Below are 71368 nucleotides of genomic sequence, written 5' to 3'. Positions count from 1 at the left end.
AGACGTATCTCTTCCGTCAGTCTCTGTGAGTCTAGTTCTTGTCAGGATGTACCAAGTTGTCAGTAGAAGCGACACTTTGCAACAGATCGTTGGGTGAAAGTTGAGAAGACACTTTTCTGTGTTTATATGTTGATCGTATATTAATGAAGGGCTGAGACGTAACCTAGCAACTATGGAATCCTTCACGTCCATTTTGTTTTCACAGTCACGTCTATACATAATTGTTGTATATTTACATATTATGTATGCATATTATTTAAAGTTTCATTACAGTATATTATTATTGCTTTTCTCTCAGTTATCATATCGAGAACCTCTTCATGCAAAGAGCCAAACTGATGACTTTTAAACACAAAGTGGTGATCTGAAATGTAACTCTGAAGCAGTTTATGAAGTTTTGATAATTATTAATAACTTCATCACCACTGTCATACATCTTAAATGTCGGGGAACACAATATGGTTAAAAATAAAAGGCGTATTCGTAGGTTTTTGTGTAAATGACTTCACCAACAGATTATTTTCATCACCCTGTTTTTAAATGTTACTCTTTTTAGAGACAGTACGGTGCTGCTCACTCACTGGTTTGTACTTTTTTTTAAACAGATTTAGATTTAGTCTTAGTCTATTAACTGAAATGTATCAGTACTATAGAAAACTATAGTTTTATGTACCCTTTTTATAACCCGTAAAAAGAGTTTTATGAAGCCTCATGAATTTCAAACAAAGAAACAACTCAACCTCATCAAACGTGTCTGTCAGAAGGAGGAGGACAGCACACACACACACCTGTTCACACTTCATCAATCTCTATTTATTTCAACAACATTGTGCTGAATCGAAAGCCCAACATTTCCCCATGCGTCTTCTTCAGGGGCCGAGTAAGAAGTCTAAGTTACAAACAACTTTTTATACAATTCCAAAAACATGTTGACACATAACAAGGCATCCTATAATAGAATCACATCACTGGTGATCAAACCATAGCATGTATCACCTGCATTAACTTGTCACCTGTGTGTGCTTTAAATATGATGGCACCATCTTGTGGTTGAAATAAGAAATACAAAAACAAGTTAATGCAGGTGATACATGTGATGCCTTGATTAACAGTGATGAGATTATCCTATAGTACGCCTTGTTATAAGGCTTTATAGGTACATTATAATGTGTTATGATTGTGCTTACAAAGCATTGAAGACATGACTTTCATAAGACATGATGATGATGAAAGATATGATGATTTATTATTTTACAGTGATAAACGTAAGCATTTTTAACCAATAAATAATTTGTATCAACTCATTTATCAGAAAGTAAAAAGTAAGTAAATATATCTGCTGGTAAACTGAAGTAAAAAACATAAAAAACTGACTATGATCTCTAATATGAACGTGTCTGTTTTATGTTAACTCTTGTGGACACAAACGACTGATCTGATGACTGCAGAGAATGATGGACATTTATTGAGCAACAGTGAAAAGGTTTACACGTGCACAGTAACAGAGCGAGCTAAATGGCCGTCTCTGCATCCTTCAGACTTCCACTAATCTGGCGGTGGTGGAATTGAGACAGGGAGGGGCGCTCTCAGTTTGGGAGAGGAGCAGCAGGAGTCGGTGGCGAATGTGCAGGATGTGGAGGAGGATGGAGCATCTCTGGTACACAGCTCTGGTAGAAGGGATCGTCCTCATCGGTCCCTGCTGTTCCTCTATGGTCTTCACATGGTGATAGGAGAGGAGGCAGCGGTGCAGGTTGATGGAGGAGGCTTCAGGTGGAGCTAGAGTCATCTGGCAGCGTCTTCAGGTGGAGGCCGAGGTTGATGGCTGCAGGTGAAGGTTCAGATGGCGGGTGTCTGCGAGGATCTGCAGGTGGAGGCAGCGGTAATGGTTGTTGGTAGAGCCTGTAGGTGGATATTAAGATGGCAGCTGTCAGGTGGAGGTTGCACCTGCAGCTGCAGCTGCACCTGCAGGTTGCTGGCAGAGGCTGTAGGTGGAGGCTTGACCTAAGCTGTCTGCCAGTAACCTGCAGGTGGAGGCGGCACCTGCAGGTTACTGAGAGAGGCTGTAGGTGGAGGCGTGACCAAAGCTGTCTGCCAGAACCTGCAGGTGGAGGCGGCACCTGCAGGTTGCTGGCAGAGGCGATAGGTGGAGGCGTGACCTAAGCTGTCTGCCAGAATCTGCAGGTGGAGGCGGCACCTGCAGGTTGCCGGCAGAGGCGATAGGTGGAGGCGTGACCTAAGCTGTCTGCCAGAATCTGCAGGTGGAGGCGGCACCTGCATGTTGCTGGCAGAGGCTGTAGGTGGAGGCATGACTTAAGCTGTCTGCCAGTAACCTGCAGGTGGAGGCAGCACCTGCAGGTTACTGAGAGAGGCTGTAGGTGGAGGCTTGACCTAAGCTGTCTGCCAGTAACCTGCAGGTGGAGGCAGCACCTGCAGGTTACTGAGAGCGGCTGTAGGTGGAGGCTTGACCTAAGCTGCCTGCCAGCAACCTGCAGGTGGAGGCGGCACCTGCAGGTTACTGAGAGAGGCTGTAGGTGGAGGCATGACTTAAGCTGTCTGCCAGAATCTGCAGGTGGAGGCAGCACCTGCAGGTTGCTGGCAGAGGCGATAGGTGGAGGCGTGACCTAAGCTGTCTGCCAGAATCTGCAGGTGGAGGCAGCACCTGCATGTTGCTGGCAGAGGCTGTAGGTGGAGGCATGACTTAAGCTGTCTGCCAGTAATCTGCAGGTGGAGGCGGCACCTGCAGGTTACTGAGAGAGGCTGTAGGTGGAGGCGTGACCTAAGCTGTCTGCCAGAATCTGCAGGTGGAGGCGGCACCTGCAGATTGCTGGCAGAGATTGTAGGTGGAGGCGTGACCTAAGCTGTCTGCCAGAATCTGCAGGTGGAGGCGGCACCTGCAGATTGCTGGCAGAGGCTGTAGGTGGAGGTGGGTTAGTTGTTTCAGAGGCAGCAGGTTAAGATGGATGGTTTGTTTTTAGGCTGATGGTGGAGGTTGTAGGTTGAGGGTGGAGGAAGGTGCTTTAGCTGGTTGTCAGAGGCTGTTTGTTTTCTAGAAGATGATTTCAGGAACTGTTGAGGCTGAAGCTGAATAAAAAGATTGTGGACAAAGACTGCATTTACCGACTCAAACAAAAAGTGGATTCTTCAGCTGTGAAGAAGATTACTTAAACTTAACATAACATAACATAACATAACATAACATAACATAACTAAACTTAACCTAAACTTAACCTAAACTATTATATTTAAACATTTACTACAATAATATTTACAGGTCTGATCATATTTGATCATTATTTTAGCTCATGGGTTCTTCCGAAGTGTCCAGAAAATAAAGAGGAGGATAAACCCCGACCCCGTATGAGACGTCCACATGCACCTGTCCGTCCTTGTCAGCTGTCTCTGTCAACGTGGGACGGTCCAGTCTCTCCCAGAGCTTCTGCTTGATGAGACATCCCAGTTGTAAGCTGTGCGGACGCAGATGGCCGTTCTTGAACCTGTGACGAGAGGAAGACACAGAGATTAAATCATAACGAGACAAGAGATTCAAAATTTGATACATGGAATAAATTGAGTGAAAAAGTAAAGTGATTGGAAAATGTGATAATCATCAGATCGATTTTTGACACAACACACCTCAGCATATCGTCCACAACTTGGTGGTAGAGTAGCTGGTACTCTTCCTCAGAGCGCTTGTGGATCAGAGGGCCGTCGTGGTGCAGTGGAGTCGAGGAGGGCCGGGGGCCGGGGGCCACACTGGAGGCAACCGGCAGGTCTGCAGGCCGGATGGAGTCCCGAGGCTTTGGAAGAAAACACACAGAGACAGGAGAGTCAAGAGCTGTGGTGCAGGGAGAGGTGACCCGGTTCAACACCTCTGGAGTCTTAGCAGGTTGAGAAGGACGGGCCACGGAGCTTCTCCTCCTCTTCTGGGGTCGCTCTCCAGTAGCAGCAGAGCGCTGGCGCTTGCGGGTCAAAGTCATCACCTGGTGAGCAGCACATGAGAGGATGTCAAACTAAAACCTGTCTAATACTCTCTGGAGGGTTCACACTGAACTATTTGAATATGAGGATCTAAATGTGTCACCTGGTCGTCCCTGCAGCATGGGCACTGTCTGCGTGCGGAGACTCTCCTTCCTCTCTGGTTGTCCTGCAGGTGGACAGGAACATCACACTGCAACGACACACATGTTAGAATGAGGCTTCACTAGTACAGTCAAAGAAACATCTGGCATTAAATAAAGTGAATAATAACATTTATTGTCACAAACATAACGAGCCTATCAGTCCATTCAACCCTTGAAAGAGTTCATGGAGGCCACATTAAGTTAGCAGGAGGCCCCAGGGCTACAATGAGCTGCTCCCCCTATTGACCCCTGATCCTCACACTCTGACACAGTGTGGACGGGTTTTCTGTGCTTTATTTTAGCTGGTTTCAGATTTGCGGGTAGCCTCATTAAAAACATGATTACAGGAATATGCAGCATGTTCTCATAAGAACTGGAAGAGTGAAGGAGTTAAAGCCTCCTCAAGGTCAGATAACAAAGCAGGACCCTCCTTATATATAACCTTATACATATAGTATTTCCATACTGTAAGGAAATATAATTATCAGATAATATTTACATTAAAAAATATAAAAGTTCAAGTACTTTATAGTTGAGAGCCTACTTTTAAATGGCTATATTTACACATCCAACATCAATGTGTTAGCTTGGAGCTGGTTGATATGAATTTGTGATAAGAATTATTTGATAAAAGACATATAATAATATGATAAAACATTATAGTAAGTCAGTGATTTTAATGTATTTATAATGACTAGATGAACTGAGTCGGTACAGTACTGTAGTCTACCTGATCCATTAGCCAAACAGTGTGCCTCATTACAGTAAAAACCAGCGTCTCCTACAATATTTATAATGATAATATGAATCATATTAATGATAATGTACATTTTAATTTTTTTTTGTTTCATACATATTATGTATGCATATTATTTAAAGTTTCATTACAGTATATTATTATTGCTTTTCTCTCAGTTATCATATCGAGAACCTCTTCATGCAAAGAGCCAAACTGATGACTTTTAAACACAAAGTGGTGATCTGAAATGTAACTCTGAAGCAGTTTATGAAGTTTTGATAATTATTAATAACTTCATCACCACTGTCATACATCTTCAATGTCTGGGAACACAATATGGTTAAAAATAAAAGGCGTATTCGTAGGTTTTTGTGTAAATGACTTCACCAACAGATTATTTTCATCACCCTGTTTTTAAATGTTACTCTTTTTAGAGACAGTACGGTGCTGCTCACTCACTGGTTTGTACTTTTTTTTAAACAGATTTAGATTTAGTCTTAGTCTATTAACTGAAATGTATCAGTACTATAGAAAACTATAGTTTTATGTACCCTTTTTATAACCCGTAAAAAGAGTTTTATGAAGCCTCATGAATTTCAAACAAAGAAACAACTCAACCTCATCAAACGTGTCTGTCAGAAGGAGGAGGACAGCACACACACACACCTGTTCACACTTCATCAATCTCTATTTATTTCAACAACATTGTGCTGAATCGAAAGCCCAACATTTCCCCATGCGTCTTCTTCAGGGGCCGAGTAAGAAGTCTAAGTTACAAACAACTTTTTATACAATTCCAAAAACATGTTGACACATAACAAGGCATCCTATAATAGAATCACATCACTGGTGATCAAACCATAGCATGTATCACCTGCATTAACTTGTCACCTGTGTGTGCTTTAAATATGATGGCACCATCTTGTGGTTGAAATAAGAAATACAAAAACAAGTTAATGCAGGTGATACATGTGATGCCTTGATTAACAGTGATGAGATTATCCTATAGTACGCCTTGTTATAAGGCTTTATAGGTACATTATAATGTGTTATGATTGTGCTTACAAAGCATTGAAGACATGACTTTCATAAGACATGATGATGATGAAAGATATGATGATTTATTATTTTACAGTGATAAACGTAAGCATTTTTAACCAATAAATGATTTGTATCAACTCATTTATCAGAAAGTAAAAAGTAAGTAAATATATCTGCTGGTAAACTGAAGTAAAAAACATAAAAAACTGACTATGATCTCTAATATGAACGTGTCTGTTTTATGTTAACTCTTGTGGACACAAACGACTGATCTGATGACTGCAGAGAATGATGGACATTTATTGAGCAACAGTGAAAAGGTTTACACGTGCACAGTAACAGAGCGAGCTAAATGGCCGTCTCTGCATCCTTCAGACTTCCACTAATCTGGCGGTGGTGGAATTGAGACAGGGAGGGGCGCTCTCAGTTTGGGAGAGGAGCAGCAGGAGTCGGTGGTGAATGTGCAGGATGTGGAGGAGGATGGAGCATCTCTGGTACACAGCTCTGGTAGAAGGGATCGTCCTCATCGGTCCCTGCTGTTCCTCTATGGTCTTCACATGGTGATAGGAGAGGAGGCAGCGGTGCAGGTTGATGGAGGAGGCTTCAGGTGGAGCTAGAGTCATCTGGCAGCGTCTTCAGGTGGAGGCCGAGGTTGATGGCTGCAGGTGAAGGTTCAGATGGCGGGTGTCTGCGAGGATCTGCAGGTGGAGGCAGCGATAATGGTTGTTGGTAGAGCCTGTAGGTGGATATTAAGATGGCAGCTGTCAGGTGGAGGTTGCACCTGCAGCTGCAGCTGCACCTGCAGGTTGCTGGCAGAGGCTGTAGGTGGAGGCTTGACCTAAGCTGTCTGCCAGTAACCTGCAGGTGGAGGCGGCACCTGCAGGTTACTGAGAGAGGCTGTAGGTGGAGGCGTGACCAAAGCTGTCTGCCAGAACCTGCAGGTGGAGGCGGCACCTGCAGGTTGCTGGCAGAGGCGATAGGTGGAGGCGTGACCTAAGCTGTCAGCCAGAATCTGCAGGTGGAGGCGGCACCTACAGGTTGCCGGCAGAGGCGATAGGTGGAGGCGTGACCTAAGCTGTCTGCCAGAATCTGCAGGTGGAGGCGGCACCTGCATGTTGCTGGCAGAGGCTGTAGGTGGAGGCATGACTTAAGCTGTCTGCCAGTAACCTGCAGGTGGAGGCGGCACCTGCAGGTTACTGAGAGAGGCTGTAGGTGGAGGCGTGACCTAAGCTGTCTGCCAGAATCTGCAGGTGGAGGCGGCACCTGCAGGTTGCTGGCAGAGGCGATAGGTGGAGGCGTGACCTAAGCTGTCTGCCAGAATCTGCAGGTGGAGGCAGCACCTGCATGTTGCTGGCAGAGGCTGTAGGTGGAGGCATGACTTAAGCTGTCTGCCAGTAACCTGCAGGTGGAGGCAGCACCTGCAGGTTACTGAGAGAGGCTGTAGGTGGAGGCATGACTTAAGCTGTCTGCCAGAATCTGCAGGTGGAGGCAGCACCTGCAGGTTGCTGGCAGAGGCGATAGGTGGAGGCGTGACCTAAGCTGTCTGCCAGAATCTGCAGGTGGAGGCAGCACCTGCATGTTGCTGGCAGAGGCTGTAGGTGGAGGCATGACTTAAGCTGTCTGCCAGTAATCTGCAGGTGGAGGCGGCACCTGCAGGTTACTGAGAGAGGCTGTAGGTGGAGGCGTGACCTAAGCTGTCTGCCAGAATCTGCAGGTGGAGGCGGCACCTGCAGATTGCTGGCAGAGATTGTAGGTGGAGGCGTGACCTAAGCTGTCTGCCAGAATCTGCAGGTGGAGGCGGCACCTGCAGATTGCTGGCAGAGGCTGTAGGTGGAGGTGGGTTAGTTGTTTCAGAGGCAGCAGGTTAAGATGGATGGTTTGTTTTTAGGCTGATGGTGGAGGTTGTAGGTTGAGGGTGGAGGAAGGTGCTTTAGCTGGTTGTCAGAGGCTGTTTGTTTTCTAGAAGATGATTTCAGGAACTGTTGAGGCTGAAGCTGAATAAAAAGATTGTGGACAAAGACTGCATTTACCGACTCAAACAAAAAGAGGATTCTTCAGCTGTGAAGAAGATTACTTAAACTTAACATAACATAACATAACATAACATAACATAACATAACTAAACTTAACCTAAACTTAACCTAAACTATTATATTTAAACATTTACTACAATAATATTTACAGGTCTGATCATATTTGATCATTATTTTAGCTCATGGGTTCTTCCGAAGTGTCCAGAAAATAAAGAGGAGGATAAACCCCGACCCCGTATGAGATGTCCACATGCACCTGTCCGTCCTTGTCAGCTGTCTCTGTCAACGTGGGACGGTCCAGTCTCTCCCAGAGCTTCTGCTTGATGAGACGTCCCAGTTGTAAGCTGTGCGGACGCAGATGGCCGTTCTTGAACCTGTGACGAGAGGAAGACACAGAGATTAAATCATAACGAGACAAGAGATTCAAAATTTGATACATGGAATAAATTGAGTGAAAAAGTAAAGTGATTGGAAAATGTGATAATCATCAGATCGATTTTTGACACAACACACCTCAGCATATCGTCCACAACTTGGTGGTAGAGTAGCTGGTACTCTTCCTCAGAGCGCTTGTGGATCAGAGGGCCGTCGTGGTGCAGTGGAGTCGAGGAGGGCCGGGGGCCGGGGGCCACACTGGAGGCAACCGGCAGGTCTGCAGGCCGGATGGAGTCCCGAGGCTTTGGAAGAAAACACACAGAGACAGGAGAGTCAAGAGCTGTGGTGCAGGGAGAGGTGACCCGGTTCAACACCTCTGGAGTCTTAGCAGGTTGAGAAGGACGGGCCACGGAGCTTCTCCTCCTCTTCTGGGGTCGCTCTCCAGTAGCAGCAGAGCGCTGGCGCTTGCGGGTCAAAGTCATCACCTGGTGAGCAGCACATGAGAGGATGTCAAACTAAAATCTGTCTAATACTCTCTGGAGGGTTCACACTGAACTATTTGAATATGAGGATCTAAATGTGTCACCTGGTCGTCCCTGCAGCATGGACACTGTCTGCGTGCGGAGACTCTCCTTCCTCTCTGGTTGTCCTGCAGGTGGACGGGAACATCACACTGCAACGACACACATGTTAGAATGAGGCTTCACTAGTACAGTCAAAGAAACATCTGGCATTAAATAAAGTGAATAATAACATTTATTGTCACAAACATAACGAGCCTATCAGTCCATTCAACCCTTGAAAGAGTTCATGGAGGCCACATTAAGTTAGCAGGAGGCCCCAGGGCTACAATGAGCTGCTCCCCCTATTGACCCCTGATCCTCACACTCTGACACAGTGTGGACGGGTTTTCTGTGCTTTATTTTAGCTGGTTTCAGATTTGCGGGTAGCCTCATTAAAAACATGATTACAGGAATATGCAGCATGTTCTCATAAGAACTGGAAGAGTGAAGGAGTTAAAGCCTCCTCAAGGTCAGATAACAAAGCAGGACCCTCCTTATATATAACCTTATACATATAGTATTTCCATACTGTAGGAAAATATAATTATCAGATAATATTTACATTAAAAAATATAAAAGTTCAAGTACTTTATAGTTGAGAGCCTACTTTTAAATGGCTATATTTACACATCCAACATCAATGTGTTAGCTTGGAGCTGGTTGATATGAATTTGTGATAAGAATTATTTGATAAAAGACATATAATAATATGATAAAACATTATAGTAAGTCAGTGATTTTAATGTATTTATAATGACTAGATGAACTGAGTCGGTACAGTACTGTAGTCTACCTGATCCATTAGCCAAACAGTGTGCCTCATTACAGTAAAAACCAGCGTATCCTACAATGTTTATAATGATAATATGAATCATATTAATGATAATGTACATTTTTATTTTTTTTGTTTCAGTGGGGGAGAGTTCATGGCAGAGCCGACTGAAGTTTAGCTAGCTTAAAACACTAGCTTAGCTAACGTTTAGCTAGCTTAAAAGTTATATTTTAAGCTAGTTTAGCTAGCTAGCTAGCTTAAAACGTTAGCTTAGCTAAACGTCTCGACGCTAAAACACATTAAAAACCTCTCAAAGTGTTTAAATCTCACATTTTCCATGATGGAAGTCAGACGTATCTCTTCCGTCAGTCTCTGTGAGTCTAGTTCTTGTCAGGATGTACCAAGTTGTCAGTAGAAGCGACACTTTGCAACAGATCGTTGGGTGAAAGTTGAGAAGACACTTTTCTGTGTTTATATGTTGATCGTATATTAATGAAGGGCTGAGACGTAACCTAGCAACTATGGAATCCTTCACGTCCATTTTGTTTTCACAGTCACGTCTATACATAATTGTTGTATATTTACATATTATGTATGCATATTATTTAAAGTTTCATTACAGTATATTATTATTGCTTTTCTCTCAGTTATCATATCGAGAACCTCTTCATGCAAAGAGCCAAACTGATGACTTTTAAACACAAAGTGGTGATCTGAAATGTAACTCTGAAGCAGTTTATGAAGTTTTGATAATTATTAATAACTTCATCACCACTGTCATACATCTTAAATGTCGGGGAACACAATATGGTTAAAAATAAAAGGTGTATTCGTAGGTTTTTGTGTAAATGACTTCACCAACAGATTATTTTCATCACCCTGTTTTTAAATGTTACTCTTTTTAGAGACAGTACGGTGCTGCTCACTCACTGGTTTGTACTTTTTTTTAAACAGATTTAGATTTAGTCTTAGTCTATTAACTGAAATGTATCAGTACTATAGAAAACTATAGTTTTATGTACCCTTTTTATAACCCGTAAAAAGAGTTTTATGAAGCCTCATGAATTTCAAACAAAGAAACAACTCAACCTCATCAAACGTGTCTGTCAGAAGGAGGAGGACAGCACACACACACACCTGTTCACACTTCATCAATCTCTATTTATTTCAACAACATTGTGCTGAATCGAAAGCCCAACATTTCCCCATGCGTCTTCTTCAGGGGCCGAGTAAGAAGTCTAAGTTACAAACAACTTTTTATACAATTCCAAAAACATGTTGACACATAACAAGGCATCCTATAATAGAATCACATCACTGGTGATCAAACCATAGCATGTATCACCTGCATTAACTTGTCACCTGTGTGTGCTTTAAATATGATGGCACCATCTTGTGGTTGAAATAAGAAATACAAAAACAAGTTAATGCAGGTGATACATGTGATGCCTTGATTAACAGTGATGAGATTATCCTATAGTACGCCTTGTTATAAGGCTTTATAGGTACATTATAATGTGTTATGATTGTGCTTACAAAGCATTGAAGACATGACTTTCATAAGACATGATGATGATGAAAGATATGATGATTTATTATTTTACAGTGATAAACGTAAGCATTTTTAACCAATAAATAATTTGTATCAACTCATTTATCAGAAAGTAAAAAGTAAGTAAATATATCTGCTGGTAAACTGAAGTAAAAAACATAAAAAACTGACTATGATCTCTAATATGAACGTGTCTGTTTTATGTTAACTCTTGTGGACACAAACGACTGATCTGATGACTGCAGAGAATGATGGACATTTATTGAGCAACAGTGAAAAGGTTTACACGTGCACAGTAACAGAGCGAGCTAAATGGCCGTCTCTGCATCCTTCAGACTTCCACTAATCTGGCGGTGGTGGAATTGAGACAGGGAGGGGCGCTCTCAGTTTGGGAGAGGAGCAGCAGGAGTCGGTGGCGAATGTGCAGGATGTGGAGGAGGATGGAGCATCTCTGGTACACAGCTCTGGTAGAAGGGATCGTCCTCATCGGTCCCTGCTGTTCCTCTATGGTCTTCACATGGCGATAGGAGAGGAGGCAGCGGTGCAGGTTGATGGAGGAGGCTTCAGGTGGAGCTAGAGTCATCTGGCAGCGTCTTCAGGTGGAGGCCGAGGTTGATGGCTGCAGGTGAAGGTTCAGATGGCGGGTGTCTGTGAGGATCTGCAGGTGGAGGCAGCGGTAATGGTTGTTGGTAGAGCCTGTAGGTGGATATTAAGATGGCAGCTGTCAGGTGGAGGTTGCACCTGCAGGTTGCTGGCAGAGGCGATAGGTGGAGGCGTGACCTAAGCTGTCTGCCAGAATCTGCAGGTGGAGGCAGCACCTGCATGTTGCTGGCAGAGGCTGTAGGTGGAGGCATGACTTAAGCTGTCTGCCAGTAACCTGCAGGTGGAGGCGGCACCTGCAGGTTACTGAGAGAGGCTGTAGGTGGAGGCGTGTCCTAAGCTGTCTGCCAGAATCTGCAGGTGGAGGCGGCACCTGCAGGTTACTGAGAGAGGCTGTAGGTGGAGGCGTGACCTAAGCTGTCTGCCAGAATCTGCAGGTGGAGGCGGCACCTGCAGGTTGCCGGCAGAGGCGATAGGTGGAGGTGTGACCTAAGCTGTCTGCCAGAATCTGCAGGTGGAGGCGGCACCTGCAGGTTACTGAGAGAGGCTGTAGGTGGAGGCGTGACCTAAGCTGTCTGCCAGAATCTGCAGGTGGAGGCAGCACCTGCATGTTGCTGGCAGAGGCTGTAGGTGGAGGCATGACTTAAGCTGTCTGCCAGTAACCTGCAGGTGGAGGCAGCACCTGCAGGTTACTGAGAGAGGCTGTAGTTGGAGGCTTGACCTAAGCTGCCTGCCAGCAACCTGCAGGTGGAGGCGGCACCTGCAGGTTACTGAGAGAGGCTGTAGGTGGAGGCATGACTTAAGCTGTCTGCCAGAATCTGCAGGTGGAGGCAGCACCTGCAGGTTGCTGGCAGAGGCTGTAGGTGGAGGCTTGACCTAAGCTGTCTGCCAGTAACCTGCAGGTGGAAGCGGCACCTGCAGGTTGCCGGCAGAGGCGATAGGTGGAGGCGTGACCTAAGCTGTCTGCCAGAATCTGCAGGTGGAGGCGGCACCTGCATGTTGGTGGCAGAGGCTGTAGGTGGAGGCATGACTTAAGCTGTCTGCCAGTAACCTGCAGGTGGAGGCGGCACCTGCATGTTGCTGGCAGAGGCGATAGGTGGAGGTGTGATCTAAGCTGTCTGCCAGAATCTGCAGGTGGAGGCAGCACCTGCATGTTGCTGGCATAGGCTGTAGGTGGAGGCATGACTTAAGCTGTCTGCCAGTAACCTGCAGGTGGAGGCGGCACCTGCAGGTTACTGAGAGAGGTTTTACTGTACTTAACTCTCAGTAAATAATTAATGTTAACAATTTGATATTCAAGGAGGGATTTGGTAATCCTAAAATCATCATGGTGGCACCAAACATCCTGAGCCAAATTACGTAAAGTGGTAGCAGTCAAAGTCTATTCTGAATCCAAAGTTACAGGTCAGATATGCTGCTGGTTTACAGGACAGGAGTTTGGTATCTTACCTGATATCTTACCTGCCCCCAGGTAGCATTGAAGACTGGCCGGCCATCTTTACACAATGCTGACGGCAGCCTGCGGCTTGCCCCACATGCTGACTCCTGTCACCATGCAGAACTCAAGAGCGCGACTGTGTCAGCTCCACAGTTCAAACACTCACCGTCAGCATTGGCTCAGAGAAGCCAGGGCTACTACCTGGGTGTTGAGTGGTTGAAGATACTGAGGTTACTGAGGTTGGCACAAGCCATCTGGCTTCATAAGATGACAAGTCAACAAATTTTTAATAATTTTTAACTAATTCTAATTCTGTGATGGAACACACATGTTCCATCCAGCATTCTATTCTATTCTGTTCTATTCTCAAGGGCAGATAATGGCTCCTTTTATGAATTCACTATTTTCTAGTCCAGTGTTCACTATGTTTTCCATGGCAAAGTTTTCACAAACCTCCACACATTATGACCCATTAGCAGTTATGACATAACACTGTATATTACAAAAACAATATTGTTGTCTCTTGCTTTGCAGATATTTTAAATCATACATACAACAAGTCACAACAAAAGTTGAAGCTGTTGCTAATAACTCCACAAATGATCCTTTTAACATTGTTAAGCTGTCTATATTTGCGAATTCATATTCAAATGCTAATACTGTATATTGCATCCCGTGTACTGTATGGTAACTATATCCACACCCAAATCTCACCTGCACCTGCGTTTGGGAATTAGTCAGTTGATGGATTTAAGACCGTAAAACAGTTTTGAACTGAATTATTTGGTGGATAATAGTTATTAAGACAAATAATAAGTCTTTCTACTCATTATTTTTTGTTTGTTTTTTGTTTCACTGCTCTGATTGGAAGAAACCCAATTTGCATTTTACGATGACTTTTTTCGACATACTATACTGACTTTGTTATGACTTTATTCAACATGGTATACTATGACTTTTTTATGACTATCCGACATAATCCATGACTTTTGACAAAGTACCATCTAATTCATCTCTCCTGATCATTCACTGAAGACTGGATCAGTGGTGTTGTATCACAACAGAAACACTATCGAAAGACAACATTTAGTGACACACTGGGGAACGTATGGCGAATATGAACAAAACCTATAAAGAGACATATTTAGTTGATTTCAAAACTCAAAAACTATGTGTTAGACAATCTTAAAAACTAATATGTATCATTGACACAATACATTTGTTGTCATTTCAAATAGGTAATGAACTCTAATTCTGCTTCTGCCATTAAATGAAAGCTTGAAAATGCATTTTTCTGTCTGATGACTATAAACATGTGGGGTAAACATGTCCCCACTAGGGGACATGTTTACCATATGTTTCCCATATTTAAAATAAATGCTCACTTCCAGGACACTTACTAATATGGGGATCAAGACGATGAGAAACTTTAGACAAACCTGTCAATTTCCTCATTGAACCTGAACTATCGAATATGTTAATTTACCTGCCAAAAGAAGTTTATTGCGACAACCCCAAATTAAAATGTGCAGCAAAAATGAATTAGGTATTTAGGGCCAGATTAAAATGAAACATAAAAAAATTAAAAACATGATTAAGTGGTCCCCAACCACCGGGCCGTGGATCATTTGGTACCGGGCCGCACAGAAAGAATACATATTATATTATTTCCGTTTTATTGATTATCAGAGTCTGAAAGTAGTTTTATTTAGAAAAATGACCGGATTCTCTCGCAATTTCATCCGCCTGTGCCTCTTGACACATGTCAAGACGCTTGTCTCGGTCACGTGATACGTTACCTCAAAAATTAAGCAAAACTAGCGAAAATGAGTAAATAACTTTTGGAGAGCTTCTTTGCAAAGGGTGAAAGGCCACTAAGGAGACAGAAGAAGAGCCGACAACTTCCAAGAAAATTAGAGCTTCATCTAATTCAGACAATATCAATATCAGGAGTCTGATTAAACATCAGGAGTAATTCTGACGCGCCTAACCCGCTCTGTATATGTGGCGACAGAGGAAGATCAGCTGCTGGAGATTGTAAATGACGGTGGCCTTAAAAGTATGTTTGAGACAACAACTCTGCTGGTGTTTTGGATTAAAATCAAGGCTGAATATCCTGAGATCGCCACTAAAGCACTGAAAACCCTGCTTCCATTTCACACATCCTCTTTGTGAAGCGGGATGTTCTGCAGCGACAGCAATCAAAACTAAATTACGGAGTAGACTGGACATCAGGAACAGACTTCGGGTGTCATTGTCTCCCATTACCCCCAGATGGGACCGTCTCGTTGCAGAGAAACAAGCTCAGGGCTCCCACTGATTCAGCGTTATTGTGAGTTGTATTTATTTATGCATTTTATATTTGTTTTCATGCTGATCGTATCATTTTATTTCGACGTGTTTTTCCGCCACACCTTGAAGGCCGGTCCGTGAAAATATTGTCTTACATGAAACCGGTCCGTGGTGCAAAAAAGGTTGGGGACCTCTGGCATAGGCATAGACTGTATAAGGAGACGCAGAGTAAAAGTGTTTCTACCAGTAGATGGCAGTATACGTGTATTTAAACCATAGATTTAGTCATATTTACCTGTGCCGTTGTTAATTATCTGGGTTATTGATACATATGCATTTACTGGAGTTTATTGCATCTATTTTATGGTTAATTTGCAAAAGTAAATACATGATGTATAACTAGCTTGCTAATTAAATTACTAAATCTATAGTGTAAATACTCGTATACTGCCATCTACTGGTAGAAAGATGGTAAAGCAACAGCACAATACGGTGGAAAAACAAATATCAGTGCCAACAGAAACAACTCTGTGAACACAAACGTGACTTTGATTAAACGGATCATGTCTAATTTCATGTAATTTTACTAAGCTCTAAAGTCAAAATATATTGCAACACTGTCGATTTTCCTCATACACAGTTTTGGAGAAATTTAAAGCGAGTTACCTCCAAAGTAGAAAGGTGTTTCGTCATATTTGAAATCTCATTTATTTATTTTTCTTAAAAACTCTGAATGCTGAATATTCGGTTAGATTCATACAATGTCCATGGTGTTTCACTGTACCAGTATTCTCCTAGATTTATTGCAATACGAGCACTTTTTCTTAACGTATCGCCTTTCATAAAGATCTATTCTTCATTGGTGTGCTGGATTTAGATTTGCACAGACCAGCCAACAAGTAAAAAAAAAAAAAGTGTTTTGCATTTAGAAATGTCGACTATTTAATTTACCTCACGTCACCATTATGAAAAAAATCAAAACACTACACAACAATTTAGTTAGACAATAAAAAAAAACAATCAAGAAAAATGTCCTCATTGCGTTTGTCTCACTAGGAGTGTTTGAGTATTTAAATTTAGGGACTATCTTGATAAACTCAACTTAATGAACCCTTCTACCACAAAGAAATGTGTTAAAATAGCACACCGTGTCAGGTACCCATCCTTCTTTTCAGTGGAGACAAATAAATCAACAAGTCCTAAGGATACAGTACTTCTATTTGACTATGCTGTATGCTTACATTTATTATCAGAGGACAGGAGTAAAAATGAAGCAATATAATGATTTTGTTTCAAAGTCACAAACATACAAACATAGATTTGTTAGTTCTACATCTTACAGAAAGTACTGTTGCTGTACTGAAGGGGTTAACAGGGGTTAAAGGTTGAGGACTTTGCACATTCTGCAACATCCAACTTCCTGCCGCTGCTGCACATTTTGGCCAGATTCTGTGAAAAGCAGAAAGCAGAGTTATTATTTGAGAAACTCGTGGATGGAGTTAAAGATCTAAAGTTATGCCTTCGTAAATCTCACATTAGCAGCTCGAACGATACTGTTTGGAGACTGGAGGGCTGCGAGGTCCGTCAGGATCTTCTGGAGATCACGGTTACTCGGACGCTCTGAAACAGCCGAGTCGAGTACGGGTCAGCGTCACATGGTGAACAGCAAAGTTGGCAAATATAGTTTGATGAGTGTGTGTGTGTGTGTGTGTGTGTGTGTGTATACCTGGTCCAGGTGATGCTTGTTGCTTCAGCTGAAGGTATGAATGTTCCAGCAGCTCTGCAATAGAGATTCGCTCTCTGGGGTTTCGTACCAAGCACCTCTGAAGCAACCAGATAAAAACAACCGATTTGTATTTCACATCACTTCAACAGAACTTCTACAGTGGCCAGTTTGAATCTATGGACATCAATATTTTAGTTCAACCTGTAACATACATGAATGCATGTTTAACCCTTATGTAAAAAAATTTCAACACAGTGAACGTGAACAGGAGTTCACTCTGACGTAAAAGTGATAAATCTAATGTATTTGATGGGATAAACAATATTAATTTAATAAAAAAAAATGTAAATATTAACCTGCACCGTACATTTATAGGCACTGTATACTACATTTTATTTATATAGCGCTTTAAAAAGGCACTCAAAGACACTTTACATGGTAAAAAACAGAAACAATAAAAGCATTTATAATAAGAACAAAATAGATGACATCATAACAGTAAGGAACAAAACAAAAGGGGCGAGACGTTGGGCAAGACACCCAAATTGCTCCCGTAGCTGTGCCTACGATGTGTGGATGTTAGCTAGTCCTGATGGGCAGGTGGCACCTTGCATGGTAGCGCCTGCCATCAGTGACTGAATGGGTGTGAATGGGTGAAAGTCTATTTACCATAAGTGTATGGTCACTACAGTGGAAGCACAATAAAGTGCTTTACGAGGCCAACTAATATGCAAGCTTTTATCCCAGCAGGGTTACCTCCATTATGGAAACACAATGAGCGAGTTTACCATCACTTCAAACAGCCTAAACACTTGACTTGTATCTCTTGTGTTCGCTCTACACTCATACAGTTCAGTCGCGGCCTCTCACCTTCAACACATCCAGCAAATCCTTCTCGGCGATGTCGGGAAATTCAATCCTATGAGACCGGTCGATGATGGCGTGCAGCTTGGCAATCTGATTGGTGATGCCTTGGAATGGAGTTTTCCCGTAAGTCATGCAGTACAGGATGCACCCAAGGGACCACACGTCACCCTTGGGACTGATCTTTGAGAGAAACAAAGAAAAAAATAAATAAAAATGTTTTCACAACAGCGCTGCAATCAGAAAGGATCGCTCCGAATGTTTAATTGACTAAGCTTGGTACCTTTGAGCGGGCTTTTCCTGCCTGGGATGAGGTGTCTTTGATGGCTTCAGGGGGCATGTAGTTCAAGGTTCCGACCTGTGTTTGACAAACAACCACGCGTTACACGGGTGGAGACCTTTCCACCCGGAGTATAGATCCAATACAGCCCGATTACGTGTTTTCATACCAATCTAATCACGAGTGCTGCATGTCAACACAACATGCAAGAGACTCAGCGTGTATGTATGAGATAACTCTTACCTGCGAGTCCTTCATAATGCTCGTAACATCTGGCTGGATTCTGTTGGCGATGCCAAAGTCAATCAACTTCAGCGACGCATTCACAATGACAAAATTTGCCGGCTTCAGGTCACTGTGGACAATGCCTGCATAAAAAAAAAAAAAGACACAAGAGGACATTTAGTATATTTGGAATTGTTAGAAATGAAGCTCATCTTCACGTGCCATTCAGTAAACAACGCTGAGATTGAGGGGGAGAGTAGTGAGAGCTCTGGAGGAGGGCGGACCGTGTTTGTGGATGGTGTGGACGGCCTCCAGCATGTTCTTCCAGTAGAACTTCCGCTCCAGCGGATTCACAGTCTTGCGGTTTCGCAACCAAGTGTTCAGATCCAAGTTTCCACACTCCATCCGCATGTAGATGGAGCTGTTGGTTATTTCACTGGAAACACATAAACATCCGTCATGGTTATTCGACCCATTAGATTTCTGTATTTTGTATACAAATGTGACTTAAAGGTGACTCCTCGTCAATGCATCGACACATTGGTTTTGGACATGTGCTTACTAGTCATACAGCTTGATGATTTGATCGCTGTACTGCTGCAAGCGGTTCAGATGTTCAATCTCGTTTTTGTAGCTCTCTATTGTCTGAGCGTCGGCCTCCTCGAGGTCGACGTATTTCACAGCAAACAGCTGCTTTTTGTGATCGAGGACCTGGTAGACCTGGAACGAGCAGAAAAACAACGCTCACTGATTAGAGGCGCAAACAGCAGCAAGAGCAAAGCCGACGATCGCTGTAACATAATGACAATTTCCCACTAATGTTTTTTTACCTTACTAGATCCACCACGTCCAATCATCTTGAGTATGAAGAACTGCTTGCCTTTGATGGTGATGGTTTCGTTTGACAACGCAGAGAGGGACGCCTAAAATTGAATTCAAGCAAAAGTCATTACATCATGTCGTTACAGTTTTAAATGATTCCTTGCGACGGCCTTCCTGCGTTTCATACTGCAAGACGAGCTACGTTAATCTTTACATGTACAGATGCATCATGCAGTTCATCTCTGCTGTATGAACTGTAAAAAGCATCACAAAAAAAAAGCTTTCCGATTGCTGAGTTAGTTATTGTGGCCTTATGAGTTACGACGGGTGTTTGGTGTCACGGAAAACGTTGTGGACACATGCAGTATGTCCTCGGAGTCTAAAAATCGATTTAGTATCCAAGATAAGAGCAAAAGTAGGGCATGAAGATGTTGTACCTGTGGAGTTTGGAAGCATGGCGTTTGGTTTAGCGGTGTGCACGGCTGCTGAACGGGTCCGGTTCTGTGCGCTGCCACTGCAGAGGAAGACACCTCAGGGCCTCGCTTTAAGACAGGAGTAATAAAGCTGGGGGGGGGGTGGAAGTAGGTGTTATTGGGCACATTTTATAATGATAGAAAGCAGCACATAAAGAAACAAGAAATGTATTTTAAAGATACCTGCTAGCACAGGGGTTCCTGTAGCCGTTCGGTGTCTGACAGACTGTCGGTAGGTTCGTTCTTGAAGGAAGATGGAGGGATGGAGTGGGGAGGGACTCACGCATACGGGGAACGGGTCTGGGGTCAGGAGGTGTAGTTCGTTTATCCTAGGAGGAAAATAATTTGGAATGATTTGATCAGCACTAGGGTATGTTTATGAGACTACAGTTGATTAAAAAGTGGAATGGAGACAGCAAGCTTGGAGAAAACACTGACAAATAAGGGAAAGTAGTTATTAGTCCCCAACAGTAAGAAAGAGCAGTTTATGAAACATCTTACACATTTGCTCTAAATGCATTGCACAGAAAACAGCAGTAACGAATGTCAGCAGACCTCTGGAGAAACGTGCCGGTTGATGAGAGTTGGCATCTTCCACTCGGATGAAGGCTCCTTGCTGGCAGCTTTCGGCTGTTCCGCTGACCGGTTCACAGGGACCCGACCAGGAAGATGAAGTTCCTGGTTTCTCCCACAAGTAGACGCACTTACCGCAGCAAATGTTTGCAAATCTACAAGAAAAGAGCGTAGAAATGAAAACCATCTCCAACTCAGTGTTTTAACTTTAACAACTCTCCTCAGTTAATCTCTACCTGCGGGATGTTCCTCCTCCTCCTCCCTGGGGGGCACGAGCTGTTTCTCCCCAGCTTTCAGGTTACGTATGGCCAACTCCAGGAGCTCCGCTGGCCTGGCATTTAACGCCTGGGCTTTGTGCAGAATTGAAGTTGCTTTGATCACATTACCTTAAAAGGAAAAGAGGAAAAACGTTTTTTAATTTCAGTAAAATCAACACTTGTCTAGTCAACCTCTCTATAAATAAAGCCAGAGCTGGTAAGAGTATTAGGACACTGGCACACATCTGTACAAGTCAGTTCATTTAAAAGTTCGTCATATGAATGTTGTTAAATGTAAACCTGCATGTATTCCATTAAACGTGTACTCATAACTGCGTTAATCTGTGCATTTGGTCCGTGTCAGATGAGATTTATGGAAACTAAAACACAAAGCCATTGTACCTTGAGAAAGCTCAAACTGGGCATGTGCTACGTGGACAAAGGCAAAGGATTTACAGTTGGATCTTGCAACTATGAAGTGGTCCTGGGCTTCATCTGGGTCTTCAATCCTGCAAAAGAAAAAAAAAGGCAGAAATGTGGTTATACTTTACAAAGTGGTTGACAAAGCTTGTTAGAATAAACACTATTTTGAGAGGGTTAAAGTGCTGTATGCACTGATTTTAACCTACAGAGCGAGAACAGACACATCCAGACACACGGGCTTCTACACATGAGACATGATATATGGTCACATTTAATAAATGTCTTAAAGAAATGCTGTCAAACTGATCACAATCTTCGTGTTTTTTTCTTCTCACCCCTTGAGTTCTGCGTATCTGACCAGTATTCTGGCGTAGCTGGCGTTTTTGCTGAACTGTCTTATCGGCAGCCTGGAGAAGATTTTAGAGTAACAGTCCTTGAGCTTATTCAGGAGGTAGATGTCTGTGTGAGGGCTGCCTCTCTTCTCCAGGTCCATCAGATACGTCCAACACGACTCGGGGGAATGTGAATTGACGACCTGGTCGAAGATGAACGTCACATCTGCCAGGAGGGGGCGGGGAAAAAACTAAATGTCATCGAAACGGTCAAAACACTAAATGCACATTGCTCCCACGGCTCTGAACGTTTTCATCGGCAACTCAACAAGCAGTGCAGTACCTTCCACTCTCGGAGCGTCCCTTGTGTCGTGTGTGTGGAGGAGTGTGGTGGTGGAGTCCACCGCTGCCTGGTCCTCCCAAGGGCAATACTCGGGACTGACAGCTGGTGGCTGAGAACACAGCGACATAAGAGAGCGATTTAACACTTCTTCCTTTAACTCAATGTTGTAATGATTCGGATATTGCCCGACCCAAACATTCTGTAGCTCGTTTCTTTTTTTTTTTTTTTTACTCACTCGATAGTATAAACGATCGACATCTTTTATCTTTGAAGATGATAGTCCAAATAGCGGGTTCACGTTCGAACCAGATGTTTGCCTGAGACAAAATGAAAGAAATGAAGTATCAATAACACATACAACACTTGAAATGAATGATTATTACACATTTGTGTTGAAATATTTAAGAATTTGCATCCAAAGTGAACATGGGAAGTGACAGGTATATCTATCTATTGCTATCTACAATGATCAATATCTTTCTCATATACAATCAGACTTATTTTTCCATCTAGAGTCGCCGCCCCCTGCTGGCCATTTGACAGAATGCAACCGGAGGAATATCATATTTTATTTGGCGACAAAACTGTTTTCATGCAGTATTCCTCAAGACATAATAAAATCAAACACATTTGCAAATAGATGTTGGTATAAAGAGTTACCTGGACATGCTGGTGTGGATTGATGCATTATTTCTCTTTGAGGGCTTCTCATTGATGATGTCGTCATCATCATCCTTTTCGGGGATAGAGAAAGGTACGACGGGAACTCTCCCTGGCTGCAGTACAAAAGTAGAGCATACAACTTTAAAACTTCAAGGGCGATTTTGTAATGAATATCATACGATCTTTGTAAGGAAAAAGACATGGTAAAAAGGATCACACAGAGAAAAAAAAAGCATGTGTAAGAACACAAGTAGGATGAACTGTAACTCTCACCATGCCAACTACTCTCTTGCAATGAGATCCAGACCTCCAGCCTGACAGTTGGTCATCTGATGATCCACCGAGGGATTCCGTCCTGCAGGGCAGAGATCGACAAGATGGAATACTTCCTAAATCAAACTGAGGTCTTATTAAATGCTGGAAAGTGGCGTTTTATTCTTACCCTGAACCAAAATTACTGGAGAGCTGCAACTCGCCTGTGCCGTCCGATGTTCGGCAGACTTTTTGGAATACCGAGCCCTTTTTGACAGAACCGTGCACATTACTGTTCGACAACTCTGGCAGGAAGAAAACATGGCAACATGAGAAAAATCAGACAATGAGAAGTTAATATGTATTTGATAATATTGCAATGTAACATCAAGCGATCAAACAATGTAATTCCATGGAATAAATAAAAAACTCACGTAGTACATTTTCCTTATCCTCTGAACAGAATAATAGTTGTTTCCCCATCTGCATGCTCTGCAAGGCAGCCTCCAGCAGCTCCTTTGGTTTGGCACCCAGCTCAATAGCATTATGCAATATGTAAATGCCTCTCTTTGTGTTGCCTGGTCAGATGATACAGCAGACACTGAATTACCCCAGATAACGTGTCATGAGAATGTGCTTCTATGCACAAGACCAACAAACAAACCTACCTTGAGAATGTTCAAACTGTGCATGTGCAATGTGAACAAATGCAAAGTTCTGGCTGTGAGATCTCGCCACGTTGAAGTTGGCTTCTCCCTCATTGACATCTTGAATTCTAATAAAAAACAACAGGAAAAATAGACTAAATGCCCAACTTTCAAAATTATATATTTAATCCGGCCTAATCAATCTACCGATGAATACAGAATTAAAAAGTAGAAGGATAAAGGTATTGTATATTAAAGTAATAACTTGGTTACTCACGCTTTTAGCTCTGCAAATCTGACCAACAGCCGGGCATAGCTCTCATTCTGACAGTGTTTTCCCAGCGGCATATTGGAGAATACTCTGGTATAAAAGTCAATAAGTCTGGTGAGGTGGTTACGATCCAAGTGAGGGTCCCCTTTCTTCTCCAGGTCCGTCAAATATGAGAGGCACGACTCAGGCGAGTTTGAGCCGATAACCTGTTTAATATTGTCCGTGTCATCTGTAAGAAGTACAAGGTGTTATTATGATTTTATGAAGTATGTACATATGGATACCGATGCATATGGAGCTCACTACTGGGTCATTACCTTTATGGAGATCCTTTGTAATGTTGTTGATCTTTTGAAAAAGCATGGCAAACCGCTGCTTCCTGTCTGTATGCTCCTCTTCTTCCATCTGAAATTGAGAAGCAGACACGTAACATTAGCCCAGATATGCATGCTGTCTTGAACAGAAAGCACGTTTAGAGAATGACGATTTAATGATTCCTTACTTGGTATGACAAAGTGCATTAGTGATTTGATGACACGATTTTAGACTTTTTAAATAGGACTTACTCCTACAAGACACTCTGCTAAACCGGTAACATTATAAGTGACATTTAACATATCAGCCAGGATGTGGTTTAACCGACTAACGTTACGATAACTAAAATAAATAAATTGCACGTTACCACCATGACGTGCAGCTTTATGGACCTATTAACTAGCTAACTTTCTTTAAATACCTTGTATTTATAATCGCTGCGAAGCAAGGAAGAGTTCCACTGATTTATGCAAGACAGATTATTGGACATCGTTCTAGATTTACAAAGGAATTTACTCTTTCGTGTTTACAATCGGAGTTAGCTCAGCTAGCTAGCTAGCTACATGTTGTTAACGCTTTTGTTAACGATTAGCGTGTTAGTAGGTAGCGACTTGGTTCCGCTATGGGCTACGCAAACTCAAGAAGTATAGAGAAACACGTATAAAGACATATTCATTCATATTAAAGGAATGTTATTATTGAAAAACACCTGACCTTGTTTGCGATGTTATTAATCCTGTTTCACTGGAGCACGAAAAAAGGCTCGCCTTCAACTGCCAGTTTTCAAATATGCCACTTCCGTCCCAGTCGTGTGCTGATTGGATAGTGTGTGGTGACGACAGCGTTGGTTGTGTTTACAAACTAGCGCTTACCCTCAGCCACGACACACTCATGTTAATATGTGTAATACATAGTTTACAATTCATTATCATAATGCATTATATATATTTAGAGTTACATTATGGTTTATTTTCATTCTTCAGGTTTTGTATTTCTATCAGTAAAGCTAATTATTTTCGATAGAAAAATGACAGCAGTGACTGTTTTTCATGAACCTCCCTTAATAAAATAATAATAATAATAACAATAATAATAATAATAATAATATCAGTGTGACAGTGACAATAATAATGATAACTTTATTTATATGTATTTTTCAAGCTTAAGCATCAAATGCTTTCCAGATTAAAAGATTTCACAAAAATTAAACAAAAAGATCATCTTAAAATGACAATAATAATGTGTATAAAATATTCAGACACAAATGTAAAGGTTTACTGTCATTGATTTATCCATGGGGATTAAGTTGTTGCACGCTCATTTTCCGACAGTACCTGAATGCAGCAGCTCCACGCTGCACTTCCCTGTTCTAGCTTCCTTGGTTCCTGCTCCTCCCAGCTCAAAGATGGCAGCCATGAGACAGAGATGAGAGACGACACCAATTTAGGAGTTTTGTTATGAAACCGCATTGGGCTGTACAGCTGTTACATGCATGGTTTTAAAATGACAGCGGTATAATTTGTCACTGCCAATGTGTCGTTTCACGAAGTCAATTAAAGGATTCAGAAATATCATGTTTTTCTGTGGGCTAAGCTAGCAAGCAACGGTTAGCAAATACATGAACTTGCCTCTTCAGCCATCCAAGAAGAAAGCAGCTGCTCTGCATACGGTGTGTTGGCATTTTGCAAGGTGAGTGTCTGTACGATGGCTTGCCAATCTAATGCAAACGTGTTGTGAAGGCTTAACGTTTACGCTGTTGCGTTAATTTAGCATAAGCTAAATGTTGGCAGAACTTGTCTTATATCGAACAGTTAACGTTAACCTTAGGTCTGTCTTTTGTTGTATGGGGAAAATCGCGTATCTGTCAGTATAATTGCATACATTAGTGTTTAAGTATGTTCATTGCATCTGTCGTTAACATTTGCATGCGATCTACGAGCTAGCTAAGTGTATCCGTGTGCCCTCAAGCAGCATTTGAATAAGATGCTAGTGCCACGGCTCTCCACATGATGGATAATATGACTCGTTGTCGCCAACACATTTCTTTTTAAGGTCTGATTCCTGGCAGACTATCTTTCAATGTCACGCTACCCTGCATACTAATTGGTTAGCGTTACTGGAGGCTTGCTTTACTATACATCCTGGTGCTTTGGCGCAAAACAAGTCCTGGTTGTGGATCCAAATGCTAATATTTTCTCTTTCCTTTTCCACCAGCTCAATTTCATCATGGCCATCACTCAGTTTCGTCTTTTCAAGATCTGCACATGTCTAGCCACCTTACTGTCTTTCTTTAAAAGGTTGATATGCAGGTGAGCACAACTGGACAAGTACCCCCGATACACACTATTCTCCTTTGTGAAGAGCTTGTCAATGCACATTAATGGAAAACGTCAAAACAATCTAACCGAATACCTTTGAACCATTGACAGGATATACTGATAAATGTTGCACACATCTGAGCCACAACCAAATAGCTGTTTTTTTTTTTTTAATTAACTTTAATATGTAGTACTTAACATAAACCAGATCATTGATTTGTGGGTCACGTGCATGCTGCAAATGTAATTGGCAGAGTTCACATCCCTGTCAGTGGATCAATCTCCACACTAAAGCGATCTGGCCTTAGTGTTTGGTAACAATGTTGCTGCTGCTATTTCCAATGCCTCCAGGACCGGAAGGGGTCGCAAGCTCAGCGGTGATCAAATAACTCTCCCGACAACAGTGGATTTTTCATCCTCGGTACCAAAACAGGTCAGTATCGTGTCAATCAACCTGGCCTGAGAACTTCAGAGCCTATCAGTCAATATTGTGGCAACGCAAACTGCAGATATAATCATCCAACAACAATTCGAGACTGTCCTATATTTGCTTATAAACTACACAAACTCCTGCGCTTGAATTCCTTGTGTACACTTGACTTCACAGAGTGCTTTATTGTCTATTCTGCACAGGCAGAGATTGAAGAATGGAGTTCTTGGGATGAAGAGGCTCCTACAAGCATTAAGATCGAAGGTGGCAACGGAAACGTTTCCCCCACAGGCAACGAGATGGACGAAGAGCCCGACTACTTCAAAGACATGACTCCCACCATCAGGAAAACACAGAAGGTATGTCCACAGACAGTGCAGCAGGTCCAGTATTACCCAACAAACACAAAACTTATGATCCACTGAATACACTGAACACATTGTTTTCAAGCTGGGGAAGTCATTACATGTCGGTCTTTCATCGTATTGCAGCTTAAAATAGATTAAATATTTCATTAAATGATTTCTTACAATGCCCATTCAGCACAGACACGACTCCCTAATGTTTGTGCCCACTCGCTTGAAGTAGGGGTAAGCTTTCTAGCACTGCAGGGTTTGTCCCAGGAAATGCTTTGGTGATAATAAGCCACCCAGAGCATGACACGGCATCTTGTGATCATTCTAGTTGGTTGGTGACTGCACAAACAGTAGCCACACTCTATACGTTTGTGGCATTTGCCGTTTGAAATAGTGCATACGCTCGTTCTTCCTTACGGTTAATGTTTTACTTCATAAAAGTGTATCAATTGTTATGTTGTTGGTGGAGTTGGTCTTGGTTTCAGGCCTCGCCTGTAAAACACTGCTAGGTGGCAAATAACAAATTTCCCAAGAAGTAAATGGTAAAAAAAAAATGATTCTGCAATGATAACTTATACAAAAACACGAACCGTGATGCACTAAACTTGCATTTTCTGTTTCTAGAACCTTTATTGAACTATGAGGTTAGACCAGTATAACAGGAATATCAGCCGACTGATTGCTGTGCTCCTGTCCTCACCTTTTGCTTGTTTTTTCCTGGAAATAGTTTTCTTGAGATCCATATAATAACAAGACATTATATAGATATAATATAAATGCATGAGAGCACGACATAGTGTATCTGCATTATGTATTAGACGAATCCGAGCGGGAGTGTAATGCGTCACAGTGCTTCAGTGTAAGTTTCAGCCGCTGTCTCTCTGGTTTGCATGTTGCAGATCGTGCTGAAGAAGCGGGAGCCTTTGAACTACCTGGTGCCTGATGGCTCAGCAGGTTTCTCCAGCAGACTGGCAGCCTCTCAGGATATGATGACCTTCAGTCCACCCTCAGTAAGTTACAGCTTAATACCACGAGAAGCATCAGGCAGGTCATCAGGCAGGTCCTCTGTTCCGAACACATCCAATAAATTATCATTATTAGTCAAAATGACTGAGAGAGCCTCCAGCAAATAGCATCGTATCACTTTTTATTCCCCTTGTCGGTCATGTATGGGTACTTTTCAGGCCGTAGTAAACGACAAGTCAAACCTTTTTTTAACAAATTCAATTCACTTATTTAATGGACCAGAGATTTAAAATAAAAAAAAATCAGAATTTTCCTTTTATTTTCATGAGCAACTATCATGACAGATGTGTTAAGACATGTTTACAGTAGAAGGTCAATCACTAACTCATCTCCCTGTCATGCTTGCACATCAGATTGTGTGGTGATTACCTAAACTAGGACATTCAATTGGGAACTAGCAGAGATGCAACAATATGAATTGTAGATTGTGCTCCATACAGTTCATCTCTGGTACAGCTAGAGGAGACATCCAAAACAAGTGTTTAGTGAAGAGGCTCTTAGTTTAGCTCCTGTAGTAGAAAGGCTGTAGTCGTGGATATAAGTGTGAGTGTGTCTGTGCAGGGGGAACTGGGAGAAATGGATACCTGGCAGGGAGACTCAAACGCCTGGGAGGACGAGTCTGATGCTGCGTGGGAGGCAGAGGTGGTGCTCAGGTAATATTTCAAGAAGTTTCCCCGCCTATCTATACACAGTACGTAGACATGCACCAGTACGTAGACATGCACCGGTACGTAGACATGCACCAGTACGTAGACATGCACCAGTACGTAGACATGCACCAGTACGTAGACATGCACCAGTACGTAGACATGCACCAGTACGTAGACATGCACCAGTACTGGTTTGTCCGGATTTTCCAGTTGCCCAAATTCATTGTTCATCATTAATAATAGCACCAGCCATTTCAAGGAACAGTTGCACGAGTTGTGTGTTTTGTATGTAAGACGAAGGTGGAAATAACAACTATTAAGCTTTCTCACATAGGGCAGTGTGCAAACATCCAGTATTGGTGTCAGTGTAGCATAACACACAGGACTTGGTCAGCTCTTCTCCTTCTGGATTTCGTTGAAAAGACCACTTACAATAGGCATCCTGGCCACCTTTGTACTGATGATGATACTGTAAGCTCCCTTTCACTTTTGTGTTGGAGGGATGTAGGTTCACACACTGACCAGCAGGTGGCAGTGTAGGCCATTATTACAACCCCGCAAGTAACAAGATGTTGGTTTCCTCACTCCCAGCTGGCCTCTCGCGTCTGTTGATGTGCGCTGTAGTGACATTGCTTGCAATTTGCCTTTCCTCCTATCCAACAGGCAACAGAAGATGGCTGAGAGAGAAAAGAGGTCCATGGAGCAGCAAAGGAAGAAGATGGAGAAAGATGTTCAGAGGATGATGAAGAAGGAGCAGAAGATTGCCGTCAAGCTCTCGTAACATTATTAGAAATGCTCAGTTTCGAGCCAAAGGGATGGGAGGGGGGGGGGGGGCAAGGACACTGAATCAATCGTCACTCTGTCTTTGAAGTCATCATACCAAACGGGATTACCACCCTTCACTACTTATCTCTTAGCAGTCTGTCCTACTCCACCCTGTTTCCACCAGCAGCCATTTTAGTCCATTTTCCAGCTGCAGCAGTGTGAAATGCATCAGTCTCGAGGTCAGATAACGCTCCTGGTGTACTCCCTGTTCATGTGGCGCGGTCCTTTTGGTCTTCGAGGGAGAGCTATATTCATACGATCCGGTTCATCTGAGGTTAAAGGTTACGTGCAGCATTAGAGAGTACCAGTTAGATTCTGATTACATCCGCCGGGTTTGCGTAGAAAAATGCTATTTTGTTTCTTTCCCGGGAACATTTGTAAATAATCAGGTACCTACCTTTTTGAAACCCAAATAGGGAGTACATTTCCCTTTCTTTGTCGTATTTATAATCTCAAAAGGACAAAGGAGTTAAATTAATTTTAAGCATCACTGTATACCAGTGACATCGCTTGGTTTGCTTGATTGTTGTGTTTTTATATTCATGTCTGAAAACTGCTTTTTTCTTTTTCTAATGAATACTGCTTGATAGTTGACATTATCCCCCCCGTGCTGTGCAGCCCTTTGTACACTGGAAGTCTGTTAGAATGAAGGCTGCAGATGTTCATTATGAGTAAGGATGAAGGACCACAGACTAGAATCTAGCCCAACTGTAAATGTTAGCTGTGGGTTCCTATGGTAATCTCATGGCTACTGATCTGCCATTCATTCTCCTCCTTTGTCAGTGTTTGAAGGAGAAACTCCAGTGATCACTGCTTTGATTTTTTTTAATTTTAATGATTTGTCAAGGTGGTGGGAATGTTACTGTGCTCCTAAATAGTTGTTACTCTCGCTGCACAGACGCTGTCTTTCTGGAACCCGGATCACCATCCCAGCGTGGTCTCTGAATGGCTACCTCGGTCGATAACTAGAGGAAGATGGCTTTCACTGAGCGTCCTGTTATGCATCGTTATAATACATTTACCAGTCAGTGTTGGAAACAAATCGGCACCACTGCCAATAGGCAAGCTGTTGTCATGGAAACGTTTTTATGAATTGAAATGTGCAGACGAGATACAAAATGTCTCTGGTCTGTGATTCCTGATAAATGACTTCTAAATGAGGTGATGAAGGCAGATTTCTATACTGACTATTCCAAAAGTAAAAGCTTCGCGAGCTAATTGCTGGGTTGAAGTTATCAAGCAATGACATGACACTCTGTTGAAACTTGAATGATTAAATGACCAGTGCGTGATCAGGTTTAATTGAAAGCAGGTGTTTTGTTAAAGGGAATTCTGCAAACTATTTGTCCAACTTATTTTTCATGGAGTAAAGCTGCAGGTTTTTTTCTGTTTTGTCTTTTTGCACATTTCAGTTTTACAAAACAATTTTCTCGCCCCCATTATTATTTTTTTTTTCATTCATGAGTAAGACTTCATGTTAAAAATAATTGTCATGATTGAGCACAACTGAGGACTACAAGCTCGATCAATCCAGGAGGATTTGGCAGATTGTACAGCTGCTGTATCAGTCCGACATGTTTTTAATAAACTGATTTGATTCATACCTCCTAGAGATGAAACGCGTTGGTCATGTGTCTGCTGCCTGATGTGCAATTTGGGAAACACTAGATGAAGTATTGTCACAAAAGGGTGACATTAAATTATTATTGAGCTTTGCTTTGGGTACAACATAAGGGTTTGGGCTTTTTATTAGCTGTGCTAGTGATGTGGCTCCAGGGTTTTTAGTCGGTCACTCAAACACTTACACTGAAATATCTCTACATATCTTGGATGACGTGCCATTCAATTTGGTACACGCACACACAAACATACCTACTAATAGTGAGCTTGTTAGCATGCTGATGTTAGCATTTAGCTTGAAGCACTACAGCCTTACAGAGCTGCAAGCTCTAGACGTGTTCATATCACTAGAACATGATGTCCGACACCAATGTGGCCTTTAATTTGGATTGACAGGACGTTGCCGTCACTCATCTGACCCCCATCATGATGTCACTCCCATCTGTCAGGGGCCACTGCCTGTCTGCCAGAACCTCTCAGAGACTGACCCACTTTCAAAAACGGATTGTGCACGTCATTGGTCTTCAGAAAGGGGACGAGCTAAATGACAGAATAATTGTCCTGAAAGACTTTGAGAAAGCCGATAGTAGACTGGTGTGTTCTCAGCTGGTTCCACTTACAGCCACTGCCTCCCACTCCAGCATCCACAGACCACATAGTGCGGGGATTACAGCATCTGACGACTCGCTAGTCTGATGCTTTTTGAACCGAGAGGTCACGCTTATGCAATTTAAGACACATCACTATGTGTGGATATAGTCATGGCAAAGACGCCAAGTTCATTCAGACTTAATGAACTTTTTTTCCCACACCCAATCTTCAGTGAAAATGGGAACACGTTACGTAATGACTAAAAGCATTGGTGGTTTTTGCAGGCAGACATTTGCTCTAGCACTGACCCAGTTTTCACGAGTATAAAAAGGCACGGATGACATTTTACAGCTTCTGAGAGATCCCAGTTAAGTGGATCTAATGCACTTCACATTGTCAGCTCCACAACCCAAGGGACGTCTGCAAACACAGGCCGGGAAAGCTTTTACGTAAGCTGAGCTGTCATGAGAACGCCGCTTCGTTGCACTCTGCTTCGGCCGTGATAGTTTTGCTTTTTATTAATTCATGTGAACATCTTGTGCAAATGAAGAAACTTGGGCTCTCCCAGTCTTCGCTAGCATTTTTACAGAAGTCTTACATAAGTCAAACTTAACAATTGTCCCCGTTTAGTCATTTCCTCCCCAAATTACAAACACCATAACAAAAGTCACAAATGCGTGGCCAGAATTTATCATGCTTTATTAATAAATAAACAAGGACATTTGATGTAAATTACCAGTATTGCACATAGCTCAGGCACATAACAAGTGTCAATTGCTTAAGCATCAGTTTATTTATATGAACAATACACGGCTGTACCAAATAAAGCTCTACTCCCAGGGAGGAAAAAAAAAATATATATACTTCTTCACAAAACATTAGTGAACTCACATTAAAGCTTTGGCTGAAGGTTTCTTTAGAACAATAACTCAAAACGGTTGACTTTCCAAACCCATCAAATAGAAACTAAAATTCAATCTTTCACCCTAAAATCTCATCCGAACATAAAGAACTTTTTAATAATATTTTTTTTCTTTTTCTTATTTTTTTTTTTTTTAAACACAAGGACAGCTCGGGACACCACACGACAATGATAACTCAACCATCTACCCAGATGATCAGTTTTGAACATGTCAATGATAAATAAATATATAAATAACCCTCTTTATAAATAATCCCTTTCATGTCACCATTTTGCTTCAACTCATGGTGCAGTGCAAAGTAACAGTGTCAGAACAAAAATAACTGCATTAATACCGAGTGTAACAGAAAGCGCAATAAATCTCGCAAATACTTAAGTGCTTTTAAGTTCAAGGTCAGGCGTGTGCATGCGGGGTTGAAGCCTTTACGCATCCGGCCTGTGTGTGACGTGACGAAGAGAGTGCAATCCCATGATGCAACAGCCCCTGATGAGAGCGGCGATGTTGTACACTGGAGCAATCCCGTCCACGCCGTGCCGCGAATACAACCAGGCCACCGTCGGTAGCAAAGGCGCTGCCACCGCGACCAGATCCACCAGGAAGCTGTTGCTCCAGTAGCGCTTGCCGACCACATCCAGTCCCGGAGACAGACGGGGTTCTTCCTCGCCGACACTGAAATCCAGCTCCTCCATGAACCGCCGGCTCTCCACAGGTTCCGAGCAGCACAGGCCGGAATCGGCAGAGATGTCGGGGCTCTCTGGGGCAGCAGGACCGGGCACGCCGGGTGAGGGAGGTGTTGAGTCGGGGAGACTGGCAGTGGTGGAAGTGGAGGTGGGCAGGTCTGGGAGACCCAGAAGACTGCTGGGGACTGACAAAGCTGCGTCATCCCCTGTTGCCCCATGGAACTTGAGCAGCTGGAGGAGCACGGTCTGCACATCTGCAGACATGGGCATCGTGTCAGTCTGGATTCCTTTATCTTCCGTGTTCTGCTGGGAGAGTGCGCTCGAGGAGATGTCGATGGTGGTGAAAGCTGCGTTTGGTAGAGCCATTGGGGGTGCAGTAGAGTCATCGATCAACTGTCCCACTTCTGACAGCGCAGACACCCCAGGCCCAGACTCCGTCCCCGCACTCAGCTTGCCACTACAGTCCTGACTAAAATCCACCGCAGTAGACATGAAGACCTGCTCCAAAATGTCCGCCCTGTTGGCCATCTCATCGTTTACCAGCAGCCCGCTATCCGCCAATGCCTCCGCCCCCAGGTTACCCAGCTCCATTCCACCCTCCTCCTCCCCCACCAGCTTCTTCCCGCAGCTGCTGGGGCTGTCGCAGATGAAGTCCAAGGAGTTGTCTTCCTGGAGGCCGACACCGCTCTGGGCAAGCTCCATGCTTTGCAGCAGGGACTCCAACTTCCTGTTTTGGATATTGATGTCGATGAAATACTTCTGTATTCCCTTATCCTTCTCCATCAGGCTGCTCTTCATCGTTTCCACCACCTGGCGCAGCTGCTTGATCTCTTTGCGAGCCTCTTTGAGGGACAGCTGAGCCTCCACCCGGTGACACTCCTCTTCAATCCAGTCTTCCCTCATTCTGCCGAGCTGGGACTTAAGCTCCCCGACCTCCGTCTCTCTAATGAAGAGGGGAAGAAAATGTCCAGAGGAAATGAAGGAATAGTTTGACATTTTGGAAAATCTGCTTGCCAGTAGTTAAGATGAAAAATTTGATGCCACTCGATGTGAGAAGGGTATCGATCTTTTCATCTAACTCTCGGCAAGAAAGTAATTAACTTTATAATATAATTGCAAACTACTTTTATAACTATTTAAGGAGATACAAAGTAGATGAATCAGGTTACAATTAGTTGCCTTGTTTGTTTCATGTACAGTGCATGTTTTGTGCAAGTAGCATCAATGCAGATGACATAATAGTAATTTCCCAGTGGGTTCACAATCCAGAGGATTTGAATAGTTGCAGGGCAGCAGTATGTAGGCATTACGTCACAACCATGGTTTCACCTGTTCTTCCACCAATACGACCACCGGCATCGTTCCTTAGAACCATAACAAAAGCTACAGATACAATCCCAGGAGCTTCTGTGCTGCTATATCTGAACTAACCTGTCACAGACTGTGTTCTCAGACTCCATCAGTTTGGTCTTCAGGTGTCTGATGGCCACTTCCTTCTGCTGTAGAGGGGTGAGATACTGCTCAGGGTTCGGGGGTCTGATGCCATGGTTGTCCCCGCAGGAGTGGAAGCGGCCCGGGTTCGCTCTTCTGTTTGTGAAAGAGACCATTAGGTTGATTAAAAAAAGGCAAAGTTCACCCCTTTAGAACCAATGGTTACCCCATCAGTTTCCAACCGGACATTTTGAAGAAACAGCAGAAAAACCAATTTGACGCTTAAAAGTAAAACTGCTCCCTGCAGACGGTAATTTGTCTGGCTGAGAGAGTGCTGTCGGGGCAGAAGCTCTCTGAAGCCTGGAATTACTGTCTGACACAGGATTACTGGCATGTAGACTAGAGGGGAAAAAGCACCAAAAAAAACCTAAAATGCTGGTTTATCTAAATACAAGCACAGTTGGCAAGGAAAGAAATCACCTTACCGGAAAAAACAACTAAATCTAGATGCCAATTGCATTCAACTGCTCTTTGCATTTCCTGATTTGTGTTTCATCATTGTCAAAGAGAACTGATAAAAGGATTCAGGATTCGTGATTCTCTCCCTCCCTCCCTCCCCGACAGAGGATGAGTGGGTGGATTTGGACAATATGTAAAGCAGCATGTAAGCCCCTCTCTTCCACTAGCACAATATCCTAGCAACCTGGGATACTCAAAGCTCTGCTTCCCTGCCAGAAATAGAAACAGCCCAGGAGAAGGTAGCATGCCAGAGGAAAGGATGTCACATGACTCTTAGGAAAGCCGACAGGACAGCGTCCTGAAGTGACAAGAGTGGAGGGCTATAATGCATTTATGGGGAGCTGTAAACATGAGATAAAGAGGGCAGATTCCTCTACTGCATAAAAACTCAAAAGGATGTTTGTCATTTATACTGCCAAGAGGATTTTTAGGTTGAACCGTATGCAGGGCGGAGCTGCCAACAAACCTAAGAAGTAAACCTTCCAAGTAATGCAGAGCCTGGAGCACCATGTCAGAAATCAATGGGCTTCACTTCTGAGCTTGAGGCTGTTCAGTTCACTCATCAATTCTGGCATTTTTAAATATTTATGACCCTGTGCGTTCACTGTAATCCTGTTAGGTATGGGATGGAGTCTGCAGGGTCACTGTCTGGTTACCATATTCAGACATTTGCTATATTAAATCCTCATTAATCCCAACCACAGCCAAATCACGGCCGATATAATCCCAGACGGCTGCAAGAGAGGAAATGATAAAACAATCCGAGCTTAATCCAGCCACCCACTCACTAACTCATCGTTATGCTGCACATGAGTCACAGTCCAAATCTCTCCAAAATCGACTTGTTTCGCCAAAGGTTGGATTTGTAATGAATCCAAGTAGGCGAAATGTGGAAAGGTCAGACATGACCAGGAGTCAACTCCAAAAAACCACAATGGTTATTCTGCGATTGTTAATAATGCATGCCGTGAGAGCTGTGTTTGGTATACCTGGAGGTGGGGCTGGAGTTGCAGCTGCTGGTTGAGGAGGCAGCTCTGGGTGGAGTCCTGTAGGGAGCGTAGAGTTCTGCATTGCGGTTGGCTGTAGGGCTCCCGGGTGGTTTGAACACTGGGAGCGGTCTGACGTGGGAGACGCGACTTGATTAAAAAAAAGCATTAGAGAATCAGAAAAAAATATTTAAAAAGGGAGAAATTATTTTTAAATTAAGCTAGAAGTGCCTTATTCTAGCAGACTATACGGATGGACCTCATACCTGCGTGAAGGAGCTCCCTTTCCAGCTGAAATGGAGGCGAGGCCCTCCCTGGTCTTCAGGCTGCCTGTGCTGCTGGAGGAGCTGAAGTCAGCCTCACTACCTGCAGGGAGAACCATCAGTGTTTTAGCACTTAAAGCGAGACTATATCATTTTGAAAAGGTGATTTCTTACAATCTTCCTCCTTAAATCAAAAGTTGAATTCATAAGAAATAAAACATCCTTGCTCAATTCAACACACAGGGTTTTTCCTGCTCCAGCCTCACTTAGTCGGGTGTGACCAAGTGAGTGTTTAAAAATGTATGAAGCAAAGTAAAAACAATGTGCTTCACTAAAAGAAACATGTTTGTTTGTGCCGGCTTGTGGTCCCATTCCATTACCCCTGTGGTTGCGGTTCAGAAAAAGCTATAGTCTTACTTTAAGCCTCAACATTCAGCCCAACATGAACACTAACGCTCTTTTTCTGTGCCATCATTGATGGACAATTTCTTCTTTTTCTCCTATCATGTTACAGTGTCTGTAAAGAGGACTGACACATATTCTCAAACAGCAGCTTTTGGATGGCCTACATCCCCATAATATAACCTTTGAAGAGCAGGATATACAGGTAAACCCCTTCATGTTCATTACAAATAACATTTACGCTGCAGAATTAGCCAATAACATCCCGTCACTGTGTGTAACAAGACAGCGAGTAAGAGGCCTCAGCACAATACAGAAGCCTTGAACATTTCCAGCTAAATTGTTTGAGCAGAGAAAAACAGCTCAGTAAATATTGTGCTGAAATGATTAAAGAAGAAATTCAAAGCCGTACCTGAGCAGCATCTTTTACCATCAAACAAAACCATATTAGTGTGTCCTGTGATGACTGTGACAAAGAAAATATTTCGAAACTAATGTGATCCTCCACCACTGTGTGAGTCAAACTACTGCTCTGTGCACGTTCAACCGGTGAACTAACCTCCTGCTAATCAGCCTAATTGGCTAAGCTCCCAAACCTTCTCCTCAACCAATCAGCTGTCCTCCTCATCTTGACTCATGATCAAGCAGTTTTTTTTCATTCTCTTTCCTCAAATTTATATGTATATATTATACATATATACATATATATATATATATATATGTATATACATATATATATATATATATATATACATATATACATATATATATATACATATATGTATATATATATATACATATATATACATATATGCATATATGCATATATATGCATATATATATATATGCATATATATATATGCATATATATGTATATATATATGTATGTATGTATGTATATATATGTATGTATTTATATATATATATGTATGTATTTATATATATATATGCATATATATATAACACAAGTAAACACAATTTATGTTTTAACAGGGGGGGCAATCACTTTTTCACACAGGGCCATGTAGGTTTGGATTTTTTTTTTCCCTTAATAATAAAAACCTTCATTTAAAAACTGCATTTTGTGTTTACTTGTGTTATCTTTGTCTAATATTTAAATTAGTTTGATGATCTGAAACACTTAAGTGTGACAAACATGCAAAAAAATAAGAAATCAGGAAGGGGGCAAACACTTTTTCACACAACTGTATATATGCATATATATATATACAGTATATATGCATATATATGCAGTGTGCTGTGTATAAGTCAGTGCATATGCAAGAATCAACACACCCAAATCAAATGATATCTTATTATAGGATCATGATAGTGCAGGCCCAAGGTAAGTGTTAGGATGTTGTTGATACTCATTCTACGTTTTCTGAAAAACCGAAAACATTTTCATTACATTCTCTTTTATCTGTGCATTCTCCTTTACCTCTGGCTTTCATGGCCGACCTCAGCTCCCTCTTGTGCCTCGGGGCGCTCCGTGGTTCGCCGCTCCACTCGGCCATCACCCTCACCCTCTTCACTTTGGTCTTGCGCTCGGGCAGCGTCGGCGAGCCGTGGGCACTCTGCTCTGAGCCTGACGGGGTTTTGGAGGGGGACACAGACTGACTAGTGGGGCAGCCGGTGTCATCTATTGTAGACAGGCACACAGACAGTAATAGCCGAGAACAGGCGGCGCGGGGCAGGCAGCGAACACAGGCAGAGCTCAAGGTTCAAGTCCGGGTGTTATCTGACAGTTAGCGCAACAACGGCTGCTCACTTTAAGAAAGTTGTCAGTGTGCTTGTTGCGTGGTAGGTTTATCAGTGTACACACACACACACACATGCACATTTACACAGGAGTGTTTCTGGAGTGTATGTCTTGTATGTCTTTAATTTCCTGTGTTTGTTAAAAGAAACCTCACTATATTTTTAGTTTGAGGTCGTATTATCCTCCATGCAGGAAAGTATTTAAGTTAATTTACTCAGGAAATACATTTTAGGGAATAACCACAAAAATATTATCATATAAAACAGTTAAAATCAGCCCCACCTTGATCAGCTAACAATAACATGCTGCTCACATGTTTATGCACAGATGATCAAATGGAAAACACTCTAAGTGCCCTTTGGCATTAGGAGTACTTTTACTTGTATTACTTTAACATTTGGCTGATAACACTTATACTTTTACTATTTTACTTGAGTATTTTCACACTGTGGCACTGATACTTTTAGTGAAGTAAAGGACCTGAATACCTCTGCCATCACTGCTTTCATCACACATACAGTAAGGATTTAACATTTTCCCAACCAACCAATACAATCTTGCACCTGAAAGCCTGTAAATGGCGTTCAAAGTATCTGGTGTCCTCAGACTGGAGCTGAACTTCTTACCAGAGCAAAAGCTGTTGGTGCTGATGGTCCTTTTGGAGTGGTCTGAGCTGATGTCACACTCCTTCCCCTCCTCCTCTGAAAACGGCGAATCAGACAGAGGCAAACCTTTGTCCTTTGGTCGGAAGGGATGGAGAACCAAACGTGGGATGCGGCTGCGGGGGCTTCCTTTCTCCGGCGACTTCTTTTCCTATTCGAAGTAACATCTGTCAGAGCTGCAGATGTAGCCTCCCACCTTCACTCAGTGGAACTTCTTTTTCAGGATGGCATATTTTCAAATTAATAAAAGACTGGATTTTGTTTTATTGTTGGTTGTGTGCCTCATGATGACAGCTGTAAGGTCACGTTTTATTCATGTTTTTCTTTATTGCAGTGCTTAAAAAAAAGACACTTCTCTTTGGGAAAACAAACTCATTCAAATGTGCAGAAATCTGTCAACAGTGACCAGAAGTAATTGATAAGACTTACCTCATATTCTTGGAACGGTCCCATTGTGCTTCACTCAGCGTTTTCCTCTGTCAAATGAAAAACGAGGAGAAATATCAGCAAAGTTATTTTTTCTGTGGTCTGTGTATATGTGGCAGCGTTTCGACGTGGCGCTGAAACCCTTTACAAACAAGGGCCCTCTGTCTGAACTCTGTTACGCCACTAGATCCCTCATACACACACACACACACACACATCCTGCCTGGTACAGACGGCACAAGAAGCCCAGAGCCAGCCACGACCAACACACACTGAATTTATGGGGAAATTCTACATGTAAACCCTAAAAATAAACAGCCAAGAACCTTTTTAAATCAGAATGTGTCAAGTCCTTTAACAGTCAAATGAAGACAAATACATTTAACAGCAAGTATGTAGCAACGCTAGTGGCTTAAAAGCAGCTGTGCTTTGAGCTAAATGCTAATGATTGCATCCTCACATGCTCGCAGTGATGATAATGCTAGCATGTTGACGTTTAGCAGGTACATATTTAACGTCTTAGTTTGGCTTGTTAGCATGCTAACATTTGCGGATCAGCCCGTACAGCTGAGGCTGGTTGGAATGTCATCACCTTTGCACATATTTGTTTAGTTGTCGACATATTTCAATAATAAACAAAAATGTCAACCTTGTGGAGGCACTAGAGGAAAAGTTAGGGCTTCTCCAACTCATATAGGATATATCGTCTGTGGACCATGAATGTTTGTACAACATTTCAAGGCAATCCATCAAGTATATGTTGTGATATATCCCCGAATAAAATGCAAACTTTGACCTGCTGGTAGCACTAGATGAAAGTTAATAGTCAAGTCATTCAGATTTATCCTCAAGGGACCATGCATGTCCGGACAAAATTTCACAGCAATCCATCCAATGGTTGTCGAGATATTTCACTCTGAACTACAAATGTCAACCTGATGGTGGTGCTAGAGGAAAAGCCTCTGGGATCCATCATCTGGGGACCATGAATGTCTGCGCTAAATTGCATTGCAATGCATCAACCAGCTGTTGGGATTTTCAGTCTGGACCAAAGTGGTGGGCCGACCAATAGATTTCCATAGAGCCATGATAGCGTGGCTAAAAACAGAATAAGAGATAAGACAAATGCAAATGTAGAGTTCAGAGTCTCCACAGATACAACTATAAAGACGAAAGATTGGTATTACTCTTTTCCTATTCTTGTTTTTCGTCAAAGTCATCTTGGTTTCAGATGATCAAATGCAGCACAATAATAGATGAAAGGTGTCCCATTTCAGTGCACTGCACTAACTCTCCTTATCATCCTTCTGTGCCAAAACTGTGGGGCTGCCGCCTAAAAGCTACAAAGTGCCTCTATCATTGGGATATAATAGACGATGGAGCGATATAATAGGACATCCTCTTAGAAAAAAAAGGTCTCATTTAGAGACCAAAGTAGAACTCTTGCCAAAACTTTTTCGTAAATGCAAATTCAAACAAGGAAGAAACATATCTTATTGATGCTTTGAAGCTAAATAATGCAGAATTTCTCTCAAGCTTGAATAAACTTTACACAATCACTTCACGTCATTTCCTCTCAGCATCGTTGCCTAAGGGGGTCAGTTGCATAAGAGCATGCATGTGTGTTTTTTTGCATTGGGAATGATGTAATTGAACCCAAGGCCTGTGTGCTGCTGCCACATCGGTGAACCCGAACACTTGCTTCATCCAGATGTTATACTTTTTCTAAGATTTTGCCTTGATCATGTGGATTCCCCAAACAACCCCCTGCCAATAACAGAATGATATCACCACTTGACCTAATATAAGCCAGGTACCCTGTATGAGCAGCCCAGACTCGTGCAAAATCCTCTTTCTTCAAACCACAGCGGCCCAAATAGGATTGCAAAAATAGAGCAGAGACTCCTGGGAATCAAACTCAATCCTCCTTTTTTTTTATCAGACTCAAAAATAGATTTGCGTGCTGTGTGGCCAACACCACCTTGCCTATATTTTCACTTTTATCTTCAGGCATCCACAGCATCATCATACCGAGGCATTGCACAGCTGCCTGACGCACTGGCACAGCAGAATCAGATTATCGGCACCAAACAGGGCAGAGTAAACCACAGCCCGTGCCCTAGCAACAGTCTTAGCAACCGAGGGCAAAGCGCTTTACGAAGGACTCCAGCTATAGATGGGACCAATTATGTGTAAATCTGCAAAGATTGTAGACTTGTGCTGCTCATCCTGAGACGCTATCCTTCACTGAAGAAAATATCTAGAGTGTGTCGAAGTGGTGTGGGGCTGTTCACCATTCAGCTGTACAGTGTTTTTCTCACACTGAATGAACATTGTGTCCTTGAGCCAGCGTTTGTGAGCTCAGGAAAGAAAAGAAACTAACAGTGAAGACAACAGCTTTAAAAAAGCCATGATGATGGATGTTAAAATAATTATTCCAATGAGCCTGTGATGTATGATTATGTACACTAGTAAAGTGCTCGACAAGAAATTAGATCTGAGGCAAATGAAGGAACAGGGGCAGAAATACTTCAATAAACAGGGTGTGGTTGAGAGGAGAGAGTGACGTTTTTCTATTTTAGGAAGTGATTTTTTTTATAAATTCATGCAACTACAAGCACCCTTATGAAGGAAATGCAAGAGGCTTCAAATCATTCAAAAAGGAATCGTCTCATGTTATTCGTGCTAATAATATGTTGAAAGTCACTCAATAGTGTCAGCTTGTAACATGAAACCCTGTGAGGTATTTGGATACAGACGCCTGCCCATGCATCTGAGCTGTGGTGACATTTTTGCCTGTTTCCCATGTGTTTGCACTTGTCCTGAACTAGCCCATGTAAAGTAGGATTATGCACCCGGATCCTCTGCATGACTCCAGACAATGTTGATTGGCTACCTACTAGGTGACAGGCTAAGCATTATCTAAGTTGCAAACACAGGATTTTCAGCTCTTTTGAGCATGACGAACTGCTCCAATCTACCTGTGTCAGTGATACACAGTCACTCCAACAACTCAACAATACATGAGAGTGGCTGATTAGGAAGTAGATGAACTGGGAAAGGTACCCTTGGATAAACGCATGTCGGTGGGATGCTGAGATCATGTGTACATGACTAGTAAACACGTCTTTAAGCCTCCACTGAATCTATTTCCCGTGTCCAGATGGTCTGCTTTTAAAACAGCATGGCGTGGGCGTGAATGATAAATTCCCTTAATCCATCCCAGTCTATGTGCTTTTTAATGTTGATAACTCACACGGACTAATCACTCCCATCACTCCATCTGTTAAGTTGTGTAATTTCAGTGGTGACGACATTTCGTCACTGTGTGATCTTTACTGAGCATCTATGTCCGAACGCAGGGAGCCTGTGCTCTGAAAATGGAAATATCTCGTTCTTTTTCGGTGCAGCGCATCATTTGCAACACTCGTTCTGAGCTCCTCAAGCCCTTAAACAGACTGCGTCATCACTGCATGACATCAAGACTGAGTAATCACTTTGACTTTCAGTGATCATCCCAGGGAGCATAAAGCATATTGAAGCCGATGCCAAACACTGATAAAATGGACTCCTGGTAGTCCAGAATATGTTCATTAGGTTCGTACCATACATAAACAGCGGATTGTTATGACAACACCATATGGCATCATTCTCTCTGTTTTGGCACCAAATGGTTCCACACAGGACCTTTACGGTGCTAAACCCTTTTAAAAATACATACAATTCTAACAATAAACTATATTTAACAAATAATATCACCCACCGAATCTGCTCTATCCATTGAAAAGACCCTCCCTTATGTTTACATGTTTACATGCCTCCTTTTGTTTTCCACATCTCACTTCAAAGCCATTTTCATTATAAAGGCTTGTTCAGATCTCTGAGTCCTGATATCCTCTGACGATGACATCTTCTCCCACACTGCCCTCAGATGGCTTGTGTTATCATGATGTATGCAGCAATGGGGATTTTCGTTTTATTTCATCTGATGCCCCCACAGTTGCTGTGAATGTTTATTTTTTTTTACCCTCCGGGAGATGCCTCTAATAAAAGGCACGCGAATTATATATGTGATTGTAATCAATGGAGGTGATGTAAACATCCAACTTCAGACCTCATGTGTCCTCATTTCACCCAGAAACACCCAAAACATGGATGATGGTGCATGCGTACATGTGGGGACAAAAAGACTCGTTCCTGAACTTGTAAACAGCCCCTCCTCTCCTCAGCCCACCTGCTCCCACCCTGTGAACAGTTTAATATGTATTAATTTATTTTAATTTGAACCCAATGGTAATGATGGATTGGTTCGAAATGATCTTTCGTGAAAGAAAAATAAATGACATGCTTGCCTGGATGTGTGACGGTGGTTTCCTCGCAGAAGGATGCGCGTCGGTCGGTGAAGCACAAAAGGGTCGTTCTGCTGCTTGTGCTGGTGCTCCGGTAGTGGCAGCCTCCGATCTGCTGTTTGTATGTTGGGTGGAGGAGAGAGAGAGAGAGAGAGAGAGAGAGAGAGAGAGAGAGAGAGAGAGAGAGAGAGAGAGAGAGAGAGAGAGAGAGAGAGAGAGAGAGAGAGAGAGCTGCGTGCAGAGAGAGGAGGGCACACACGATTGGACAGAAAGCGAGACCACTGACAGTGCACGCGCGATATGACTATACCATCCCGAGGGTGTTACATAACGCGAGAGGCATTACTTAACCACTCACTCCCCCTCCATCACATAGAGCCGGCTGCTGACGTATAATATGCAGTGATATATGTTTGTATAGCAATCTGACATATGATCAACATGTAACTGACACACCTGATATAAATCTAAATGTCCATTTTACCACATGACACACGCCTCGATACATTGCTCATAAATACACGTTCTAATATATTAACATATCCTCATTTTAAAAATTCAGAATATTTATCCTAACGGCTCTTGCGTGGATTTGTGGAATTTAGTATTTCTTAAATTCGTATGTTGCTGACTGAGTCACATTATGGGATGCCAGCTGTAAAAACGTGACATATAGGACGAGCATGTGTGTTGAACACACGCAGGAGGTCGATGTGTACAGAGACGGGCATGTGCGTGTGTTGATTTCCTCTCTGCGAGTTTGCTCTCCGTGGTGCTGAAATCCGGGAGGCGCTCGCGGCTCCTCTCCCAATTTATAACTGTTTATATTCAGCGCAACCAAAGTAGGAACCAAACGGCACCATGTATCTCTCTGAAACACAGCCTTTGGACCAGACGTTAATGTTGTGTTGGCAGAGGCGTTCACCATTACAAGTGCGTCCGATTGGGTTCTGAAGAAGCGCTGGACACTGGTTGGCACTGGATCAAACGTTAGCATGTGACTTATGAGCTGCAGTTTGTCTTCTTATCACTGAGGCCCTCTGCTGGAACGAGATAATGTCACACAGTGGGCTGCAGGTTAACGCAACTAAATGGATTGACATAAAGACCCCCATCACTATGACCTGAATCATCGCAAACTCACAACTGTTTGTTTTTTTAGGAAAAAAGGAAGTGACCCCTCCCCCCCCCCCCCCCCCCCCACACACACACACAATTTAAATCCATGCATATATTATTTGGTCTTGATGCAAATCAACATTTGTATTGATGTTTTATGATTTACCTTCCTTTGTTGATCTTTCACGTCATTGTGTCTTCTTTCAGTTGTTTAGGAGCAGACAAAATAATATGAACACGTGTAATATGTCAAATGACTGCATGTGGTACAATATTAAGCTGTTTCATATGGTCCGGTGACTTTGAAGTGTCAGAGAAACAGAAATAATTCACAAAACGGATGAGTTGGGAAATCACAAAAGTACAAATCTGTTGGTTGGTGGCACGCACGTCTGGCCTTGATGATGCATTCAGGTAACATGAAGATACCGTGTTCCTACTTGATGTTTCTGTCATTGTCAAAACTCGTCATTGAACAGATGTTTGGGGAATTGCATGTTCACCTTGAATTCAATATAATAAATGATCAGATAAACAATCAGATTTTCCCAGAGGACATGAATGCAGCATTTGTCCTGGTTTCTTTCTGGTCCACATTGGGTTGTAATAAATAACAATGTCCACTAGGGGTCACTATTGTTATTTAAAACATGTTTGATGCATTTGAGTGACTCAACATTTAGGTTCAACATTTAGGCTAAAATGTTGAGAGTTTACTGTGGTCACCTCTGAGTTACAATTAAAATGCACGAGACCTCTGCCCTTCCGTTAATTATCTTCTCTTAAAATGATATCCGCTCAACACAAAATCAATACTGAAATGTCACCTGCCTTGTTATATTAATCATATTATTCAATATTCCTCAAATACATTTTTTTAATCCAGTAGAAAAAAGGTATGTTTCTTTAAAAAAAAAAGGCCGCTGCTTTATGATCACCTGGTGCACGTTGTGTGTTTTCAGTCTATCTGTGCGTAAAATCTAATCTAATCTGATTTGACGTGTCCTTGGAAGCTTTCAGACGTTGTGATAAGGAGCACTTTAACTCTGTTCAAGTGTTTCTGAAAATTATTTGGACCTGCATCTTTGGTACATTGTATACACCTCCAGTAACGGAAGTATCTCTATGCTGCTCAGATGTGCTTTTAGTCTAAACCATTTGTCTAAAATAACTCTTTGAGGAAGGAGCAAAACAGTTTAATTGTATTGTTTGATTTACAATCTGAATTATTTTCATCCAAAATAAAAGGGAACCATAATTCTCTGGACGGTGTAGATGAGTTCAGCAATTGGCTGCTAAACCACCACCACCAACAAAAACGTTCCCACATGGACTGTCGTGTCTGTGTCGGTCTGTTGGCTCTAGAGCGCGTCTGTTTGGAGGTCTGTGACATGAAATTGTTTGAGAAGCCCTGCACTGAGCGACCATGTGGGCGTGTTTCCCTCGGCCCAACAGTCTCCGCTCTTGTGTGGAGTCCAGAGCGCAAAACGCATTTCTTCTGGTGCGACCGGAGGGCGCAAAAGTAGCAGTTCTCCAACCCTGACGCGCACACCATCTCCGACTCCGGCGGCCCCCCGAATTCAACTTTACTGAGCGGGAGTTTCTTAACATCTCCCGGTGACTCTTCCAGCCATGGACGCATCTCGACTCGTGACGCTATATCTGGGCCTGCTCCTTACTTTCCTTGGGAATATACCGTGTTTCCAGTCTGCTGCTATCATCTCTCCCTCTGCGCCAAGGAGAAACCGGGGAGCCCGGATCTCTCATCGGGACGGACAAAGGTCATCCAAGATCCTAAAAGACATCCTCGCGTCTACGCACCCTATCATGGGCCATCACAAAGAAGACCTAAAGGACGCTATTGTGCCGCATGAATACATGCTCTCCATATACAGGACATACTCGGCTGCAGAGAAGCTCGGACTAAACGCAAGCTTTTTCCGCTCCTCTAAATCTGCCAACACCATAACAAGTTTTGTGGACAGAGGAACAGGTTGGTTTCAGTCCGTTGCCAGCTCCATCAGCTCATTCTTGCATAATTCGGTGACACAGTTTTTCCTTAAAATTCTGGTCTAATATTCTCTTGTATAGATTTTCATGAATTGTGGCTTACAACTACAGTCATGCATAAAAAAGTACAGAGAAACAAGCTCGCAGCGGCAACTTTTACGCACGTTTTAGAGCAGGCAAATATAATGTGAAAGCGCACTTTTACGCGCACAAAACATATCTAAAACATACGAATAAGTGTTAATCAAAAGAAAGGTTAGAAAGCGGCTGGATTACATGTTGTACATGAGCACTTTTGTGACTGTATTGGGATCTATTTACCGCACAGCCGCCGAAACACGTAACTTGTCTCAAGTATTTACTTATATTACACTTAAATTAACCTCTAAGTAACACGACAGTAAAACACTAATTAAGGCGTTCTCCAAATGAAGGCAGTAAATCACTGTCAGTGCAGACTACAGCAACAACTGATCTGCTCCCTCCACGTGAATACAGAGCAATCTTTTTTTCACTTCAGTTGTTGTTTCATTTCCAAACGCAAACAGGGGGGAAAAACAACCAAATATTTCATATACTAACAGAGGCTAACATCCCAAAAACCGTCACGTATTTAAAAAAGTCCAATCAGATGCCATTATGCTGCCCAGTTTGGCCAACTTGTGCTGACAAAGGGAGTTGGGGGCCAAGGCAGAGCGGGTCGGTGTGAGAAGCAGGTGTTTGGGTCAGTTAACGTAACCAAGTGATTTGAGTGGCTTGCGAGGACAAACACAATCTGATAAACACAAACACATCCATATCCAGCGCACACAAAGGGACATAAGCCGAGTTAATCTTTGCAGGAGAAATAAAAGCTATATTTGTTTGCGTTCCCTCTGGTCTGGAACACTCCGAGACTGTGCGCTGCAAAAAATATTACGATTTATTTAGTCCGGAGTCAGCTGCTTGAATCCACTTGTTATCTGCTTACATGGTGAGGTGCAACTGTAGACATATCCAGCGCAAATCAATTCATTTTAAGACAGTGGAATGTAATTTAGAACAGTTGATTACAATATTTGATACATTTAGCTAAAAACAACAACAACAACCTATATTTAGTATCTGTGGTGTTCTCTCTCACACTTGCTCTTTTTCAGAGAAAAAAAGTTTAAAGACTGATTATAAAGCTAAAAGGCTCGTCCGTGGGGCCATTTCTTGCAGTGTGAACTGATTTGATAGGAAAAACGCCTCACTTTCTCCTGTGATTTTGATGTGTTGTGTCACTGGCTCTGACCCCGAGCTGGACCCTCTGAGAGCTGCTTGGCATCGAACGGCTGATTGGAGTATTTGAACTCGGTGATCTAATTGAGTGTTCATGTCATAACATATCCAACACTGTCTATTCTTCCATAATGACCCAGCTCGGCCACGATGGGCACATCACCAAAAAAGCGACAAGGGGCGAAAAATGAAAGAGCATTTCCTCTGCTGTGAAGTGTTTTTTTTTTTACTGCGGAACCTCCTTTTGCGAGCGCCACTTTAATTACGGAAAATTATTTTTTCTTCTCGTTCTTTCAGCTCAAGCGCCTTTGGTTTCTTCTGGGATGCCTCCCAGCATCCCCTAAGTGTTGTATTGCATTAACCTGCAGAATGGATCTCAGCTGGGAGCTCTCGTTATTTCAATCGCCTCCATCAGGAATAGAAATACACACGGGGGCAGCTTTTGACGCGTAAAGTAACAGGTTTTACGTCGCTTACGCATTATTCATGCACGCAGAGACAGGTTTTTACTAAGTGCACCTATGATCTACAGCTTCTTTGGCTCTCGCACTTTTGTAGGTAAATGAAATTTGCTTATAAATCAGGCAGGGTGTTTCCTGGAGGTCAGAAATGGCAAGATCAGAAAAGAATAACCCGAATTTGAAAATTCGTTTTGGCACTTGGGGTAACTCATTAAAGCGCAGATGGTGCACCCCGGCCTCTCTCTCTCTCTCTCTCTCTCTCTCTCTCTCTCTCTCTCTCTCTCTCTCTCTCTCCTCTCTCTCTCTCGCTCTCTCTCTAAACAGAGGCATAGATGACAAAAATATGTTTTGCATTGGATCAAATACAAGCAACAAGGTCAAACTAAAGTGCACAGATGCCATTCTGACCAAGCAATAAAGTCCACCGCACTCCCTCCCCCAATTATCCACCATCAAGCATCTTACGCGTAATGGAAAAAATTGGCTTTTTACATAATAATGGAATTAAGAAATCTCTGCATTTTATTAACTGTCAACACGAATATCTCTCAATAATTCCAACAGTGTGTGCACTCAGTCAGTCAGTCCGTGCAGGCGCGTTTTAAGGGGAATGTTGTCGTTGGCAGGATGAGATGAAATATAAGAGGGGAAGTGCTTTAATGAGGAAGTTGGGAATTCAGAACTGTTAATTATTTGGTGAACTTGCATTCGATTTGTTTGAGGTCTTATAAAAAAAAAAAGAGTCCTAATGCAGACCATACGGGCAAAGTCACTGAAACGAGCACAAGGTTTCAATCTGCTTTTACTGTTTGACTCGGCAGGGTTCACGGATGGAAACTGACAACTAGATTCAAATATCTCTTTAGAGCAAGTTTTACAACTTTTATGACAGGGGTTCTTAGATGTAGGCATGTAACTTTTATTTGTTTGAATTTCAGATAGAAACGGAGACAATCAATCGAGGCAACATGCTTTTATTTTACAAGAAAGAAAAGACCACACATCATTCATCTCAACAAGCAATTGAATTCCTTTTTTTAGGTTTAAAACCTTGTATTTTTGATGAGTGGAAAATGTGACGTTTAAAAGAGAGGATTTCCTTTCTCCCTTAAACTTAATACACCTTTTAAGATTTATTTTACATTTTATGCAATTTTCTTGATACATTAATTCTGCATTTACTCTATCAAAATCTCGAAAAAAAGGAAAAAATGCAGGAAACAAAAAAAAAGATATAAACGGAAAATGATCCAAAAAAGACCTTATTATTGATATTGGATTAAAACCAAGAACATTTTAATTGCGTCTTTACTTTAATAAGCTACAGCTTGATATGCACGACAACACATGTCAAACATATTTTATTCTGATCAAACATGCATTTCGTAAAAAAAACCTTTAAAAAACACTCGGACTTTTTAAATGCAGATATTTAGTGTGTTCTGTAAACGCTAATGCTTTTTCATGCATTGTCCCACAGTGTTATATTCCAGTCTCATTGATAGGATATTTGCAGGCCTCCTGGGTCTCCAGCAGGGAATAATGCATTAATTGTGTATTGTTCAGTTGAGTGTACAGTATGTCGCCTTTGGTCCGTTGTGTCTGGCAGCACCCAGGGGCCTACAAATCACTAGACCCCTTGTTTTTTTTTCTTTTTTCTTTCTTCGCCTTACAACGCTGCAAGAACACATTTGTGATATTATGACTGCTTCTTGAGACCGTTTGAGACCGCAAAGATGGAAAAACTTTACTTCCACTCTGTCAAAGAGCTTGAAATTAGTAATCAATCTGTCATCAGAGCCGTTTTCATTAAAACATTCTGCCTTGATTAAAAGTGGCGTGGCATTACATTTTACTCAGATTTTATTGGATTATTGTCACTGCAATATCAAAAAACGAATTCCAGCCCTGGAATAACATGGTGGATAAAAAAATGTATATACTGTATGTTTCTTTTTTTCAACAAGCGAAGTTGGATACTTCCTGTGTCTGACATGAAGATCACAATACAATCTCATACTGTTCATGTGCAACAAATGTGCATGGAATTAAATTAAGAAACCGTAAAGCAGGTTAAACTTAACCCTCAAATATCCTTAAACATTACAACATATTTTATTATCAAGATAATTTTGTTTGAATGGAGTCAAATCAAATCAAAGGGAAATAATGGATTTATAAGTACAACATAATCATGGATTTAGGCAGTTCTTTTTTTTTTACCAACAATAAAGGTGTTTTTTTCATTCATATCCAAACTGAAGACTTGTCAGCTGTAGTTTGTTTCAGGCAGGTTCAGGGTGGACATTTGAAAAACAAGAGGCGGAGAGAGAGAGAGAGAGAGAGAGAGAGAGAGAGAGAGAGAGAGAGAGAGAGAGAGAGAGAGAGAGAGAGAGAGAGAGAGAGAGAGAGAGAGATGCCTCTGTGGGAGAATGTGCCCCCCCTCCCTCTGAACACTGTACACCCTAAGTGAATCTGACTGCAATTATTTTCTTCTTTTATCCTTGCAGACGATCTTTTGCACTCTCCTCTGCGAAGACAAAAGTATCTGTTTGATGTCTCAACCCTTTCAGACAAAGAGGAGCTGGTCGGGGCGGAATTAAGGATATTCAGGAGAGTGCCCGGGAATCTACAAACTTCCCTGCAGACGACGGGCCTCTACGACATCCAGCTCTACCCCTGCCGCTCGGACAGACTGCTGGACTCCAGGTCTCTGGACCCGCTGGACTCCACCAAGGCCGGCTGGGAAGTTCTGGACGTGTGGGACATGTTCAAAGCTAACCAACATCATTACCACCCCCACCATCATCACCATCATCATCACTTCCAGCAGGGGAACCAGCTCTGCTTCCAGCTGCGCGTAACTCTCCGCAAATCAGACACCGAGGTGGACCTTAGGCAGCTGGGGCTGGACAGGAGCGGTCGGTCCCAGCAGGAGAAGGCCATCCTGGTGGCCTACACGCGCTCCAAGAAGAGGGAGAACCTGTTCAACGAGATGAAGGAGAAGATCAAGTCGCGGAGGTCGGCCGGCGAGAAGGAGGAGGCGACGGCGGCGAAGCCGACGGCGGCGGCGGTGGAGGATGGGGTGTCGCTGAGGGGGATCAAGGGGGAGGGCCCCCGGCGGCGGCGGAGGACCGCGCTGAGCAGCCGTCACGGCAAGAGGCACGGGAAGAAGTCCAAATCCAGGTGCAGCAAAAAGGCGCTGCATGTGAATTTCAAGGAGCTGGGCTGGGACGACTGGATCATCGCGCCCCTGGATTACGAGGCGTACCACTGCGAGGGGGTGTGCGACTTCCCCCTGAGGTCGCACCTCGAGCCGACCAACCACGCCATCATACAGACGCTCATGAACTCCATGGACCCCAACAGCACCCCTCCCAGCTGCTGCGTCCCCACCAAACTCAGCCCCATCAGCATCCTGTACATAGACTCAGGCAATAACGTGGTGTACAAACAGTACGAGGACATGGTGGTGGAGCAGTGTGGGTGCAGGTAGCGGTCCTTACGCATGAACAAAAAAACAAAATAACAACAACAACAACTTTAAAAGACAGAAAAAAAATCAAAGATGAGTCTCGATGGGTCCCAGGTTGAAGATATAAAGCCCTCGCAGGTCTGCAATTCTTTGACGCGCCTCGTCTTTATTCAAAAGGGATGCACACAAAGGCGATACCTGCTATTTATTCAGACTAATACAGTCACAGTAATTCACACTCTCTGCCTTAACGTGTTACGCCTTCAGTCCCATCCACGCAACAAGTCGTCGCTCATCAAACAGGCTTTTGTTCCCCAGAGAGCGAGACGTGTCCATGTGGCACGAGGGGGTGGCTCTACAAGGCGAGATGATGGGGGCCCCATTGAGTTCGACCGTGCACCTGTTCGTGCCGAGGCCAGAGGACAGCGGGCTTTTGCCTGTCAGCGCTTTGTTGCAGCTCTGCCGCGTGATCCTGCCAGCACAGGCCGGACTCTTTTGGGTATGTGCATCCAGGCCGTAATTGCCACCGTCCAGCTGGAGTGATTACAGGCCACAGCTAGTGCCCTGTTATCCAAATCAAGGGGGTGAATGTCTAATCTACCAAACACACACACACAGACACACACACACACACACGCACACACACACACACATACACACACTGGTCTGAGGAGAGGAGATAAGATGTGGTGGTAATGCCTTCAAGAGATTTTTTTTTTGCCTTACTGGAGACCAGTTGAGAGGCGTCACGCGCCTTTGTGGACAGAAAGGACACAAAACCATACTTGTGCCTGACTGGGGCCCTCTTGTAAAAAAAAAACAAGAAGAAGAAGAAGAAGAAAAAAGCACACATTACTGAGGCGAACTTTTTGCTCAAAAGTCTGCATCTTTACGAAATGCACTTCCGCAACTGACTGCGCCAAGGACACGCGCGCGGTCGGGTCAGCGAGAAAGTTTGTCTTCTCTGATGACGAACATAAGAAAAAGAAAAAAAGACTCGCAAACGAGGCGATATTTAAATGCACATTAGCTTTGAATGCACTGCTGTTCATTACTTCTTTTTTTTGAGCTGTAAATATTTGTACAGTCGAAAACTTTACAAAGTGCAACGAATGAAGAAATGAGAAAAAGGCATTTCTTTGTAAATATACAAAATGCACTCAAATCGGTATAATTTCTATTCTATAATTATTTTATTATTTGTGATGTACAGAGTTTCATGATAATCATATATTTCTTACATTGATAAGAGTAATTTAAGATGTATTCGATATTGTCTTTTTTTTGCAGAGGGTGGAAAATACCATTATTAATGTCTACCTCATAATTGCATATAGGATCTGAGTTTTGAGGTGCATTCAGTTAGAGCGTAAAGAGCTTTTATAATGATATATAAGATCATTTATATACATATATTACTGGATAATATTCCACACCATTACTGTACAAATAAAATTCAAAACAAAGTCTACCAGCCTGGTATTTCTGATGATTCATGCAACTCCCTTTTGGCATTCATTTCATACATTCAAGTGTTTTTAAGAGATTCTCGCTTCCCCAGAAAGCACAAAAAAGAACTATCATATTTCTTTATGAGGGAATAAGAGGCCAAGAAATAGTTTTTTTATCAATGGATTTATAAATATATTAAGTAGGCCCAAATAACATTAAAATGCCTGGATGATTACACATGGTTTTAAAATCATACTGAACAGCCTTTCAAGAAAAAAGAAAGAAAAAAAAGACTATATTGTGGCAATTTAAGACCATTCCTCGTAGTTATAGAGACTTTCTAAGCTTGAGGTTTTATCAAAATGAACAACAGAATTCCCCAATAAGATGTGTATAATGTGCATATGGAGCACATGTACCTTTGCCTTCAGGTATGCAAGCTAATCTATCCTTCCCCTTTGTAAACAGTCTCTCGTCATAGACAAAATGTCATCATTCAGTGGCTGGGGATTGCGCCATGTATAAACATATGGTGACCATCCAAGTAAAGAAATCCACTGACTGACTGTCATTGATATGGCACCGAATGTACGAACCCCAGCTATTTCCCAATGAATTAGCCTGCCTGGGTCAAGTTTACTTAACACTTTAATGTTTCCCAATCTGTGGAAGAAAAAAAAAGTTTGAAAGAAGGGATTGCTTCCATATCATCTATCGACCTTGGCCTGGAAACAATTAGGAAATTGCTTTGAAATGGTATATGTTGTCCAGGCTCTTGTACAGTATCATGTCACTCCCCACATGTTTGCTAGGGGGAAACAGGGGATGCTAAGTGCACTCTTTAGCGGTCGCAGCAAATGACTGACACAACAACCATTCCCCTGAGTATAACCAAATGGCCCTCCGGGCTATGTGTCTGGAGCACCATCGCCGGGGTGCTACTGCGAGCCACGCTATCCCTGCTTCTCACAAGTGCACCATGGGAGATACTGTGCACCACTGTAGCGGCTGATTCTACATTAGAAATACTATAATGTTGCACAATGAAGTCTGTATTTCTAAGCAGCTTCATGTAAGTCGTGGGATAAACCTTTTCCTTTTTGATTTATATTTATTTGACAAGTTCCCCGGTCTGGTGGGCACTGGCCTGGAGGTGAGACCGAATGTGAAGGGAACAGTTAAATGGTGATGAAAGGGAAAGGAATGCTTTGTTTACCCGCTTCAATCCCTCACTCTCAAGTTAAATGTTTCTATAAAGTTCTTCATCACAACCGCCTTATTGTCCCTCCGCTCCACGCCGAGGCAGAGAGAGCAAAAGCAGAGAGTCGTGTTTATTTGAAACCTGGCCCTAATATATTAGTCTAAGCAGACCGAAGTTGGCAGAGAGACGGGTCCTTTTCATCAGAAACACAAATAGTCCTGACACCCCACATCTGTGAGTGGAGGCTTATTTAGAGATCGGCGAGGCTGCACAAGTGAAGATCTACTAGGTGTTGCTCCGAGAGGAAGGTTCTCAAATATGTAAAAGAACGCCTTGGCTGGAGGCACGACTGTTCCTCGTACTTAACCGCTCCGTTATCAGTGATGTCCTCATCAGCGACAGGAAAGGCATAAATCACGCTGATCTTTCAGACGGGCGAGGACCGCGAAGCAAGCAGAAATTTGTTTAACCGGCATTAAAAAAGCATTAGAGAATTTATCGCGAGGACTTATCTTGTGCTTTGATTTGTTGAGCGAATGCAATTTAAATGTAGAGAGGGGAAGAGAAAAGAGAAGCCTTGGACGCTGCCAAGGCAGGACTTTCAAACTGCTACTGATATAATCCAGCAAGATGTTATTTATTTTTCTGTGACTGTTTCTCTCCTCACAGATTTTTTTTTTGTTGCCTCTAGAGGGGTCCCTCCTTCTCTGGTTTCTTCTAGTTCCCACCGTTATGGTTTGCAGATACTGCAGTTCCCTCCATAATAAAGCTTGACACCTTCCTCCGGCCAAGAACACGGGCCAATGCAAGGTGGTGCTTCTCTGCGCTAAACAGATGCAGAATAAAAACACCCTGACAGACGTGCGTGCCTACAGTACATGTGCATTCACACGCAACATTAAGGTGTGTCTCTCTTTCTGTATGTTTTTTTTGAGTATGAGTGGACAGAAGGGCAGCAGCGTACACAGATGGACAGCTGAGTGGTGCAGGAGAGCAGCAGATGCCTGAAGTGACCCCTACTGCCGCCTTTCATTGAACCACTGGCTTCAACACAAAGGCAGGGGCGGCCCCAAACATTAAATACACTTGCTTGTGCCCTGATGCCAGAGGTCACTGTCTTTTTTCTTTTCTTCTGCGGTCAGATTTTAAAAAACGTATTTAGAAAAAAAATCAAAGATGCGTCTTGTAGAATGTTTTTAATAAAAAGTACTTGTCGAACGAGAACCAAAACTGAAAAGATGTTTAAGAGAGTGCCGGTTGGTTGCACTTGGCAGCTGCTGTTTAAGCAGAGACAGATAATAAAGCCCAAACAAGCAGCCATAGTGTAACAAAAGATCAGGGTGTTTCCTCTAATGGGGCATCTGCCCGTCTCTTCCTCTGTGGTCCCACAGAAAGCCATCCCTCCCTCCTGTCAGACCATACGGTAACAGGAAGAGAGCGGACACCTCCACTTCACTACAGTTAACCTGCTAATTGCATTAAACTCACTCCCAAATGGGCGTTTGAAATGTGAGGATGAAGCCATGTTGCTTTTTTCCCCATTGCATTAGAAACTTTAATGTGCATTTTGTAATTGGCAAAAAAAAATGCATTAAATGCATTTATGTACTTGGAAAACAGCAAAGACTCAAGTCAACTTGATAGATCTGCTTGGAATACCTGTCCAGAAAAGCCTGCTTTTGTTCTGTTTATTTTCTAAAGGAATGTCTGAGGGTGCCCTTTCACCCCTCCTCATCCATTTACTGCCCCTGGTCTATGTTACAGATGGTGACCCGGGTCCTCGCCATCCCTGATTAACAAGTACACCTTCGGATTCTCCTGCAAATCTCCGCAGAAAGGAAGCTTGTCTTTTTGTATATGCCCGCAGTTCATCTTTTTGTGTGTTTGTGTGAGGGTCTGAATGAGCTTGAGTCAAAAGTAAATTTACTCAGTTAACTCTGACAATGCTCGTGTTTGGGAGCAAGGCGAGGACATGACCTCGCTGCCCATTCACATCAGCGGAGGCTTGTGGAGAAGAGAGGGAGGGTCGTTGACCAACAGGGGCCAGACAATGGCATTCACTGGTCTGAGCACTCGGACCGCGGGAGGACAAATTAGGACTAAAGTGAATGCATTGGCTCGCAGTGTCAAAGGGAAAAACAGGAATTGAATAGCAAAGCCGCTCCCCGGTAGCTTGGAACAGCCCTTACTGCTCTAAAAGTGGGGAAAAAACCCCAGAATCTCAAGAGTCAAAGGCACAATTCTCTCTCTCCTCAATCAATGCCCATTAACTTTTTCTCTACAATATACAAAACATACCCAAATCTAAAGAGGGAGCTGGGTGGTAAAAAAAGGGTTTCGGTTCTGTATTGTAAAGCGAGACATGTAGGCAAACAAACAAGGGTCAGGGGCAATGAGGCAGCAAGACAAGGATCTGACTTTGGAAGGAGGGATGGCGTTGGGCTGGAGGGCGGCGGGGTGCAGGAGGACTTGATGGACAACTCCACAGCTCGGCAGAGGCAGAGCTTTCACTTAAAAATGGTGCCTGGCCTATCTCAAAAGGTCAGAGCCCAGAACACTAACACACTACATTAATCATGAGAGGCTGCGGCTTACCTGTCTAGCGTTTCAGCCGTGCCGTACAGTTAACCTCAATTATGCTTGATTACGAGGTGTGGAAGACGCAGGGCCCGATGCAAAAGATCAGGCATCAATAATGCAATTTCAGATTAGATGTGCCCGTCTGTCAGTGTGCCGAATGGACGGAGTGGTTCAATGAGCCGGTAAAAGGGGGGGGGGAGTGCAATGTGCCTCGCTCGGTGCCTCTGTCAATATCTTCACATTGCGGTCCTGAGCTGGAATGAAGCGCCTACATTTGCATACACACAGACATATGCATATGAGACAAACACATACACCAAAGCATTGTGTGGTGTACCAAAGAGAGCTAACGGCTTCATGCTGTCCCAGCCCCCTTTCTTGGTAATTGCCCCATTATGTGTTGGTGGTGGATGGAGCCATTACAGATGTTTTATGACGGGGCCATTTTCGTTTTGTCTTCCCAATGAGGGACAGATTTATGGTGCAAGGCAGTCTTCCATTCAGGGGTAAAAAAACAAAAAACCTCACCACCGCATTCCCTAATACATAAACACACACCGAAAACAGCAATGCACATAACTTCACTGCATTATCTTTTACATGACTGTCACAACTGTGAGCCTGACCTGCCTCCACTTCAGCTCACTGCAGTGCCCACGGCTGTGAGTGAGGCTGTTGGCAGCAGCTTATGTGATGAATAAATGTTTGATGGGCCCGCGGAACAAGGCACACTTCCAGGCCGGTCGTCAGTCTGTTACCCAAGGGGTTTGGGGGGTTGGCGTTGGAGAGAGGTTGCTGGGGGAAGATCTCCTCGAAGAGTCCCTGTCTGCGGGGGAAGCGGCTGGCCTCGAGTAAAACCGAGTCTGACACTTTCTCACCAAATGTTATCCTACTGAAAGGAACCATCATAAAGGGCAAAGTAAACACCAGTTAGCTTTTCAGAATGAATGTCTTTTAGCTGGCAGTGGAGTGTTTGAAGTGTTGAAGACTCTTTGGCTGTGCGGTTTCTTTCCGGAGGCTGTTTTGGTGTGGTTCCCCGGAGTTCCCGCTTGAAAATCAAGTCTTAAGCTCAGTAGCTTTTGTGCCAAGAAAAATATCGGCCATAAATTGGTGCCTGAACAGGCAGTCTAATTACAGGGCTGCGAACTGAAAATGTACGCTCAACTCATGGCTACAATTATTAAGGTTAACAATAGGGACGCTGGGGTAGAGTTCGCAAAAGCTTCAAAGAGCTCAACTTATTCTATGACTCGTGCAAATGGGAAATAGGAGTAGGTCCCTGTTTGTGTCGGAAGTAGTTTTCATTCGGTGCACAAACTGTGGAAAGTTGTCAGGTACAAGTCTTCAAACAAACAAGGTCAGCAGAGGAACACTGATTATTAATGATTTACTGGAGGAGCACAAAGAGAGCTGGAGAGACTAGATAGCCCAGAGGACCCAGGGGTTTGTGACTGAAACACTGCCTCATCATGTTACACACACCGGCCACCGTGACACCTCTGACACCTTGCTCCTATCAGCCCTACCTGCCCAAGAATGATTGACTTTCTCATTGTGACGGTCACTTCGGACAAGTCGCCCCTTGTCTCGTGATTTTACTTTTTCGTAAAAAAACCCCCACTGTCCTGGCTCCAAAACAGCAAACGTTTGCCGCAGCTGTTTTGAGCCGCATCAGGAAATGAAGGATGTACGGCCAACCATGTTCGATGTTAGCTCCTGTCAATTCGCTTGAATGCCGCTCTTTATTCGCTGCAACGTAAATTCTCCCGCTCTGGCATGAGGAATGGAGTGAGGTTTGTTTGACCAGATGTAACTTTATCAGGGACTCTCTCTCTCTCTCTCTCTCCTGCTATGCTTGTGTCTCTCACATCTCTCAGCTCAGGCACAAAAAAAAGTGAGCTCACACACAATATTTCTGTTTGCCGTAGTCTGACCCCTTTGTGAACTGCGGTAAAGTGAAAGGCACTTTCAGCCGAGGGGAATCGGATGGCAGTAACCATATGCCTTTCAACTGATACAAAGGTGGGAAAGGGGGAGGCCAGGGGTGTGTGTGTGTATGTGTGTGTGTGTGTGTTGGGTGGGGTGGGGGGAGTTGCATGCTAGGGTGAAAAGGAAAGTGCCGTGCTGTATCTTTTTGTGTTGGTAAAGTGGTGGCGGTTTAGGGTCGGGGGGTTTGGGGTGAGAGAAGGGGGGCTGTTGTCTGGATGTGGTGCTGAACTCAAGGCAACGTCCGGCTGACTGACTGTTGAGATGGAGCCCTCTTATGGATGAGTGCAATGAGTAAACAGCATTCCTTTCTCTCTGTCTGACCCTCTCTGCCTCCTATTTTTGTCTCTCTCTCTCTCGTCTTTCTTATAGTCTGTCTATATTAGCAAAAGCACTTCGCCTCCCAGTTTGTATCTGCTGCCTGTTTTCCACTTCTTCATCTGACCTCTGACTGACCACCAGCCTCCTGAATACAAAAATAACAACTATGTACCTATTTCAGGTACATTTGATGAGGAAATGTGTGCGATCATTATGTGCATTGAAGTCAAATACAGTCTGCACCCTTTTCCAACAATACAGATGTTGTGTGCAAAAAAAACATTGCTTGTATGAGTCTCCTAGGAGTTAGTCAGTTAAGCTGAATTTTGTGTCTTCTCACAAAACCAAGACTCTGACAAAATATCTTTTGTTTGTTGGCTGGTAAGGCGTAAGGTCTTTTGTTTAGCGTTGGGTGGTGGGGAAGGGATTCCGGTCAAGATACATCCACAGGTATTTGACGACTTGGGAGTAAGAGTCCACATCGTAAAGAAACATTGTGGTGAAAACATTTTGACAGGGATATTTATTTTTTGGATTACACACATTCAATGCAAAAAACACATGGGCTGCTATTTGAGATTCGCCCATGTGAATATCTGATGTCGTCTCCACTCAGAAGAAGTGACGCACTAAATCCTTCAGGAAAAGCTAGAATCAGCAAAATAATGTTCTGCCTGTCTCGCACCCTTTGGTTTAAATGATCTTATTTGGTTTATTGAATTAGAGCACGTCCAGATATTTACGTTCAATCCAATACCTTGTGCGGCCTCAAACCACGTGAAAGAGTAGTAATATCTACATCTTTAACCCAAAGACAAAAGTGGTGGGTACCCAACTCAAACACCTATGCTGTGCTTTTGCATAAAACAACTTTTCGACTTGTCGTCTGAAAGTGAAGCAATTTTTTTGTGTTTATTTGTCAGCAAACGGCAACTGCACAGATGTTAACTGTAACGTATACGCTGACTGTGTGTGAACTGAAAGTTCTTTCTATCATTTCTCTCCACTCTGACTCATCTCCCCTCTCGTCTGTAGGCTACATTGTAGGTGATGAAAACCTTGTCACAGCATTCGACTGGTACACTGACATGTAGTTTGTATGTTCAGCAGGTGCGAGTAAGATACATTAATGCATTCACAGACATTTACGTACAATTCCCGTTGACCTGTGCTGATGCAGAAATCATACAGTACAATATGCAGACTATACCTCCCCTTATGACATACAAGTGTACAGAATGTGCTCACATGCCTTTCCTATTTAGTTTGAGTAACTCACAGACATATAGATTACATTAAACCTAGATTACATCATCTTCTACAGAAGCAAGCATTTTATGATATGAGAATTAAGCTCAAATGCCTTATCAGTTTGAAATCTCAGCCGGTAGAATGTTGAGACACACACACACACACACACACACACACACATCTTAAAATGATTTGCTGCCTTATTACTATACAGTCGGTAATCTCTGTGAATGGTTACAGTAGATATAGGGAGCCGGCGTGTTTAGTAAGGACAGACAGGAAGAAGGTTTGTTACAGAAGCGACATTAATCTATTCCTCTCCGCGCTCTTTGAAGAGCAGCAGCAGCTATGACAGGCTAAATGTTTCCAGAGATGTCACATTTCCACAAAATCTAAAAAGGCTCTCGCGAGCACTCATCCTTTCATGTTTGATTGTGTGTTGGAGATCCTATGATAAACAGACGAGGGTGGTGGTTGGAGGGGAAAAGGGGGTTGTGGCGGAGGGGGGTTGTGGGAGAGGGGCTGTGGATGGGAACGTGCACTCCGCTGCTCGGCCCGGCTTCGCCACCGGATCCAGATGCTTTTGCAAATTACCCCTTTGTCTACTTCAGAGGGGTTCTGAAAAGTCTGAATTAAGATCCAGGGTTTCACTTCAGACTTCTAGGATTGCAGGGTTATTGCACTGAATCCGATTAATCTGGGGCGAACTATTCCATCCGCCCCTGTCACTTGTGCACTTATTGGCCCTAAAAGTGTGTATCCACCCTCAGACGGACATTGAACAGATGCTGCAGGGCTGCTGTGAACCATTAAACATGTGACATGTAGCTCATCAACGTCAAAATTGGAGCACAACTGGGCAGAGCAGGTACATTTAACACCATATGTCCTCTGGAAGCCTGATACATGCTTCCTGTGAGATTTGGAAATGACTTTAAATGATAAAGTAGAAATGCTTGGTCATCAGGCTGAAATATGTTGCACGCACGCACGCACTCACACACGCACTCTCTTCCTGTCTGCCTCCATCCCTCTCCTCCTCATTCCTCCAAGGCTTTGTGTCCCTGTTTGTCGGCCCTGTCCCGTCGTCTTCTCCAGCACTGCTCAAGTGGTTTGTGTCTCAACACTCTGTTAGAGAGTCATAAAATTCTTGTGGAGAAAACAGAGCACTTCCAGCTGACCTCCGGTGAAGAGGCAGTAAAGAGAATGTAAACTGAGGCAAAGAAACAAAACGGAAAGGGAGGAAAGAAATATGTTCTCATAAAAACAGTAGTGAAACATCTTTTCAGAATTTTTTAATAAAAACCTCTTAACAAGCGCACGCACTGATGGATACAGTTTCATGACAGAGTGCCATTCACTTGTGTATGACGGCATTCAAATTGCGCCAGTGCCTCCCCACAGGCTACAATCAACAGTTTATGAATGAAAACGCCAGATGCGATTTGAAAGACGAATAGCATCTATGAGCATCTTGTCTTGTTCTGTTTGCAAATGGGAAACATCGGCGCTCTCTGCATGAAACTTCAACCTCTGGGGATATGCCTCCGCCTCCCATTACATTTAGCATTTGTAGAAATAGCAGTCTGGCATGCACAGATAGAAAGCGCACAGATGCAAAGCATTTGCGCTCATAATCCCCCACCTCTGAGGGGAAGTTGGTGGCGGTCTTCACATGGTCCGGGGATGGTGCGGTCACAGATCTCCTGGTGAGTTTGGTATGAGCCATTAGGAAGGGAAGCAGGAGTAGGAGGAGGGCATTCCTGATTTCCAGCCAGGCTAATCGGCAAAAGCCCGGTCCTCACCTGTCCCACAGCGGCAATGCTCTCTGCAGCCAGCAGGGTGTCCTGTGACTGGCACGTCTCGTTGGAGGCGGGGACGAGAGGGGACGAGAGAGGGTGAAATTGAGAAAATTTGATTTAGAAAAAGCAGAGTTTGTTTTTTTCTCAAGCCTGCAGCATGTTTGCTTTGGTTTAAATCAGCAAAATTACTGAAGAACCATAACTCATCAACGAAAGCCACGTGAGAGCCATTCCTTCCCTCACTGCCCAGCTATCTGGGACATGAAAAGATGTCTTCCGGCCTAAAACCTTAACCCATAATTCATGGCACATCGAACCCATAACGTACAGTGCTTCCTGTCTCTGGGTGGGATCACCGGTGGATCAGAAACCAGAATGTTGTGTTCTTGTACAGCTGAACATACCCCACAGAAACACTTACTGTTGAAATAGCTGTTTTTGAAACCCTTGTGTTTTGTTGACATTGGCCTTTCTTCCTCATTGATTGGAGTCACGCAGGCCTCACTGATGTATTTGTAAAATAAAATTGCAATTTTTTTTCTGTCAATTGGGTTTTCCTTTTTCTCTGACCTCATTAAAACCCATCATGGAGACAAGTATGGAAAAGGTCAAATTTTCCTTTTGAACAAACAGAAATGACTAATAAATATAACCTATGTATGATATAATACATATTTCAACAAACTGTGTTAAAGTTTGTTCAATAACATAAATCAAAGTAGTAGGTGGTGCTTTATAAAAAATACTGTGAAAACCAATCATACAGAATAGGATTCATTGTATGTTTCTTTGAGGTCTAATACTCCAAACAGAATTACATAATGCATCATGTCCTGTAGTGGATTTAGTTAACAGTTCTTGTATAATTAGGAAAACTCATAAACCAGATATTTTAAGTTGTTAAAGAAGACACAACAATTAAAATAAATTAGATCTGAAATGGTGTTCATACATATAAAATATATAGATATACATGGAGGAGTTTGCTCCAAAAGTACATTTCTATTTTAGTTATTTATTTTCAACACCTGCTTTTTTTCTAATTAGCGTCACCAAAAGATTGGATTCGTTGAGCAAAACTTCCCTCAAACCCATTAAAACACTGGAGTTTTGAGTTCACCTGCATGTGTCTGGACTGTGGGAAACAAACTGGATCACCTGCAGGAAACCCACACAGACAACACATGCAGACTCCACGCAGAAAGCACCAGCAGTGACTATCAAACTGTCCCCCTCAAAAAAAAAAAAGAGTCTCTCCCCTGCATAATGTAATGGTTTGTCCTTGTCTGAAGAAGAGAGCCCCCTGATAGCCATAATATACAGCCAGCCATGACTCTTTGGCTTGAGTTCCTGGACTCAAACTGAACTTGAGTGCATCTGTGCACAGTAAACTTTTCTGTTTTCTGTTTAGTCTGGCCACGACATTCTACTAAAACATTTTGAAACAAAAAAAAATAAAAAATAGAAGAAGAAAAAGCACTTCCCTTAGACTTTGGGAACCTCATCCAAAAACGGCCCGACTGGTTGAGAAAAGTGCAGAGTGAAAAAGCGGAGAAAGGCATTGCATCTATTAATTTGTGTCAATAAATGCGTGAATTTACAGACATGTCAATTTTATGAGCCTCTGGCCAGAGTGCCAACACTTTCCACTAACAGCGAGTTGGCCAAGTAAAATGGCTCGACTGTTTATGATTGACTGCTCACAGGAACAACAGTTAAAGTTTGGCCCACTGCGTCTGCCTACCTGACGCAATTTCTTTTACAGTGTGTGCGTATGTGTGCATGTGCCCATTTAATACTTGTTTGAACATCTGCTGATTCAGTTTTTTACACACAAGTTTCCACACATAATTCAGAATTCACTTCTCTTCTCAAAATGAAACAAACTTATCAATAAAGCAAGGGCCCTGTGCTTGTAAAGAAAATTACATGAGCTATTTGAAATCGATAACATAGCACCCCCCCACCCCCCCCTAGTCCCTCTGCAGAAATGAGCGGTACTGTTGCTGATTTATCACCCTTATATACTACTGTGTGTACTTAACTTGCCTTGGAAAACATGTGGATAGAAGTTACAGCTCCTTTCTTTTTTTTCTCCCTCTCTCACACAGACCACATTGTGCTCCTCACCAATCGTATCGCAAGCTTGGCCATGTCATTTGAGGTGGGAACCCTTGTAGGAGGGCCTGATGTGAGGGTGGGAGGGAGTTAGTTCTTGGCCAGACACTAGGCTGAATAAATAAACCCGGAAACATTAAAAGGCCTTTTCCCCTTCACCTTTGAACTTGTGCATTAGATTGTGTAAACATACATCGAGATGTTTAGACACAGCTTGTCCTGACACTGTGCTACACACTCCCCTGCAACTGCAGGTCTAACCTTTGGTTTGTCTGTGTGGGAGTGCAAATGGTCAGGAATAAAAGCAATAGCAAAGTATTTAGAGGATTAAGAGTGGGATATTCTCTTCTTTTTTTCACACCGCCACTAAATCCGACAGAGCAGTGACTCCCCAGATTTTTGGCTTGTGCCGCCTCCCGACAAAGCATTTTTGTTAACTTGTCATCGGTTGCATGTGGTTGTGCCCGTTTCAACTAAAATGTGATTTTCTTTCTTGTATTTCAATACTTTTTAAAGCCTCAAAGAAGTAAAATCATCCAGTATTTTATGAGAAAAGGAAAAGATTAGCAGAATGTCTAAATAAGCATTACTTTATATATCAGAAATATCTGTATTTTGTTTAACATTAGATGACTTGTCAAGCAAAATCTTCAAGGTGGGAACCACTGCTATACTGTATTTTTGTCGATAATGCAAAGTATGAATTCATGCATATATGCTGCTAAATATGGACATTCTATATATAAATGTTGGTCTAAATCAAGTCTCAAAATCCTTATTTTTCATTTTAAAAATGACAATGTAGGGAACATATTTCAAAAAGTGTCCACTAGAAATCATACCTTAAAACAAAAAGGGAAATGACCACGCCGATGAATAGCACATTAGGTTGTGGTAGCACATAATGTGTTGACATGACGTACTGGCACCATGGAAACAATGCAAATTGAAAGTAAATTAAGATCCTTTGTCGTGGTGGATGCACAAATTCCCAGGTCCAACAGAAATTTGTTTTGATCAAAGTCCTTGTATGGAAGAAGTCGGGGTGAACAGGTGGGTCAAACACAGGACTCTCACCCAGGAGTCAGATGTTTGTGTCCTGTGTGAAAACAAAAATCAACATTGAGCTATTTTGGTTACGTAGCCTAAGAAGTTATGTAACCAACAGTCTTCCAACCCAAACCAACTTTTCTTTCCTAAACCCAACCAAGTAGTTTTGTTGCCTAAAGTTAATGTTGAGTTATTTTGTTAGAAATAAAACAGCAGAGCAAGCGGTGTAACTATTTTCTATGCAGCAAACATATTCCTGTTGTTTTGATAACCAAGTTGGTCAATAATAATTGCGGTGACAACCTTATTTCATGCTTCCCATTGCATGATTTCCTGGGAATCCCTTGTGCGCAAATTCATGGAGAGCAGGAGAGGCGGACTCCACCTATATCAATGGAAACTACTTTATAGAGAGGTAGTTAGAGTTCATTACAGAATGCAACTATATTGAATGACTATTGTAAGAAAATGTTGACCATAAATAGTGTCAAAAATTGGGTTTGATTTCATGACAATCTTTAGTATTACAACCTAAAGGAGTACATTTCAGAGAAAAATTACGGAATTCAGAGATTATTTTGCAGTCTGCATACAGAAATACATATCCACATAGGTTGGGTAAATACAATTTGAGGACATGTCTTTGAGTTCCCTTTGATCTTCGTTTAGGTTGGCGAATGAACGCAGGCATTTCAGCAGTGCCACATTTAAGTAGACAGAGGATGAAGTTACCACGGTGTACTTTTGAAGAACTACCTGGGTGGGCAGAGGAGAGGAGTTTGCAAATAGGCAGTCAGCACTCACACACTTACACACACGCTGGGCTAAAATAGGGGAAGGGGAATACAGATCTGAGGTACGTGTTTCAGCTTTAGAATGCAAGTTCAGCTTGTGTCTATCATGTTTTTGTCTCCAAATAGGAGACGAGTCCTCATAACGTGGCTATGCGAACATAGTCCCCACAATGTCAATAAAACAAAAAAGATTACACACTATGTAAACCCAAATTTAAGTATTTCTTGCCACTGTTGAGTAGTAGAGTTTAGCAAACTTTCCTTAACAACATGACAAAAAATAAAACATTGTGCAATTACTAAAAAAAATGATTTACTTTAAAGTTTCAACTTTAAAGTAATTTTTCTGTAGTTTTTGGTGTTGCACTAAAACAACACCAAAAAGCTTATTTTCTCATTTGTCTGTTCCCAACAAATATTTCTTTCTCGCCGGCGATCGTACAGTATGTTTCTGTGTATGTGTGTGTTGGTGCCTGTTGGTGTGTGTCATTGTGTTTGTGTGCATATGACCTGCATTATCCTGCATTACTTTGGTTACAGAGTCCTCTAGGTTTTTAGACTCAGGAGCCCCGAGGCAGACAGCAGGGGTTCCATACTTAGTTTCCTGTAAAAAATACCTCAGCACTCCACATCCTAATTAATGTGAAGGGCATGCCCAAGATCCCTATAAAATCATACAAGACTATACCAATTTCCTGGTAGCTTGCTCGCTACATGTGCTTCTTGTTCCTCAGCATAAGAGTTTCCTTCCCTGCAAACCCCATGAAGATTTATACACCACCATTGCCACCACCTTCAGCAGCCCCCCCCCCCCCCCCCCCCCACCCACACACACACCTTTAATTCTTCTCTTTTCTACCATTTTCCCTCAATGTGATTTGTACTTTATAACATGACACAAAGAGAATAGTCTTTCTGTCGCTTTTAAGCTAAAGTAAAACATGAAGATCTCATGGAAAGGGACCATCAGACCAACATGAGAAACACATGGCGTCTGCTGGTTGAATGAGGAACTGGCTTAAATCATTTTGCTTGGAATGGTGTAATGTTTTTTTTTTGTGTTTTTTTTTTTTACATCTATGTGTGTGTGCGTTTTTGAGAATGTGTGATCGTGTTGGTGACTTGGCGCTGAGGTATAGGAGGCCCAAAAATGATTGAAAAAATTATAAAGAAACACAGACTGATTGCATGCACGGCTGCACCCCAACACTCAGGAGCAGTAACAAAGCCCTCTGTCTGAAATGTAATAGATCCCACTAAACACACACACACCTACACGCAAACACAGAGACGTGACCTTACATAAAGCATGCATACTAACCTCTATACCACTGCTCCCATGTTGTCTATATGCATATGTTATATGACTTTGAGTAAATCATCTTTTGTTCCATATGGCTGATCATGAGCATGCTTAACATGCTTGTGATAATCATTACTATAATAATTATAATAATTAATTATAGTAATCTAGTAATATTGGCCTTGTGTGCATTACAAGGAAACAATGCTTTTGGTCACCTGCAATGAGCCAAAACACATTTTACATGTATGTGTTCATTTCAGATTTTCAATAAACTTTAAAAAGCTGCGTGAGATCATCAAATACATTTTTGTCCCAAAAGCTACGTTAGCACATATAAACTCAAACCATGAGATGCAACAGGACGAAAACTTAAAAGTCGTCTGGCTTGCCATTCCTCTAACGTGCAAGAGTGTGGTGCAGTGTCCCTAGGAAAGATGTCCTTTTTGGACAATTCCACTCCTCCCTATTTACAGTATGTCCAATGTCAACATTCAGCAGTTCATAATTGACTTCATGTGGCGAGAGCTTGGGGTAAGGACACCTTGAATCTGTAGATGTTAAAGAGGTAAAAAAGGCAGCGAGAGCAAACTGAAACCTGATAAAATGTATTACGTCTGTAAAGTGTAATGATACTGGACCTCAGTTTCCTCTTGATTGGGGTGGTGTTGATGAAGCAGGTACAGTCATTTTCATGCTCATTCTTACAAACAAGTGTAGGATTTTGCTCTTGGAAGTCACATAAAAATCTTACCGAAGCAGCTTTAAATATAAAACATGACTTTAAATGGATTGCCGGGATGTTTCCAGGTTCCTCATCAAGGATCGGCGTAGTGGTGACCAACATTCGCTCATGTTTTTTGCTTTTATGGCGGCCCCGGATGAATCATCCCGGCTCACTGAAGTCCTTTACACAGACCAGGTTCCACTTCAAGGGAATGTGTGTGAGTCACTGCCGCTCATCGGGCGACTGTCTACGGCTCGCCTGCAGCTTCTCTCCCTGATCACTCCCCGGAGACCCATTCAATCAAACCCCCATATATTTTGTAATTAACTTCAACTGATGACTTTATGCAAAAGTTGTGTTTTACTGTCTCCTTTAAATGCCATTGATCATCCTCAAGGTTTGGAGGTCTAAAAAGCGAGAACCTCCCCTCGGCTGAGCCAGTAAGGTCCGACTGAGCCTGTTCTGAGCCGTGACCCTGCTACCCCCCCAACCAACCCCCCCCTCCTTTCTCTCTCTCTCTCTCTCTCTCTCTCTCTCTGGGTGTCTCATGACTGACCAAGACAGTTTTATTAGCCTCCGACTCACCCGGCAGGAAAGGGGGAGCTTTTGCAGGGTCTTAGCAAATACGCTGGCAGTCGAGGAAACAACTGGCAGAAACAAGGAGATTTTCACTGAGAGATTGATGACGGAGCTGAGGGAGGATTGATAAGCAAACTGCTGGGTGGGGGGGAGGCAGTTGTAAGGTCAGGGGACAGGAGGAAACAGTGGCTTGAATGAATGAGAGGAAAAGGTGGAGATGCGCCCCATGAAGTTGTTTTCAGCATGGCAATTGTTTGTTTTCAACATCTCGGTCAGCTTAAAAGCAATGTCAAAATCCCCCCCCACACACAAAAAAAACTAATTCTGAAAGCATTAGCAGGGACATGAAGGAGGAAATGTAATGTTCAGTGCGTGCCTGTTATTTCCATACAAAATCATGAGCAGTCTTTACATGCCGATGTCATTCTACACAGTTACTTGAGTGAAACAATGACCGCTGCTGCCAAGCTGGCTGCTGATTTTACCAGTTTGTCCACAGATGTCTGGGCACGCGATGTGAGTCCTAGAATATAATCCTTTATCCTCTTTTCTTTACCGGGTCCTATAACACACACAAAAAAAAACCCGACCCGGGCCAGGCAGCATATGCAGTCAGAGCAGCGGTGAGTCTGTCAAAGGTTAGATGTTCCAGAGGCCTTTAATCAAGAAATGTTCTCAATTTCCTCCCTCCGTGTTCCTCTTCTTGACCTCTGGTCCTCATGGTAAAGCTAGACGTGTACTGTAACACCCAAGACAACGCAACTCTTTAATCTTCTGCTCCTCATTAGAATTACTAATACGTCTGCAGCTGACGAAAGGTGTGTGTGTGTGTGTAAGTGTGTGCATGCACTTGCATGTGTGTGTGTCTCCATTTTGGCCGAGTAGGCAGGGAATACTTGAATAACAGCCTAATAAATATCAGTGGTAGGTTTATTGGTTTTGAAGCATATTTGCCATTTGTTGGGAAACACTAAACCAAGGAAGGTTCCTGGCAAAGTGGCAGGGTGGTGCTCTTTTCTGGGTTACGGAGAACGCGGAGGAAATCTACTCTGACATTAACAGGCTGCTATAGGAAGTGTTTTTGGATTAAATTAGCATGGCATGAGAGGTCGGCCGGTCTGAGGCAAAGGTGAGGGCACAAGTGTGAACAAGGTCTGCATTAAGGGGTCCATAGAGGCACTTTTGCGCGGTTCATAGGTGAAGATGATACCAGAGCAGGGGATCAGATGGCGAAAGTGTCGGCGCAGCTGCAATCTCTGCAAGAGGTTTCATTATGCCCCGGGCAGCATGGTGCGTCACCAGTCACACATGACAGAGCTGGAGGATGAATCATGGGATGGATGGACGCCGAGACTTGACGTTTGTTTTGAGATGCGGGGGAAATGCGGAGAGGTTTGGGGCGGGGTTGGGGTAGTGCTTGTTGTTCCTTTAAAGCCTCTTTGAGACTCTTAGGTTCTGGACGATGTGCGATCGGTGAGGGGCACAGATTCCCTTCTGCCAACAGCAAACCCTGCAGGAGACGTTTTAGTGCCGTGTGGCAAGGATAAACACCAAACGTATGGGTAAATATATGCTACATGCTATTTATTATCTTCATTTATACACATTAAAATAATAGCAAATACCTTTAATCATTTTTTGTTTCCTTTGTAGATCTAATACTTG

General features: G+C 42.9%; 4 protein-coding genes across 5 annotated transcripts; 2 read left to right on the top strand and 2 right to left on the bottom strand.

The window, feature by feature from the left end:
* Positions 1 to 15843: 15843 nt before the first annotated feature.
* Positions 15844 to 24091, bottom strand: ttk (ttk protein kinase). Of its 2 annotated transcripts, XM_076096514.1 has the most exons (24): positions 23995 to 24091; positions 23684 to 23906; positions 23428 to 23534; positions 23194 to 23337; positions 22950 to 23064; positions 22781 to 22862; positions 22505 to 22620; positions 22080 to 22161; positions 21845 to 21953; positions 21505 to 21727; positions 21149 to 21255; positions 20726 to 20875; positions 20472 to 20644; positions 20100 to 20245; positions 19881 to 20007; positions 19452 to 19544; positions 19184 to 19341; positions 18906 to 19057; positions 18640 to 18764; positions 18400 to 18474; positions 18123 to 18299; positions 17253 to 17349; positions 17061 to 17146; positions 15844 to 16975 (listed from the first exon to the last, which is right to left on the bottom strand). In XM_076096514.1, the coding sequence occupies exons 1-24, from the start codon at positions 24080 to 24082 to the stop codon at positions 16895 to 16897; spliced, it is 3036 nt and encodes a 1011-aa protein (XP_075952629.1). In that variant the 5' UTR covers positions 24083 to 24091; the 3' UTR covers positions 15844 to 16894. The 2 variants fall into 2 exon arrangements, with proteins under 2 accessions (XP_075952629.1, XP_075952628.1); XM_076096513.1 differs by having other exon boundaries at positions 21845 to 22161.
* A 1294-nt stretch (positions 24092 to 25385) lies between these two features.
* On the top strand, positions 25386 to 31209 carry ebag9 (estrogen receptor binding site associated antigen 9). Its single transcript, XM_076096584.1, has 7 exons — positions 25386 to 25681; positions 26207 to 26301; positions 26662 to 26743; positions 26944 to 27099; positions 27996 to 28106; positions 28684 to 28775; positions 29436 to 31209. Exons 2-7 carry the CDS (start codon positions 26219 to 26221, stop codon positions 29551 to 29553), a joined length of 642 nt encoding a protein of 213 aa, XP_075952699.1. The 5' UTR covers positions 25386 to 25681; positions 26207 to 26218; the 3' UTR covers positions 29554 to 31209.
* A 1944-nt stretch (positions 31210 to 33153) lies between these two features.
* On the bottom strand, positions 33154 to 39889 carry sybu (syntabulin (syntaxin-interacting)). Its single transcript, XM_076096651.1, has 7 exons — positions 39866 to 39889; positions 39401 to 39587; positions 38454 to 38654; positions 36614 to 36713; positions 36351 to 36497; positions 34843 to 34998; positions 33154 to 34354 (listed from the first exon to the last, which is right to left on the bottom strand). Exons 1-7 carry the CDS (start codon positions 39887 to 39889, stop codon positions 33154 to 33156), a joined length of 2016 nt encoding a protein of 671 aa, XP_075952766.1.
* A 7073-nt stretch (positions 39890 to 46962) lies between these two features.
* gdf6a (growth differentiation factor 6a) lies at positions 46963 to 52613 on the top strand. Its single transcript, XM_076096604.1, has 2 exons — positions 46963 to 47323; positions 51575 to 52613. Exons 1-2 carry the CDS (start codon positions 46963 to 46965, stop codon positions 52558 to 52560), a joined length of 1347 nt encoding a protein of 448 aa, XP_075952719.1. The 3' UTR covers positions 52561 to 52613.
* Positions 52614 to 71368: the final 18755 nt, after the last annotated feature.

The sequence above is a fragment of the Anarhichas minor genome, unplaced genomic scaffold, assembly GCF_050575085.1.
Source record: "Anarhichas minor isolate MPS153535 unplaced genomic scaffold, ASM5057508v1 ptg000022l, whole genome shotgun sequence".
NCBI classification, from domain to species: Eukaryota; Metazoa; Chordata; class Actinopteri; order Perciformes; family Anarhichadidae; genus Anarhichas; species Anarhichas minor.
Note: the sequence above shows the minus strand (reverse complement) of the source record. Positions and strands in the feature narration are given on the sequence as shown.

Coding starts and splice junctions, on each gene's coding strand:
- ttk (XM_076096513.1), bottom strand. CDS start 24,082: ATGGAAGAAGAGGAGCATACAGACAGGAAGCAGCGGTTTGCCATGCTT. Junction 19,058..19,183: donor ATCATCAAGCTGTATGACTA/GTAAGCACATGT, acceptor ATGTGTTTCCAG/TGAAATAACCAACAGCTCCA. Junction 17,350..18,122: donor ATTTGCTGGATGTGTTGAAG/GTGAGAGGCCGC, acceptor TGGTTGCTTCAG/AGGTGCTTGGTACGAAACCC.
- ebag9 (XM_076096584.1), top strand. CDS start 26,219: ATGGCCATCACTCAGTTTCGTCTTTTCAAGATCTGCACATGTCTAGCC. Junction 27,100..27,995: donor CCATCAGGAAAACACAGAAG/GTATGTCCACAG, acceptor TGCATGTTGCAG/ATCGTGCTGAAGAAGCGGGA. Junction 28,107..28,683: donor TGACCTTCAGTCCACCCTCA/GTAAGTTACAGC, acceptor GTGTCTGTGCAG/GGGGAACTGGGAGAAATGGA.
- sybu (XM_076096651.1), bottom strand. CDS start 39,889: ATGGGACCGTTCCAAGAATATGAG. Junction 34,999..36,350: donor AACTCCAGCCCCACCTCCAG/GTATACCAAACA, acceptor TTTCACAAACAG/AAGAGCGAACCCGGGCCGCT. Junction 34,355..34,842: donor GAGAACACAGTCTGTGACAG/GTTAGTTCAGAT, acceptor CCTCTTCATTAG/AGAGACGGAGGTCGGGGAGC.
- gdf6a (XM_076096604.1), top strand. CDS start 46,963: ATGGACGCATCTCGACTCGTGACGCTATATCTGGGCCTGCTCCTTACT. Junction 47,324..51,574: donor TTTTGTGGACAGAGGAACAG/GTTGGTTTCAGT, acceptor TTATCCTTGCAG/ACGATCTTTTGCACTCTCCT.